The sequence below is a fragment of the Brachyistius frenatus genome, unplaced genomic scaffold (assembly GCF_029030835.1).
Source record: "Brachyistius frenatus isolate BFR_SWC_R1_liver_20210118 unplaced genomic scaffold, ASM2903083v1 Contig_26, whole genome shotgun sequence".
NCBI lineage: Eukaryota > Metazoa > Chordata > Actinopteri > Embiotocidae > Brachyistius > Brachyistius frenatus.
Window position 1 is genome coordinate 131,682 of NW_027210625.1, and position 72,089 is coordinate 203,770.

The following is a 72,089-nucleotide window of genomic DNA, read 5'->3' on the forward strand; positions in this document are numbered from 1 at the left end:
TACAACAAAAGCGTAGCGCTCAGGAACAGCGGAGACATTTCACAGCACTCAGGCTCATCTTCTGCGGCTCTGAGATTTACTACATTTGGCAAAAGTGCTCCGTTTCAGTGTTCATATCCCTATTCTTTCCTCCTTTTGTAATATATTCATCGATGTTCCTGTTTGGCACCGATCCTCAGCTGTAACGATACTGAACATCATTTTCCAGCATCTTCAGTCTAAAACGATCTCCAAAATCAAAAGCCAACAACACTGTGAACGTGGATACATAAGCCCACAACTCATATCATGTTATTCCATTTGACTGCACTGGGAACCTGTGTTTCGCTTCACTGATTGAACTGGCTGTTTCAGACATCAGCTTGCCTGTCACTACACAATCGATAGGCCTCCCCTCGAAATACCCTCAGCGCTCCAGACTGGCTAAAACACGGCATTTAGCATGATTGACCATCATCTAATCGAACTGAAGAGTCGATGGGGTGCTTTAACTATTGACCCGCGCTCTCAAATCGGTCCGGGCAACCAAACAGCAGCGTGGCAGACTATGAAATGAACAGTTGCATTCCCTATCTCTTTTAAGGAAAGCCATCTCTTCTCTTTTCTTAAGAGGAAAGCCCAAAGGGACGAGAAGACAAACAAAAGAAAGATTGGTTTTGATTCGAGGCCAGCAGGGCTGCATGTGGTTTTGAGAAGTTGGGAGATTTAAGCACTACTTTAATCTCTCCGCATAGTTATCTCTTTGAGAGTTGTCCAAGCAGTATGCATCATCCATTGGAGCCGCGCGAAGCAATGCATCATGCAATCATTGAGCGATTGTATCCCCCGTGTAGTGAAGCGAAAGGGGACTGATTTTCCTGGCGGGCAAACAGATATGCAGACATACATGCAAAAAACATAGAATAGCAAATTCAATCACTTCAAATCCTTCAGTTGTGCATTATTATGATGGCGGATGTGTGTGTGGGCCTGGTTCACGGGGAGCATCTCGAGAATTATCGTGCTCAGCGGGAGGGTCATACATACATACGGTACTAGTAAATAGATCAAAACCTCACAGAGACGTATACAGGCTTTCTAGTGCAAAAAGATAGATATACACACAGACTTGAAAGTTATTTTTTTCTCCACCTCTGACATGCAAAATAGACACTACATCCTTGTCCTGCTCGCGTGCGTGCTTCCATGCACACACAAGGTAAACATAGACCTTTTTTTTGTTGTTGCTTCCTACCCCCTCACTCAGAATAAGAATCACGCCGCATAAAGGTGGAAAACTCAACACCACGCAGCCCCGTCTGACTGTCTGAAAACTAAAACAATTTCTGAGATTCTATAGTCCTTGGGTGAATTATTGACCTTTGCTTCGGCGGAGGCACGTCGGAGACTGCACTGTTTCTCTTTTCCAAAACACCCAAACACGGAGTCAGACACAAGCACAAACAAAATGCACGCACCCATTCGATGCTGCATTGGTAGGTGGAGAAAAAAAAAGAAAAGGATATTACACTCCTCTGCACTTTGCTACTTTTGGGAAACATTACCTTGCACTGCAATATGATAATACATTGCATAATGTACGCACACTCCAAAAACCCACACAGGCGAATTACCTGGAGGTGCAGAGGGGTTGTGCTGCACTGTGCCGCTGCGTATGGAGCAGCGAGCAGAGGAGTGGTTGTTGGTTGTGAGGTTAGGTAAGGTGGCTTAGGCCGCAGCGCGCCGCCGATCAGCTGGGGTGCGGAGCCGGAGGCAGCGGCGTGATGGGGGCTGGAACAAACGCGAAGGGAAAAGAGGCTCACGGTTCCCGCAGTCCCGGCCCGAGCTCACTCCGCAATCGGCCTGACACGTGGAGCACACATGCCGGGAAAGAAACGAGAACCATGGAGAGTTTTGTGCTTAAAAAAAAAAAAAAAAAGGTGAAGAGCGGGTGAGAGGGAAAAGACTGAAGGTGATGGAGGAGGGACGAAGAGATAAGGAAGTGGCGGGAGTGTGTTTGAGTCAACAGGCGCTGCTCCTTTAGAGCTTCCGACAGATGCTCACAAACAGAATAAACACTCCAAATATAGTCGCACGGACACACACACACTCACACATATCTGCACAAGATGTACGTGCACGCCTCCACACAAGGTGAAAGCCACCCAATCATCCACAGACCACGTGTATTCGATCAGATTCATACAAAGGCATTCGACAGTGATTCTGATTGGTCAAAACCGAACACTGCAGTGTATGTCAAAGCAATGGTTGACTGTTTTCTCCATCTGTCTTTTTAAAAAAACATTTTTTTAATCTTGAATTATTTCATTGGAAACGTCTCCCTGCTGTCAGCTCAAACTGAACATTTGGCCTCGTGACTTTGTTTTAATATATCAATGCAATGTTCTGCTGCTGCGGTGATTTATTTTCTCTCTGCTCCCCAAATGGCCTCAGATAAACGCCCACAGGAGCTTTTTCCACTCTTATTTTTTTTTAGCCTCCCTTTTCCACGATTGAGGCTGGAATAAATAAATAAATATAATTGTCCAAAACGAAGCTGTCAAAATAATGGATTTTTTAAATTTTTTTACAGCATATAAGACTTTTTGTCATGTGACGGCATGTCAGTTTGATGTGTCACATTTGTCAGAATTTCCACACATTAAACAGCCAGAAGGGAATTAATTATGAAGCATATTCAAATCAATAAAAGGAAGATACAATTCCCCCCGTAGGGTTCTCGCAGCTTTTTTTTTTAGGCTTAATTACAACTCGTAATGCATTATGTTCATAATACATGGCCTATGTGAATGCTCCCTTATTAAAAAAAATCCTCCCACATTGCCTTTTGAACTGGTGGAGATTTGAAAAGCCGCTCTTAAAACGTTCCTTCACGTTGGAAATGGTTTGGAATATTTGCCCCCGTGGCTTGATCAAACAGCTCGCAGTGAACTATCAAAGTAAAAAGCCCCTTCAGAGAGACGCTGCTTCAGCGAGGGAGGCATTATTATGGAGAGGGCCCTCTTCAACACAAAAGCTGTCCAAAGATATAGAAAGAATAGCGGTGGATGCATGAGGGTCGTGTTCATCTCAAAAGAAAATTGAGGAGGGAAATGCAGAGGCTTGGCAGATTGGCAGTGGAAGTGGTTTGACCATATTTTAGATCAGAAACAACACTTCTAGTCAAACACCAGAGGGACTCAAAGAAACTGTCCTTCATAAATATTTGTTTTTGCTAACTGCAGGTGCTTTCAGAGATACAAGCACATACGTCATCTTCTTTTTAGAAGCCCTTTTGGGTTTTTATTGCTGTAATGAAAAGCTCTAAGCAGGACAGAAATCATTTAAACCTGATTGAGAACACAGTCTGGCTTCGCCGTCTTCGCTCCATTTCTTTGTCATCGATTGTCAACGCTGTGCTTAACATTTTCTGCACCCGAGTTATTCACACCAGTCACATTCAAGCACGTCACCACTCCCTGAACTCCGGCTAAGCTCTGATTGTTTACAGGTATTAAGTAAAGCCCGAGTTTAAAACCTCTCTGGGCTCATTTTTCACTGCGTTTTGCATCTTTCCGTCCTGTAATGTATCCCATAAAAAAAAAAAAAAAAAAAAAAAGAACGGCAGCGACGACATCCACTGTAATAAGAGCCTGGATGAATTCAATCGTCAGCGCTCCCACATGTGGGATTTTTTTTTTAGAGTCGCGTCCTGCTAGTCTAATTTGAATAATACAACTGTCAAATGGTTTTGCTCCGAGCCATTACATTACTTCCTCTATTCCGCTTTTTCACTCACATGCACCTTCCCCGCTGCTCTGCCCATCGAACCACGAGAGATTATACACCCAACGCAAAGATCTCAACACGGAGGCTTCAAATAAATAAACCTGAATATTTCCTATTTCCACTCTCCCCGTGTGTGTAGAGTGAAATATCGACTATTCCACCTGCACTTAGGGGTGTGACACTTTGATTGACGTCTCTAACAAGACTGTAGCGCGGCATTTGTTTCCTCAGTTCCCTATAAATTAGCTTGCAAGAATTTTCCAAATAGCACATGGGATTATGGGAGGATTTACTGCGGGAGAGTTTACCCCTGGCATTTTTTTTTATTTCGGCAGTGCTATATTTCTCTTCAGAGCCGCACACGTGCTTCCCTGGTGGTTTAAAGGCTAACATCTGCACCCTCTCCTCATAACAACGGTGATATTTGAACAGCCAACGTCACACACTACGAAGTTATTGATAGACACAACCGGACTTCTTCATTTCGACATCACTCTCAACTAAATTTGATCGTGTACCCCAAGTCAGAGCAAAAAGTGAAACGAACCCCATAAGGCGTGACGGGTGAAACAGACAACGCGAGGCAGACAGATAATTGCGTGCGAGTGTGAAAACTTCCGCAGGGATTCCCCGACTGTCTGGCGACACGAGGACTCTCACACCGTAATGAGTGTCACGGAGGTTAATGAGGTGCCTCCTTCGACAACCCACTTCCTGTAAGACTCTCACCACTAATCAAGATGTGAACTCTAAGTCTCAGGCACACATTTAGATCTAAATTACAGGAAAAGTCGGCGATAACTCCACCTCCAACACACACACACACACACACACACACACACACACACACACACACACACACACACACACACACACACACACACACACACACACACACACACACACGTACGTACACACACTCTTCTTGAGGACCTTTGAGTATAGACAGAAAGCACTGGTTGAATTTCCTCCTGGATGATTATGTTCATTAACTGTCCTGGTCTAGTTGTAAACAATCTGCAGTCACGAATCTAAATTAAAAAAAAAATGTAAATTTAAAAAGGATTTTAATTAGCTGCACAAAAACATAGTGTAAAAAAAAACAAGAAAAAAGGTGGTCCTGTCTCGTCAGCCAAAACCTTAAGTAACCCCCCGCAATGATTCACCCGATTTGACCAAATTAAAACGAAAAGGGTCGGTTACCAGCGCGAGCAGGAAACTTCAAGAAAAGAGTTACCAACGTTACTGGCTCCATATATTTTGCTTCATTAACCTGAAGTGTACAGCTGTGCTCGGCTTGTACCCAAACAGAGTTGTTGACTAAAAACACATGGTGAAGGTTGTGAAACAGTCACATTTATACAAACCAACACCGATAGACAAACAAGATTTGGTGAGACTCAAGCTTGCAATTGCATCTCTGCCCTGATGAACCCTAACTCAGCTTTGAGATGTCATTCGCAGCCGATCAAATCTCAGGAAAACAAACGTGAACCGTTTAAACGGATGCTAATATTTTCTTGGGTTTGTGCAGATTTTCAAGTTTCCAAGCAGTTGCTTCCAACTCGACCTGTCGGTGTGCATCGTTCACGAGTGCAGCTTCCAAATTAAAAGAGCATAAAGAAGAAGAAATGTCTCCCACACACTCAAAAATATTCTCTTTATTCCCGTTTCTTGTAAGATGGAAAGACTGAATCGTCCAGGGGGTTTGAAGTTGACGCTTCTGTTGCTTTCTGAGGCCTTGTTACAAAATACAGATATCCCACTGTGTATGCACATTGGATACACCGCATCTCAAGTATACATGATGTGAAAAAGCAATGCTTTCCCCTGGTCTCGGAGATACTCCCACCCCCTTTTGCCCTTATACATTTAGGTATTTGTGCGAAATTGTATTCACAATCTGTATAAGGTCTCCAATCTCCAAGAGATCTTAAAGTGAACAGAAATTGTGTTGTGAGAAAGTTTCCTCCCAAACACATTTTCCTCAGCTCTACAGTAACTGTATCTCAGAGGAGCAGGTGTGTTTCGCGGCAACTGTTGTGATTGTCATCTATTATAGAGGAGCCATAAAGCCCAAAGTTTGCAAGCACTCCTTCAGAATAGAGGGAAACTTGAAGCAGGACACACACACACACACACACACACACACACACACACACACACACACACACACACACACACACACACACACACACACACACACACACACACACACACACACACACACACACACACAGGAGGACCCGCGCGCATTCATATATGCACACTTCCAGTTTGGTTTTGCATTCATTTTTTACACCACAATCTGTTGAGCTATGTCTACAGGGTCTTATCTTTAAATAATAGATGCATTAGAAAATGGAGCATTTCTGCCACTGTAAAAGTTCATGAATAAATGACGATTATGAACGTACACCCGTGTGTATGTGCGCGTGTGCCGACGCGTAGCACACTTGCGTCGCGGCATCACAACTCGAGACCGTTAAAAGGCCCTTCTTACGAGCTTTTTATGTTGTCACCGCACTCCGCGCCCTCTGTGCCGCGATTGATTTTTTTTAATTTTTTTATATATACCATCGTCCATCACCCGTTGTGCTTAAAAGTCCGGCGCGGCTACTTTCAAAATGAAATCTTATGCAAATGAACGACCAGTGCTATGGTAATGAAAGACCACCAGAAGTATGGTGCACTGAAATCGGTGCGGGAGGATTATTCCAACTAAGCCCCAAAGTGTCATTACTTTATTTTATAGATCTATAAACTCTGAATTAAACTGCAAAGTGTTGCAAGACGCTGATGCTAATTTTAAAAAAAAATTATTCATTTTATTTAACGATTTCTTATAAACTCGCTGTCGCACATTCAGTCGAATTACTGTTTACACACGGTTCTGTGTAATCTAAAAATTATAGCTCTATAATCCCTCATACTTATTAAATATTTAATAATAAACATGCTTGCATTAGTTGTACTCTCAGCTTCTATTCAATCTTTTGTCCACGGTTCTATATCTAAATAAATTAGCTGCTGCCTGACAAGAATGACATCATGGAGACAAGTGTTGTTATCCATGTTCATTCACGTGTCCACACGCGCCTCCTACCCGCAAGAGGTCAAAGGTGAAATGCCATTTACGCTGACATTCCCCCCGCCCCTGTGTAATTCATCACTCCAGCAGGTTTCTGTTGAAAGACGGCGAAAGACGGACGAGCGGCGACCCGCGAGTCCGCGTGGGCGACATGGTAAATTCAAGTGTTTGGGTTCTCCACATCTCAGTCAGAAGTCGGAAATTCCCACTAGTTGGTGTGTGTGTGTGTGCGTGTGCGTGTGTGTGTGATCCAGTGGCCTACTTTAGAAAAACACTGCGGCTACTGATTCCTGTCGGCGCTGCGGATGTGCTACGATGCTAAAAACGGTCCTTTCGCCTTAAAGTTCACCACACAGGCACCCTACGGTCGGCAAAATGTGAGTCTCCGAGCAATAAACCATACATTTAGACCACATCATTATTAGAGAGAATGAAAAGAGACCCTGAACATTTGCAATATTACGGATAAGTAACAAGAGGATGAATTCATTAACCGGAGCCCTGACCAATCAGGTTGGACCTTGTCAATCATGTAAGCGTCTCATTAACCTGAAATACAGGAAACAAAAGTATCCACGTTAGATTTGAGTTTAATATATAATTTAGTTTTATTTTCTTACTTTTTTCAATCAGACTTTGAGCGACTCTAATGTATCTAATTTTCGATATATTTTACATTTTTCGATCCAATTTTAAAACCTCAAACTTAAAAAAAATAAATATGTAATGCTTGAGACTATAAATAACAAAGACACACGAATCCAAAAACACTGATTAATAAACAATAACCTGTAAAATGACATTGATTTCAATTTCAAAATTATGTCGCAAAAATTCGGCAGGCTGTGTGTAGTGTAGTTTAATAGTTCAGTTGCTTCTAAGATTCATTTATCAATACGGCAATCTTAAAGGGGCATTTCACCAGTTTTACACACTTGAACTCGTCACAAGGAGGTGCAACGTAGCCTGTATAAAAAGTTCTGTGATGTTTTCAATAAAATAATCCCGAGAATGGCTTCTATTGGATCGAGATTTTGGATTCTTAACATGGCGCGAACTGGAGGTGAGGAGTTGGAAAGAGTTCCTGGAGGTGGAGAGGGTCTGTCGAACGGACCTGGAGTGTGAACACGTTACATATAAATTAACATGTGTTACATTCAAGACCTCGTCAAAAGAATGGACACAAATCTGATCAAACCCACCACCGCCAGGGACGGCTCTCTCTGTGCACACGTGGTGTTTTCACAGTGTAAGGAAACAAAGTTCATAACCTCGAAATAGTACGACAGCCATGCTTTCTTGTTACCTTTCTCTCAGCCTAAAGAGTTTGTGCTTCAATTAACACGTAGCGCTTACAGCAGCAGCTGTTGAAGCTAATTTGTACCAGAGTCAGTACAAAGACGACCTGCCAGGCTGCGCTCAGTGACAGGGAAATAAATTATACGTCTTAATTCAGCATCAACCTTCGTCAGGGTTACAACTGTTTTCATTAGTATGAGGAGAAATACTTAATTTAACATGTGCTGGAGACAAACAGCGACAACGAAAGGGGACTCTAGTAATACGTTAGCGTTGTTTCTTATGAACTTCATGCTTTGAGTTGAGGTGGATAAGTATCCGGAAACTCCAACGGGTTTGGAAAAGCAGGGCTGCAGGTGTTCTTAAGGGAAATGCTCAAAGAGCACATTAATGCCGCCGTACATTTTTGTTTTTGCTCGCCGTGATAAATGTTGACCTAAAATAAATATCAGACCAGCAAGAGTTTTGTAGCTGCAGACTAACGCGTATGCGAACGGCTGCTCTCGCGCAGCCCACGTCGGGTCATCGCGGGGCGACGCGCCAACAAAGAGGCCGTGCAATCGCGTCAATAAAGTAGAGAGCGAAGCAGAGGCAGAGAGATGGCAAACAAAGATGCAGCGGGCGGTTGTTTTGCTGCGCGAGCATATTGGGATTCATCCCCGCGAAGCGCGCGTGTTGTAAAAGTCTTTCCCGTCCACATGACAGCTGAGGTCAGAGCCTACGCTTCCTGCAGATTGACACCTCACCTTGTAACTCGCCGCCTCCGCAGCTCCCCGTTGGCGAACTCTGCAGCTCGTCTCATTGATTTCTATCTCAGGATCAAGTCCCATCACACACACACACACACACACACATGAACAGATCAAACACATGCAAAGTTAATAATTTGACGGGTGTCAATGTCAGCTTAGGTCTGCCTCCGTTCCCTCTCCTTTGCCCTCAACTTCCATTTTTTTTATTTTCTATTTCGGGATTCCTTCAGCACCAGAACTCCAGCGCCCCTGAGTATTAATTATTTGTATTGCCAGCGCTCTGATCTGTGGTCTCCTGTTAGGATTTGCATAGATGGTGCAAGGCAGGCATGTCTTATCCTTTACCAGTGAGAATTCAGCATCTTTATATAATAAGGAACATGAAGAAAAAGTCCCCCCCCCCCCCAAAAAAAAAGAGACACGGAGCGAAAAAAAAAGTTCTGTGGCATCGTAGTTGTTTCTCAGATTTTCTCCAAATGGTTAAAGATGAAGAACTCGGCAGCTGCAGTAAAAGATTTGCATCAGATTTTTGTTTTTTTTGTTTTTGTTTAAATTTTTTTTACCCCGATATCAAACTTTGGGGGGTTGGCAGTAGATCACTCAAAAAGAACAAAAAGATTTACTGATGAACTTACATTATTCACACACTCAGGGACACTTTTCAGGCGTTAAAGTAAGGCACGATAACCCGCCCAGAAAGATGCCTCCATTACAGACTGATTTATTAAATTAAATGATCATTACCGAATCCCAAGGTCACCGTAGCTTTCGGCCGAGGGATTTTAAGACCCACTTTATCCGTGAGTCTTCGACTGTCATTTAGAAGCCTAATAGAAAGTGCACAGATTCGCACAGCAGGTGTAATTAAATGCTCCCAGACTAGCGATAACTGTTCCCACACTTGAATGTGTTGAAACAAAGTGAATTGAATTAAGAGTGGAAATTATTAGCAGAAAATTGCACTGACACCGCAAGCTTTTATATCCATTACAAAAAGCTTGACGGCGGAGCCTCCTGCTTGGAGATTTTGCAACAATTTTTCATGTTTTTTTTTTAATTCATGTTTCTGCTTTGAAATGTATAAATGAAAACGCCGCTGTATTCATTATTTAGGCAGACGAGGGGGAAAAAAAAAAAGAAAAAAGGATGGAAATGGTGCTATATTGCGGATACAAAGAGGCGTAGAAGGCTTTAATTTCAGACTGTTCATCTTGCCAAACGGCAGTACGACTTTACTTCCCTTTACTTATAGCTGTGGCGTATAATAAATTCATAAATCTATAATTATCTGGACTTTTTTTGGTGCCTCTGTGTTTTCCTGCTGTGCTTTGCTGTCTTTAGCTGAAGGACAGGCTTTGCACAGTGTGGGGGCTCGTCGACATAATGGAGCACTGCATTTGCACGGTGTTAATCCACCTTGTGCAACAAGGTCACTGCATTTCCATCCACTACTTTATTGTGTACTTTCAGTCAATAGTTCCACTTGCAAGCATGTGCAGTCGCATTAATTACTGCGTAAACATGTGGCAGGCTTACAAGAGGCACTGCATTTATCTGAGTAAATGTTTCCCTCCCGAAACTCCCCTTAATTCCATTTTGATAAAGATTTCAGTGCTTTCATTTTACGAGATCCTCTTCTGTCCGACCCTCAGTCCTACATACAGAATCTCCCGGCGCTGCACTGAGGAAACGCAACCCTGTATGTTCTTTTACTTGACTGGACTCGAGCCCCATCAGGCCCCACTCAATGTATTCTCTCTGCTCCGAGACTGTCTCAATTAGTAAGTACTCCGGGTACTCCCCAGGCGTCTCAGTTAATGAGAAAGTTCTCTTAATCTTCGCTTTAGTCCTCCTCGCCTGCAAAAATAAGTGGTATAAACAACAAAGACAAAGTGGAATTTTTCAATTACAATCTTTCATTAATTCAAAAAAAAAAAAAGAAAAAAAAAGGCTTTGTCTCAGTAGTTGAACTTGTTTGACTGGGGATCAAATCGCAACCGAGTGTCCTCGCTACACGCCGTCCTTTACATTCTCCGTGTTCCCCACAGAAGAAAAAGAAGAGCGGCTGGTGTTTTTGAATACAACTAAATGAAGCATATCGCTAATCAGCGGCTCAGAGTCTCAGGGTGACGTTCATTCTTTCACTATGACGGCTCTAATTGAATTCACACGCTTACCGGCAGGGATACAAAATGGAGCTGACCAAAAACAACGCGAGAAGTTCCGTCACTGTCCGTGGAGCTGAATCAGGAATTGAGCATCACTGTCCATGGCTCTGCATGATTTTCACATTTCTCTCATTGTTCATGGGTCTGAATTACACATTTGCGTCGATGTCTGAGGTTGTGCAAATTCACACGGCAATTTACATTTACAAAATTAAATCCGTTTTTCATGAGTAAGCACATTACATATGAAGCCTCCTGATTGCACTGGACAATAACAATCCCGTTCCGAGTCTACAGAGTTCAGTGTCACAGTGCAACATCAGATATTTTCCCCTCCACAATTTCTGCCAGAGAAAATCTGTGGAAAAACATCTGATTTTTTTTCTCAGGGCACCGCAGCGTCACACTCACCCCTAACTCCCCCCCCCCCCCCCCCCCCCCCCCCCCCCCCCCCCCCCCCCCCCCCCCCCCCCCCCCCCCCCCCCCCCCCCCCCCCCCCCCCCCCCCCCCCCCCCCCCCCCGTGTCACTGCGCCTGGTTGTGCATCAACGGCAGTGTGTCACTTACATGTTGCCGAACCGAGGACTGCTGTAACATGGCCCGGTGCGGCATTAAGGATTGCGTGCCACTGTCCGGGCCTCTGACTTCAGAACTGTGTGGGTCTGCTTCGGGTGTCACTGCACGTGGTTGTGCATGGGGTTTTTCATTTTCATCTCGGTGCTACGTCGGAGATTTGTGCCACTGTGTCCTAGTTGGATTTAAAGAGTTGCTTGTTGCTGTCCATGGTGCTGATTCTCAAGACTACGTCTGCATTAATTATGTCACTGTTATCATTGGGTTGATTTTGAACGTAGCCACACCATCCTCATGTATCTATCGTCTGTGGCTAAGGATTGTATGTCTCTGTCCATGGTGCTGAATCGTACTTGTGTGCCAGCTCTTGAAAACTACTATAAGAATTAAATCAATAGCCTAATAGTCACATTTCAGGCTGGAATTGGGATACAACATACAACGTTTTATTGTGTGTGACTGGTAAATGTCACCATCAACCATGCTACATTTATTCTGTGAACAGGATAGACTTCCAAAGTGCAAAACCAGACTTAGAAAATCCAAATCTCCCCAATTCAACTCCAAAGAAACCTTCCATAAAACATCACGTAGAAGATTCAACATCTAAAGCAGTCAGCGGTAACATCGAGCTGGAGCCAGGCATTTACTATCACACCCCTAGGTCTTTCAAAACCTTTTGCTGCCTTGATCGTGACGTCCGAACAATTCGGGATCGACAGCGATCAACTCTGTGCAGGTGAACAGGCCTATTTTGATTGGCTGGATTTGTGGGTAAAGATTACTTCTGATTGGTCCATTTCAAACATCCTGCATCTGAGTTCTGTCCTCTGCCCTGAAGCCTTTGACAGATACTTTGTATGTTCGCGTCGTTTGGTATTTTAAGGCCTCGTGTTTCCTGCTTTATTTAATAATCACTCACTCCATGTGTTTTGGTCTGTTTACTTCCTGCCTTTGGCTCTTTCGGTTGCCAGGTCGTCCATGTTGTTTCCTGTGAGATTATCACTTTCCCGCTTCTCTTTCTCTCCCCTCCCCTGATTTCTTTCCAGGAACTAACAACATCATTGGCTTCCACCTATGCAGTCTTGCTAAGGACATTTGGGACCCTCAATACCGGCAGGGCCCCAAATTACTTGTTTGTTTTACTTAAGAAGGAGATTCTCTTGTTTGTGGTTTTGGCCTCGGTACACTAAACTCACTATTTCACCTCAGATTGTGACACAAATCCCGGATTCAGAACTTGGACAGTCACATTCAGTGCTCATGGATTTCAATCAGGAGTTGTGTGTCACTGTCCACGGTGCTGATAGAAGGATCCAGACTCATTGTTCGTGAATGTTAATAAAAACTTGTATGTTACCGTCCATCGCCCTGACTCGAGAACAGTGTCACTGTCCATGGTGCTGAATCACGAGCCAACGCGTTTAACAATTTACAATCTACGTGTGCTTCAAATAAATCTAATAATATAAAGTATGAGCGTTATAACTCCTATGACGTACACTGTTAGATATGGTCCGGCTGTATTTATAGTGGCAGTATTCAGCTGCATGTAGCCAACTTTGCTTTGAGAATAACCTTTCCACTTAATTATCCCTACATATTAATTTACTCTGCCAATTACTGTGATGTAGCCACGGGCCATTTCTGTAATGTCAATATTTCTCCCTTACCTTGTAACTTCTCCTTGTTCAATAAATATCTATATCACCGAGGACATTGCAGCCTTCTGCCGACAAGATTAAATAGAATACTGTAAAAACTGCTGGTGTGCTGGCTCTTCAGACCTTCCAACGACTGAGACTGAATTCAGGCAGCAATTTATTCAGAAAAAATGTCTCAAACTACACTTTAAAAATATTTTTTTATTTTGTGCCGGTGCTTTCTCGTTCCCTCGATTTGCCCCAGCAGTTCATCCTCACTTTTTTGTCTGCTCAGTTGGGTTTATACGTTTGTGTGATTTGGTGTTGCACTGACCTCTTTTGGGATTTCAGCTGCTGGTTTCTATCTCTTTCATTCTTTTTTTTTTTTTTTTTTTAATTCTTTTAGCAGAACCCACTGAGTAACCTTTTTTGCAATTTTCCTCTTTCCTTTTGTTCATGCTATTTTTCCAGCATTCTTTTTAATGCTTTATTTCTTTTAATGTTTAGAGTTCTGTAATTAAAGATTAAAACATAGTTTCTCTCCAGTATCATCCCTGGATAGCTTCAGTCTGATCACTGGTGTGGCTCCAATAAAGAAGAAGAAGACTCATCGGGCTATAAAAAGAACATCTTAGTTGTCGAATATTACCGACTACATAATAGATCAGAAATCCCTTTAAATCTGACTCAATAATACGTCTATAATAAGTCTACAGCTTGCACACATGAATAGCAAGTACATGGTGCCTGTAACAAGCCTTCAGCTGCCTAACTAGCTATACCCCACAGTTCACATGAAAACCGAACGACTGGCCACAGAACAGCACGCCTGCATTAGTTGTGGTAGACTGACTGCACAATGAAATGAGGATTAAAAAGCTTGGATATAAGCCCAGAAACCATTCAAACAGAGGACAACCTGCTTTTCCACTATCATACACGAGAAGACCGAGAGCAGAAGACTGAATGCCTTCCGACTGAAGCGCGTAATTTCATGAGATTGCGGAAACCTGAAAAGAACCAGAGATGTTTTTATTTTTTTTTCTATTACGTACCTGCGGGCTGAGTAAACACAATGAGCTCTGATTGAGATTTACCACTTTAATAAGGCTGCATTTGCAGCATAGTTCGGGATATAAATGGGAAAATGAAAACCATTGCATGCAACAGTGATGCATCTGTTGGCATTGGAGAGCACAAATTAAAGTTGGAACAAATACAAATGGAAATGAGTCAGTGAGTTGATTTCCACTGCAGGAAAAAAAAAAAATAGCCTTTTTGAATATTGTATATCTGTAAAAAGAAATTTTAAAAAAATGCATCTCATATTAGCAACTTCCATCTCCCATTCAAACAGGCCCATTTAAAGAAATTGTGCTTTTAAACCAACCGGCTGTCTAATCTTCCCTCGTGGAGACTGACGAGATGAAAGAATCCAATCTTTCCAAACATTTTCCTCCTGGGAACGCACAGCAACAGAGCCAAAGTAATTCACTCTAGCATGAGGCGGCATTCAGAGGGGAAAAAAAAACAAACAGAGGGTACGAAGGTACTTATGACAGATACATGTGTAGCTGCCATTTCTTGGACTCAATGATTGCACCTCTGTTCCAGGATTGAGGCTTAATAAAACTAGTCACATAAACGCAACCAGGAGAGAGGCAGAGACCGTCACACTGTCCTACACTGGATAAACATGTAAGGGCGGAGCGGTGTTATGCAAATCATAAACGCAATAAAATCCTGAGTAGAAGATGCAGCAGTCACTTTTCTCTTTTATTGCAATCTGTTTTGTTTTTTCAATTTAAGCCCTTGAACTATCAGCTATTTTAAGGTTGATTTCACTGCCTTCACTTTTAAGCTCATATCTTGGGCCTTGTTGGGGCTAACCATTCAAGCTCCATCTGTTGTTTTTTTTCAGGACAGTCTAGGCTACCTAAATCTGTTATCGGTTAATTTGATAATACTTACAGATGTGGGACACTGAAAGACTCAGCAAATTGAAAAAAAATATGTGCCTGATGGAAAATAAATGTCACGAATGACTGCAGGTGGTCAGGGGCCGAACGAAGGGATTTAATTGAATGTTCCAACACTCAAGATGCATTCAGGACTTCTGCATGGAGCTAATAGTTATACAAGCATATAAAGAAATAATCTGTATGACTCAAACAGAAGTGAGAAGTTGGACCTTTGGAGTTATCGTGCAGCCTGTGTCTCACAGTTGGTGGTTCAATGCATTTGGCGCGCCTTAAACTTTAATATCACCTAAATCTACGAATCTTTTTTTCGGTTTCTATGGTGATAAAACATGATAATTCCTTCATAAAAGGTTCAACTAGTGCAGCTTTTAACCTTATCACACGCTGGGCCGAACATCAACAACACCACAAACCTGCATGTGAAACTTCAAAGACCGAATAATCCGTTCTTTCAAGAAATGGACGGGAAACTGAAAGCTGCTGCCACTTATCGAAATCATCAGTGATATACAAGAGGAGGGATAACGGCACATCACTGCCACCAGAGGAATAGAAAAAAAAAGCATCCTGAGAAGGTGTAACAAAGTAAATTTCAGACTCAAAAGCCTGATTGAAGAGCTGTGATCCCTTACTGGGGGCCCAGATCTGTCGAGCCTCTCAAAACAAGGGCTGTGATCTTGTAGGGAAGAAGGAGGATGGGTGGACAGAGCTGTCAGGAAGTGACAGAGGGCCCCCGAAAACAGGAAGCATGACATATAAGTGGAGCTGCATCATCGTCATTCCACAAGAGTGTAATTTGGTATCTATTTCGACTTTGTAATTGCACAAGTAAGACTGAGGTACACGCGAGGCTGTAGTCAAGGCAAAACAACAAAAATGCGCACATTAAACAGGAGAGTCTCAATAATATTGAGATATCATTTTCAAGGGAGTCCAAAAACACGTGTTTTAAAGAAAACTATAACACACGGAACTGTGGTCAAATCAAAAAGTGCTATAAGAAGAACGGCATTGTTCAGCGTCATGAGACAAAGTTAGAATTAGCATTTAACCTCTGTTGTTCTGCTACTTGAGAATGAATTGACGTTCCTCGCCTAAAAACTCACCTGTTCATCAAAATTACAACATTTTTCCAAAAGGAAAACCAGACCAAACTAAATCCGCTCATGTTTTAAAGTGGCTACATTTGGATCTATGAATATGCAAATAGTCCCCCCGTCTCTATCTTTTCCCACCTCTCAGCTGCTCACCTGGATCTCAAACAGCTTCGGAGCTTTTTCTTCGGAGCTTCTTTTTTTTTTTTTTTTTACTTTTACTGCAGTATACAGCGAGAATAAAACTTCCATCGATTTTCTTGCAATCACATTCTATGCATATTTATTTTCTGGACTAACGTCTCTTTATGATAATTAAATAATTAAATTATTAAATTCTGCCAGCAGCAGAATTCCCTTCTTGTTGCAGCTTGGTTTTCTTTTCACGACAGTTTACTATTATTACATTAATTATCTGTTGTATCATAATGTTGTTATTTTCCTGTATTAAATTCTTCTGGAAATATTGAGGATTTCACACTTTAACATGTAAATAAAAAATTAAAAATGTCAGAAAAAAATATGTAATAATAAGGGTTTTTAAAGACTAATGGGGTAAATCCTTGTCTCTAATTGGCTATTTCTGCTCTGATCATACATGTGTTTAATCATATGATCATTTGAAAGGTTACTCTTGCACTTACCCCCAGGAAGTCGCCGCATAAATGCATCTCATTCCTCACTTTTAGAGCATTTTTAGGCATAAGTTGTCTCTTTACTTGCTGCAATGACTTAATCTCCAAATAATATTACAGTAGCTCCATAACCCGGAGGTCAGACGTTCATAATTCATGCGTCAGTATTGGAGATGCGATCACTTTTATGCATTTCTTCAGCGAACACCCGACCCGGGCACCGAGACTGTCGGGATCATCAAACACTCAGACGGAAAACAAATATCACATCGGACAGCGTCTTGTCAGCCATCACAGATCATCTCTCCAAAGCTGTGAGCTCAGTGCTTCGTCAAACTCGGCTTTCAGGTCAAAGCGGATACAAGCTGGAGTTGATCTAATTGCTGACAATATAAATGATTGGAGCTTTAATGGAGACGTGAAGTTTTGTAAACAGCAAGAGCGTTTTTCATGTCGTACACTGGGGCCAGGAGTGGAGCAGCAATTCCCAAAAAGTGTGGAGACATGGAACCCACCCCCCCCACCGACCCCCGACCCCCCACGCCCTTCAGCTGACGTTCTCGTCTACACAATCAAAACGAATGGCAAGCGATTCTACATTTACTGCACCGCAAAACTGTTACACAGGACAGCTTACCTTCGCGACGTCAACTCCATCCTCTCTCGTTGGGGTCGATGCCGGATGTCATTGTTTATCCTAATAAAACACAACGCAGCAGTAAAAACACATTCTTTGAAAAAAGGTTTTTGAGCCAAAATAGTTTTAAATTACATAAATAAACACCTCCAAACTAGTACTATAACTATGATATATACCACTTATTGATTTTTTTGCAATGTTTGATGTCATACATGTTGAGTTAAATATTATGTGTTGGTTATTTATGCGACACTTGTTATGGCTTTGGATGCAAGACAAATATCACTTTAAAGAAAGAATTAAAACAAAGTATTTCACGAAAGAGAAAAATAGATGTACCACAAAGTTGAAAAGGTTGCAGTCATAGCTAGTTTTCTATTGACTTCGACAGCAAAGACTTGGAAAGCCAATGTTACTTTAACTCCACTGACGTGACAGCTTGACTTGGAAAAAGGAATCAATCTTCCTCTGCCTTCCTTTCGTCCGCTTCCTTCCATCCTGCAAGACACAACGAACAATGCCGATGTCAAACGGTGTCGAACTCGTTGGATGTCGCGACCGTGAGCACACGGACGCCACAAAATGCTGCCAGCTCGTGCGCGGGAGGAGCAGCAATGCGGGATCAATAAACTCCACCCGCGCAGCCCAACCTCCAGCGGGTCAGAACCCGGAGACGTCTGAGAGGGGCGGGAGGTCAATTGCTCTCCATCGTGGACGATCCATCCCGCCGCCTCCGCGACTCGCAGTAAAGACAGCTGAGCTCGTTCTCTAACCGACTCCTTCAGCTCAACTGTCAGAAAGACCACTTCAAAGAGATCATTCTTACCTTTCAATATAACACTGTACAGGAGCTCACCTGTGTATGACAGGTGAACGCTGCTGCACCATCTATACACCTTTTTTTTTTTGTGGTATTATTGGCATACTGTTTATATTATTCACAGCTACTTTTGCACACCTTCACTTTATTGCTAATACCGTTTATGATATACGCATTGTGCACCTTTTTTATTAAGCTCAGTTTGAATCTTAAAATGAATTAACATGGCAGTTAACACCTGACCAATACGTTTTCATTAATGGAGAACTTAGTTAATTCATGCTGCGTTCCAAATGGTTTACTTATCCACCAACACTTAAGACTTTGATTGCATTGGTATGTTCACACCGTCAAATACATGCAGGGTACTTTCAGAAAACTCAGTATGAAACTGGGCACTTTTCACCCTCAACAGTCACACTACACAAGTAAGTGCACCAACATGTGAGTGTATTAAAGGAAGTGCCCCATTTTGAAATCAGTTTTCTGCTTCAGGAAGAAAAGCACTTGTGATTTCTTGTCACATTTCTTGTCAAAGTAAAACACGTCGCTTTACAGTTGGATCTTTGAGATTGATTTTATGTCTGTTCTTAACATGAATATATTCAAAGTTAACCCTGAAATAGACCTGATATATTTCGATGCATCGTGGGTAATTTTCTATCGCGAGCCTCCCGATGTAGTCAAAGTACTCAGGCCCTTGTCCTTCCCAGTTGTCACTGGCTCTCAGGCTTTAATTTATCATGAATGGCTTATGGAACTAAGGAGCACTTCTTTTCATATGATTTCCTGCCAATTACCAAGAGATCAGGGCTGCTCACTGACTTTTGCTGAATATCTGTTCCAAGTAGGGGGAGGAGAAAAAAAAAAAAAAAAGAAGACACTGATTCAGCAGAGATGAAGTGGCTACCATGGTAACAAGCGACCGTGGCATTAATTGTGGCATGCTAAAACATAGGACCCGGGCTCCGTCACTTAAAAGAAACGGCTTTTGTTTCACCTTGTCACAAAATTGTGTGATTTCTGGCACACGTTTAAAAGACTAATTGGTAAAAAAAAAAAAAAAAAAAATTATTGTAAAGAAAGAGGAAGACAGGGAGACATAGGGTTAATCTACAGAGGCTGTCCAGGCTTCACTGCCAGGCATTTAAAGGCCGCAAACGCAGCCGCATCACTTGCTGAAGAACAGAAGGCAAGGACCCCCTCCAGCGAGATTCAGGCTTGGCTTTTATATGTAAATGTTTACGTAGGCAGACATATAAAAGAAGAAATATATATTTGAGAAGCAGACAGGGTGCTCTTGGTTGACGGAGCATGAGACACGGCAGCGCTTTATAAAACAATTAAGGGACGAAATAATGAAGCTCGGCTCAGGCACGGTTTTATATATTTTGTTCGGTTCATTATTTCACACGTCACACAATCACGCGGTCAAACAGTAATTTCACTAACGGGTTGAAAGATGTTTATCTTAGATGTTAAAATAGTAGAATTGTAACTGCACAATTTGTCCTTTCTTTTAATTTTACAACAATAAAACCGATCACGTAAGAACAATTACACGCATTTCTAAAAATGCTACACATTCTACGAAGCAGGAAAAAAGCAGCTTGTAGGTTGGATGTAATTATGATAGCATCCTCTAGTGGCTGTAATAATAATGACAGCGTAAAGGAGGACGTTAAGGGACTTGCTGTAGTTACAGAGCCATTAAGTATGCATATAGGGAGGAGGTCGGGGTGGATGGAGGAGTCAGCAAAACATTACCTTTTGACATGGCATGACCACTGTTTAGTTCCTGTTTGGAACCATAAGTCATAACTCTTGACCTAAACCGCCATGTTTGCCTAAAAGAAAGTTGTTTTTGTAGCTAAAGATGACCAAACAGAGGTGGAACATATCTGTGTTATGTTTCCTGTCACTTGTAAGGGCTTTGTCCGGGACTATGGGCTGCATCTTTCAGATTTAATTTGCTGCAATGTTGAAATCCCTAAATGGCACCACACAACATTTTTCCAGCACTTCTGGCACACTCATGAATCATCATATTTACAGCATGTTGAACAGGTTACATGCAATTTATTAATGATCTTAAATTGGGTTTTATAGAATTCACCTGATCAAGCTATTTTTTTTTTGCATTAGGCACATCTTTGCAGGAGATCCTCCTCCCAGATTTAGGTAGGTAATTATTTCCTTATTAAATGCTGATGCTTCCATTATAAAACAATTAAGATAATTCAACTTTCTGCCACTTATAATGCAGAGCGGAGTTCAAATAAAGACATGAGAATATTAAACTCTTCCTTTAAACACTCAGAAGATTTTACGGCATCGTGAATTTTTTGGCAATGCCAGCAGCCTTCCAATCACAAACAACCACGTCTGTGCAAGATGTCAGGAGAGGACTAAGAATGAATATCGGCTGATTCAAAAGTAGTCAATTCAATGTTTTGCGTATTATTTATCCCTAAATTTGCTTTTCATTTTTGCCTTGCAAATTTAACAATAAAAGACTTCTAAATCTAAATCTAAATCATCAAAAGAAAACTGACTGACTGATTTTATGCCTTTTTTTTTTAAGCACTTTCCAACCACAGGACGCCGCAGTGAAACAGACTTGATGATTAAATGATTCTCCTTTAAGGCAGTGACTAACGGTAGTTTCAGACTTTTTCTCATATTGTGAGAACTGGATGTCTGCATGCGGCAACCAACATACATGTTATGGCCCATGTTTCACTGGATCCTGCACTGGCCTTTCATCGGGTCAGCTGGGACTCGTGTTGTGTTGGAGGAGGGGGCGGCGGCGGCGGCGGCGGGGGGGGGGGGGGGTTGTGGATGGATGTTTATAGATTTACAGTCAAACATTCTGCTGATTCCCCGTACAGCATCGCCGGTCAATACATTGGGAGAGCTGCCGCTGCCTCTGCCAATAGCTGTATCGACTTCCAGTCTGCACGTGACCAATCTTTTTCTGTACATGACACATCTGCAAGTCCTTTGCTGCATAATTAAAAAAACCAAAAACAAAGAAGAGGCGTTACAGAGGGATATAAAAGGACCAACAGACTGCAGGTCTTGTATTTAAATGAATAAAAATGCCTTTCTCATGGGCAACGTATCTTAAACTTCAGCACAAAAAAATTAAGTTGATTTTGATATCCTGCCTCATCATTCACTCATTAACCCAGATCTCACTTGGCTTCAGTAATGATTTGGCACAAACGTTGTGGATGTTATAAAATATAAAAAAGTAAAAGTTTGGCCGGATGTCAGATAACACTTAAAGTCCGGCGCTAGCGCTCCCTGTTCACTGAAATCGACTCGCTGATCAAAAGATATTTACTCCCAGCGCGGAGAATCCCCACAAACCCCAAGCAGCCGTGCCTTATTTTTGACTGCTGTCTGCACAAACCGAGCTCAACATGCCGACGTGAAAACTAGCCGAACATGGCTCCTGACCTTTCTGTAATTACCCGTGGAGTATTTCAGTCTCTCAAAACCTCCCGCCTCTGAAGCCCTGGGAGGAAGAAGAACTTCTCCCAAAGATGAGTGTGCACATCTGGAGGAAACCGGAGCCACCCCGATGTGGCGTGTGTTTCACTTTCCGTCCCTCCAAAAAAACATGACACAGAACGAAAACAAAATATCAGCCGGGGATTCATACGCGAAGGGGAAAGATCGTATTTGCTGCAAATTGCCAACGGGAGAGGATTTCCATTTTACTGCGAGGTTGTTGTTTCTGTGCTGGTCGCAAAGCCAGGTCGGAGAAACGACTCAATAGTTTGAGAAATCGGAAAACTAAGCCTTCAAATATAAGCTCGAGTGGAAGGGGAGGTCAAGCAGAACAAGAAACGTGGTGGCTGTGGCCTTATAAATTCCTAAGACGTATCTCTCGGGGTGGGATTAATCAGAAAGTCAAAAAAAAAAAAAAAGGTCTCTATTAAACAGGAATGCAAAATGCCTCTGAGCACTGGGAATTTCACCAAAAAAAATAAAAACCAGTTGATTGTTAAATTTACTCCAGGAGATATAGGATGCTTCAAACCGTGACACGCTTGTCACTTTGCGCCACGTATCAAAGGTGTTTGCCAATAATCGGCCGCTTAGGAACAGGAGCGGGAAGTTGAAGAATAACAACGATCAATGCATATGGTAAATCTGAACTATTGCACCGCGGCCACGGCCGACTACGTATGAGAGTGACGTACGAGCTCCCGTGGTGCCGCGTCACACTAATGCGACCCGACAGTATCCGCATCCCATCATGGCGCTGAGCCCCGCGCAATTATTCCTTGGGATACATTCATATTCATAATCCAATTAGTTTTGACTCCAAGATAAGGGGCTTTTTTTTTTTCTTTCTTCTCCCTGATACAAATATGATTTATCCTGTTTGGGGGATTATATCCGAGTTTAAATGTTTGGCCTACGAGGACCGAGCCGAGCTAAAACGGAGTCAGAATTGTTTATCTGTTAATTTTTCTCCGGCGGAAACAAGATGCTCAACCGTGACTAAGCTGCGTTTATAGTATATCGCCCCCCCACCACCACCGCTGCCGCCGCCGCCACCACCACCACCTGCTGGAGATAAGAGCGCGCATGCTGGATGCGGTATTTGCTCATACAGGAAGTGCTCCCAGGAAGCATCCCCTTATTATTCGCACGACGACGAATCAGCAGCAATCTTCTCCAAACGCCCTCCTCCACACGAGCTCCCCTGCTGCCACCACCCCCCCCCCACCCACACACACACACACACACATACGCAGCATCCAATTAATAAGTGAGAACGAGTGATGTGCCCTTGGCTCGGCCGCACGACCGTCCGCCCTCGGCCTCCGTTTACTTTTCTGCCCGCCGGGGACCCCCCCCGGATTGACAAGCGGTTACTTGGCGTAGTCTCGAACAACATCGCTCGCGTGCTCTGATCTGCCCCGCAGCAGGACGCACCGATTTGGAAAGTCGGCAAACAAAACGCATTCCGTAAACTCGACAACTGTGTCCTGTCGGCAGCGAAGGGGAGAGCGAATCTCTTCCCTGAAGCAGATTCCGGGACGGACGACGGACAGAAAACGCGGAGAAAAGGAGCGAGCAAACAGACACGTGATCTATTCTCACCAGTGGGGAAATGTATTTAGACCCTTTACAAAAATAAAATACCCAATATTAAATGTGTAGGAATACTATTCAAAGTAAAAAAAAATAAAAAAATCCTGCATTGAAAAGTTCACTTGAGTCGCAGGCCAAAAATATTATCAACAAAACATACTTGGAACTCCAAAAGTCAAAGCAGTCATGCAGAATAACTATTTCACATTACAGTATATTATATAACTGCCAGAGATCCTTTACTGAAGTAACAACGGAGCAGTGTCAAAAAAAAATACTCCACTACAAGTAAAGGTGTCCTGCATGAAAACTTAAGTAAAAGAATGAAAGTATATGACATCGTTCTATTATTAATGCTGTGCGTCAGTATGTCAGCAGCATGTCACTGTTAGAGGTGCTAAAAAAAGTCAAACTAAACTTCTTATACACAAATCTGTTTTTAGACCTTTTTCTGTACGCCGGAAACATTTATTGAAATAAACAATCTAATAAGTTTAGAAGGAAAAATACAAAACTATTTGATGGTGCTGTTAACAACTCTGAATTGAGACCCCACCCCCCCCCCTCCCCGCCCAACAACACCGATTTTAGTAGCACATCAGAAGACGAGCAGATTGGAAACCACTGGCTTCATCTTCAACCAAATGTGTTATATTTTTACAGCTCCTTATATTTTCCAATAAGTCAAACCTTCATCTGAAAAGTAACTAAAGCTATCGGATGGTTTTAGTTGCATCAAATGGAAATATCGAAGACAAAAATTGTACCGAGGCACTGCATAAGTATATATAACTGGACTACAATTACTGTTGTGGGTCAGTTTAACTATGCAGAATTTATTTGACCATTATTCTAAATTGCTGGGATAGGCTCCAGCCCAGGGTGTCCAGGGTATAGATAACGGATGGTTGGATGGGTATTATAAATTGTACTAATGGTCTGAATCTGCAAAGAAACAAATGTAGAGTAACAAAAAGTTAAAGTGTTTCCCTCTAAAATGTAGTTGAGTAGAAGTTTAAAGTAGAATCAAATGGAAAAAAAAAAATACTCAAGTACAGGGACCTCAAAACTCCACTTGAGTAAAAGTTTGTAAGTAAATGAACAGAACCACTGACTATTCTTGTGATTTTAGCCCTTGATGTCGCGTCAGGTGTCGCCATAACACGGGGGGGGGGGGGGTTAGAAACACGGTAGACAAAGGAGACAGACAGGACCAACAGGTGGGCAGGCAAGCAAACAGCGGGGAAGAGAGAGGGGAAACCGGACAAACCGACAGACAGACGGACAGGTGGGCAGGGGGAAATCATAACCAGTCAATGGACCACAATGGGAATGCTTTACAGCCCTACGTAGGTGGTCCTAATGATGTTTTGCTTATTGCGAAGCACCGCTGCTGCTTGGCCTGGGATCTCCCGACTCGCATAGATCGCACTCTTATTGCACTCGCGAGCACGTCTGCGTTGTTTCCTCTCTGCGCAAAAAAAAAAAAAATCAAATAAATAGAAATGTTGTCAGAGAGAGGGTACTTTAACTTGGCATCCCATTTTTCCTGTCATGCTCTCCATCCTCCGACTGAGCACTGCAGATGGAGAAGGAGGAGGAGGAGGAGGAGGAGGAGGAGGAGGATAACTATCTCAACTCTCCTGTGCACTCCCTCTCCCTCTCCCTCCCCCCCCTCCCCCTCAGTTGATGTAATAATCTCAAATAACGGAGTAGAATACAAATCGATAAAAGATGAGAATCTGATCAAACCACTTCCACCTTATTTTTTTCTTACAGTTGTAATCTTTTTTTTGGCAAAGGATTTTATGTTGGAGGAAAAAAAAACAAAAAACGTCACGCACACATGCGCATATAGAGTGCCACACTGACGCATCGTTTGTTGTATAGTCAACTGTTTTTTTTTTTTCTTCTTCTTCTTCTTCTTCTTCTTCTTGCCGGACTGAGGCATGCCTGTAGCGGATACATTTTTTTTTAAATTTTTTTTACCGCATTCAACAGTGTTTTCAAGGCAAAAAGGGGTCTAAAGTCGGGGACTGTAACAGTTGGAGGGGCTCGTCGCGCGCACACCGGAGACAGACCCGGTAAAGTAACGGCGTTTTCCTCCGCACCGAAAAATGAGCTCTCACGATCCTAATGTGAAATCTCACCCGTGTTGTTTTTTTTACGATTCCGACTTGGACACTTTTACCACGGAGCTGCGAGCTTCAGAAGAGACGAGAGGAATTCGCAGCGGGAGCCTCGTTTGGTGGTAGAAAACATCTTTGTGCGCCTCTGGTGGAAAAAAAAAGAAAAAAGAAACCTAAACATCAAAAGCTATAAAGACCGATTTTTTTCCATAGGAAAAAAAGAAATCTCGCCCTTATTTGTGGATTGATTCCCCCCCCCTGCTCTCTCTTCGCAGCATTCCCTCAGTCAGACGACGGATTTTTTTATTTATTTTTTTTGTGTGCCATTACAGCTCAGTAGAGGGTGTCAGATATTTCTTAGAGCACCGCGCTAGGATGAACACAGTCTCCGCGTTCCTCTTTTTGTGATTCCCGAATTGCCACACAAAAAAAAAAAAAAAAAAGAAGAAGAAGAAGAGGTGGAGGAGGAGGAGGAAGGAAGGGGGTGGGGGAGAGGGCGAAACGGCGCAAACGAACGAGGCGAGACGCCGAAGGATGTGAGGGGGGATGCGGGTGTTTTTGCAGCGGTGGGATCGCCTGTGTGAAGCCCCAGCGCCAGGGTGTGAATTAAGCACCGGGGGAGAGGGGAGAGCTCCCGACGCCGCAGCGCGCAGCACGACCGGGGGAGAAAAAGCCACGGATTTGTTCACGGTTTCCCTCCCGCCAAGGTCAGTCCGAAACCAACTGAAAGAACCAAAAGATGCGCCGGACTCTACCGCCGCTCGCTGTTTTTGATTTTTATCAGAAGCCCGCGGAGGCTCGGAGGATTCAGTCGACGTGAAAGAGACGTTTTTATGTTGGTATTTTTTTTTTTAAATTTTTTTTTTTTTTGTCCCCCACACTGGAAGTCTTGAAACGCAAGAGCAGGTTAGATGCAGCATGGATCTGTTCTAAAAGACTTGCCTTATCTTCCACCCTCAATGTCTATATCTCCTTTTTTTTTCCCTCCTCACCGATGCAGACTAAATTCACAGCTCGTATGTCTTGAAACCCCGGGGATGAATTGTTCACGTTGAAAAATGCTGCTTTGGATTGTTCTGCTGAATGCGGCTCTTTGTGTTGCTGGTGGAAATGTTACAAGGGACGTTTGTAAGGAGCAGATATGCTCTTGCAACGAGGTAGAGGGAGATCTGCACATAGACTGCGAAAAAAGGAGCTTCACCACGCTGCAGCATTTGACTGGCCCGAGCTCGCAGTTTTATCACCTGCTGTTGCACGGGAATTCTCTATCCAGGCTATTTCCCAACGAGTTCGCCAACTTTTACAATGCTGTGAGCTTGCATTTGGAAAACAATGGCTTGCACGACATCGTCCCCGGCGCCTTTCTGGGACTGCAGCTGGTGAAGCGGCTGCACATCAACAACAATAAGATACGATCATTCAGGAAGAGTACGTTTCTGGGGTTAGACGACTTGGAATATCTCCAAGCTGATTTCAATCTATTGAGGGATATCGACCCCGCCGTTTTCAGGGACCTAAATAAACTTGAAGTGTTAATACTTAACGACAACCTCATCAGCGCGCTACCTATAAACGTGTTTCAACATGTGCCCATTACGCATCTCGACCTGCGGGGGAACCGAATCAAAACGTTGCCTTACGAGGGGATCCTTGAACAGATACCGGGCATTGCGGAGGTTTTGTTGGAGGACAACCCGTGGGACTGCAACTGCGACCTGGTTTCTCTTAAGGAATGGCTGGAGAACATACCGCATAACGCGCTCATTGGGAGGGTGATATGCGAGGCTCCCACCAGGCTGCAGGGGAGCGACTTAAACGAGACGTCAGAAGCGGAACTGTGCCCTTCACAGAGCGGCGGCGTGGACACCAGCCTGGTGGCCCCTCCCACGCAGGAGGAGACCTCGGAGCCTCGCGGCCCGCGCCCCACGCCTTACAAGCCCAACGGAGACGCCGGCGGGCCACCGACGCCTGGCGGCCGCGGATCCAAGAGCCACTCCAAATCTCGTGAGAACTGGCAGCTCAAAACGAAGCCCACTCCGGTGGTGACGGGTGCGAACGGGGACAGAGAGCAGCTGCACAACATGACGTGCCCCCAGCCGTGCAACTGCAAGCTGGTGGGCTCCAGACAAGGGCTGGGGGTCAACTGTGAGGGCAAAAAAATCGACAGCTTGTCCAACATCAAACCTAAGCCCCTGGGCGCTCACGAGCTGAACTTGAGAGACAACAACATACACGCGGTGAAGAAGAATCAGCTGATCGGCTACGGCAGCCTGAACCTGCTTGACCTGGGTGGGAACAACATCAAGGTGATCGACAACAGCACGTTCCTGAACCAGAGCGAGCTGCGCTGGCTGTACATGGATAAGAACTATCTGGATACGCTGATAGCAGAGATGTTCGTGGGCCTCGTCAATCTGGAATATCTCAGTTTGGAATACAACGACATCCAGCTGATAGTGGCAGGTGCATTCGGCCCCATGCCAAACCTGAGGGTTCTGTTTCTCAACAACAACTTGCTCAAATCTTTACCGGTGGATGCTTTTCTTGGGATTTCTTTGTCCAAAATAAGTCTGCATAATAATTATTTCCCCTATCTCCCCGTGGCCGGCGTGTTGGACCAGCTCAATTCAATCATACAGATCGATTTGCACGGGAACCCGTGGGATTGCTCGTGCAACATCGTGCCCTTCAAGCAGTGGACGGAGAAGCTGGGGGCCGACGTCATCGTGAGCGACCTCAAGTGCGAGTCCCCCGAAGAGTTCTGGAAGCGAGATTTCCGCTACGTCCGGAACGACCTCATGTGCCCCAAACTCTACGATAAAATCGCCCCCACCTCCCTGTCCAAAAACAGCACTTTCACCCTGGACTCGGGGACGCGCTCAAACTCTTATTTGGAGCCAAACAGGGTCTCCATCTCGGTGCTCGTCCCCGGGTTGCTGTTGGTGTTTGTCACGTCGGCTTTCACCGTCGTGGGAATGCTTGTCTTTATTTTGCGGAATCGAAAGAGATCAAAGCGGAGGGACGGGAACTCCTCCGCCTCGGAGATCAATTCCTTACAGACAGTGTGTGACTCCTCTTATTGGCACAGCGGGCCTTATCACGCGGACGGGGGCGCGCACCGGGGCTTCGACTGCAGCACGCAACTCTCCACGACAAACGATGCATAAAAGGGACTCGAGTGCAATAAAGCCTCTGCCAGACTGGATTACAAAAACAGTCGCACAGACAGACTGACGCACACAAATGACTAAAAACTGCAAGAATCATCCGCTTTGGTTCGTCACGGGGCCGAACACAAACTTGTTTATGTCTTGTTTTCTCCAGTTGAACCAAGTAAGTCAGTCTGCTGCTGCACAGGCCCCCACTCTGTAATATATGTATATGCCAAGCCCCCCTGGCTAAAAAAAAAAACCCCCTCCCCCCCCCTTCCTCCTCCTCCTCCTCCTCCTCCTCCCAGTTCTGCGATTTGCCGCAATCGGACTACGGATCTGTATGAGACAGAAAAAGAGGGAGGAAAAAAAAAGGAGAGAGGGAGAGGGCGTATGTGTGTGTGTGTGTGTGTGTGAGAGAGAGAGAGTGTGTGTGTGTGAGAGAGAGAGAGAGAGAGAGAGAGAGAGAGAGAGAGAGCAGGACGGAGGACCCGGGGAATGGTGCACGAACGCATGAATGTAAATGTAAATACTCGGACTGATGTATCATAATCTGCATGATGATATTTCGCATGGTTTCAACACACACACGACGGCGAGGAACCATAACCACCATAACCAACAAAGAAGCAAACTCGACCCTTTCATGTTATATCAATATGACGACTATATATAGATATTAAGAATTATATATGACTATTACAAAGTGCCATTTCTCTATTTTTTGTGAACCTGCAGTTAGGATTTGTATTTGTTGTTTTAAACCTGTTTGGAGAAAAGATAAAAAAAAAATATCAATGACGATGACTATCGGAAAAGGAGCGATGGAAGTGAAGCTGTCAGTGCATGTTATTTTCTGTTTGTTATCATTTGATTGTCGATAAATATTGGGGTTATTTATACCGTACTAGATGGTGCAGATTAAATCCACGTCTGCGCAGTCATCATCTCCTTTATGAATGTAAACTGTGTTATTTTATGGTGTGCCAATTGTTGACTTTCAGATATTCAGACATGCAGATGAGCATGACCAATTAACGTCACTCAGATGCTTATGCTGCAAAGTTAATGTAGCTAAAATAACAGTTCCGTGGTTTTGTGTGTCAATGAATATAGCCTGCTTTGGGTGAGAGGAAGAAAAAAAAAAAAAAGAACAAAAAAAAAAAACACAAGTCATTTAAATGGGGGGTTTATAACATCATATTTTTTCAACAACTGAGCAAAGAAGTGTTTTCAATTGAGCTATGTAATTCGATCTATATGTAAACAGCGCAGGTAGACTGATATAGAAATAGAATGCTTTTTTTAATGTCAGAAAAAAAGTATTCCTCCACAAAGAAGCTTACGGCTATGATTCACTTTCATCATATTGTGAGCTTTTGTAAAGCCATCTAATCTTGTCCAAATAAGAGAACTGAAACTCACTGTATTTACTACAAAATGTGCTTGAAACAGGCTGTTTTTTTTTGGGGGGGGGGGGGGGGGGAGAGAAGAGAGGTGAGTCTTGTTTTCTAACAAACCGGGCAAGAACGCAATGTGGCCAGTCCAGGGTGACACGGGAGGCGTCTCCCTCGCTGGAGGAGGGAAAGCAAAAGGGGCACACGCAGGACACACACACACACACACACACACACACACACACACACACACACACACACACACACGCATACGCTGGAGGTTAATTAGATAATGCAAGATGCCTTTTTTTTTTTCTTTCAATTCAGCATTTTTGAACTTGAGATACTCTTCTTGGCGGGGGGGAGGGGGGGAGTGGGGAGTGGGGTGTCGCATGGTTTTTTGTGGGCTCATGAAAACAATGCCGTGACTGAATAGCTGTTTTTTTGCAGAGCTCAGCTGGTGGGGGTCTGCCGCTCGGCCTATAAGCTTTCACTGAACGTGGATCTGAAAAAGATTTATATATATATATATATATATATATATATATATAAAAAAGAAAAAGCAGCATTAAAAGGCTCGATAATACTTCCAGTATTATAAAAAAAAAAAAAAAAATTCTCAATTATTTGGCTCTGCAGTGTCTGAAACAGATGCGAGGAATGTTCCATTTGCATTTCGTTTTTTGATTTATGTTTTCAATTCTGTAAAAAAAAAAAAAAAAAAAAAAAAAAAGAATCCAGTGCTGACGACTTCTTTTGACTTTGCCAATTGATTTTCTTTTCAAAAAAACACAGCCTAATTTACCTGACTTCAGCAGAATTCGGCAAAAACCTAATATGCTACGGCCGTGATGAGAGTGTACAGAGTTGATGTGAGATGGGCTTTCCACCCTCTGACTCCCCTCCCCCCCCAACCCTCTGGTCCCTCCTCCTCACCCCACCCCCCCCCCCCGCCTCCCTGCTAGTAGGCCTACAGTATCTCCCCTGGTATGCAGGCTAGCGCTTTCCATGGTGCTGAATCACTTCCCCCCTGCTTCCTTTTGTCTGCTCGCCCCCCTTTTTTTTTTTTTTTTTGTGCCCGTGCCTGCGTGCACGTGTGCGTTTGTGTTAGGACAAATGAGAGAGAGAAAGAGACAAGGGTGGTTGCTGAGCCTTTGCATGTATGTGTACACACCCCCTTTACCCCCCCCCCACCCCCCCTTCCTCCCGAATGTGTAACCACACGCAGCTTGACCTTGGGGACTAACATCTCAGCATATCTGTTGACAGACACTCACCATCATCATCACCATCGTTACCACCAACCCTGCATTTTTTGTTTTTTTTGTCCAGTCACCTTGCCTCCTCCCCCTCCCCCACCACCAGCTCCTCCTGTTCCCTGCCTTCCTTTCCAATCACACGTGTGGGGCGGGGGAGGGGGGGCGGGATAAGGGTAACTATGTGTCTCTTCTGTGGAGTATTACTGTGCCACAGCCCACTGATGATTTGTCATAATTTTCAAACGCTGTGTTTCAAAGTTACATTTATATGCTTTGCGATATTTGACCTGCTTCTATTTTGTTAAATAAAGTGTGGTTGAGGTTGAGTAAAAAAAAAAAAAAAAAACAACAAAAAAAACACGCTTGGTTTTAGGAATGTTTCATTGCGTTTGACTGGTTGGCGTAATGGGACACGTGACAGGTCTGATTTATCATCTGTTTGCATTATTTATGTCCTGAAGGATTTCAAATGATGGAGTTTTACGCTTTAAGGATGATTAAGATATGCTTATTTTTATTTATTATCAGAATCTCTGGAGCGAAAATGACACATTTTTTGCCTCTTGCTGCAGCGCTGGCTGTATTATCAAACCACAGCAAATGCAGCAACAACAATGTGAGGGTATGAGTTTATTTTTGGGCTACACCAAACATTTAAGATGGATGATGTCTGAGTAAAAAAACAAAAACATAATAAGTTGATGAAAATCTAAACTTCACCTGCTTTTATTTTGGGTTTTTTTTCAGAGGAACAGATAACGCAGTTACTTACTTGATATCGGAGGGTCTATTTCAGCTCCTCTTATCTGGGCTCCTATTACATTTAATGGAAAATGCAAATGCAATACGTTGTGCACCAGACTGCTGTACTGTATAAGATGCTGGATAATAGATCTTCAATACATTACACCTCTGTGTGAATACATTAGAGATGGTTATGTGTCCCTGTGCTGCAGTCCTGCGTGACTCACTGAACAACAGTTGGACCCGTTTATTAATGCGATGGATAATAGCTGCTGGAAACCCGGCGGAGTGGAGTAGCCTGTTTTACACGCTGAGCACACGGCGCTCCAACGCTGTTGTGGCCCAGCGGGCCCGCCGTACTTCGTGTGATATCCTCCCCCCCACCCCCGCCGGGAGCTGGCAGTTGAAGCAACACCTCCACCAGGGATAACATCATCCGCGCACCTCTTAACGCTCAGCTTTGGTGCAAGTCTCAACGGGCTCGCTTTGGTTTAACTCGGGGCTGGTCAATCCTGAGGGCAACGGAGGATACGGTTGCGGTTCTGTGTTCGGAGGCTGCGCTTTTGCTGATCTGCGGTTGGTTTTCGGGGTAGAAATGTGTACTTGTGGTTCACTGGTTGGAATCCCCACTGCGAAGTCAAATCCGCTTCTGCCACATCTGCTTTGTTTTTTTTTTTTTTGGATTGCTCCTTTGTTTTGCTAAAAAAAAACCAACAAAGTATAACCTCCTTTTCTTTAAGGTAGTAACTTTCAAATGTGGTCACAAGACGCCAAGCAGGTTGCATTTTAAACGGGTTGTACTGCAGGAACATATTGGAAATGATATTGTCTGTCTTTCAGCCTATTTGTCTCGCTTTGCTGGTCACGTCTGAGATTCGAGCAGAACTACAAACAACAAAAATCTATAAAAAAAAAAAAAAAAAAAAAAGTTAAACACTGGTCTTTCCTTTTAACTTGAGCTAAAGCGACAGTGGCTAGCTTTTATCTGACTCCCAGCGGTCGGATCCGATGTGTCGGCTCTTGTTTAGGGTTTGTCAAAATCCCCCACAGATTGTAAGCCCGGATATTTGCTTTTGAAGTTAGCTTTGATGAAACTCCCATGTGTTGCACTGAAGAGTTGCCAGTAGTCTTGCACTTCCAAACTCTGCAGCCACTGCAAACCCTCGCTGCTGGTATTTGCCCGCCGGGGTGTGTAGTCGTGCTTATCTGGCATTATCCCCGGGGATTTCTTGGTGTTACTCCCAGATATTATTATTATTAGCCCATCCGCTGCAGAGCACTTAGCCTATAAGTCTCAGTGGTTGGGTTTTATTAGCGGTTATGTTCTCTATGAGCCGCAGTAGTTATGGACTAACCGCTATTCGTTAATGTTGTGCTCGGATTCAGCGGCGGTGATTGAGTTGGAGCATTAGCTCGAATGCTCTGCAGCGCAAGTGTTCCACATGGAAGTACTAATTATTGAGCTTTATGTATGCAAACATATCCTAAAAAAAAAAAACACGGCTCAGATGTAATTAGATCAACAAAGTGAATTCTTTAATGGGTAAAAATGCAGTTGTGCCGGATGGAGTTTTGCCTCAACGTTTTTTCTTTCAGTGTAGTCGCTTTCAGAGCGGCTAATCAGTCTTTTATTGTCGTATGTTTGACTTTGTGACAATTTAACAAGAGCCGGCACAGGGTGGAGCTTTAGATCACAGTCTGGCTGCGGCACAAGAAAAGAAGTCCAGTCAAAGTTGCTGACTTTTTGAAGCGCTGGAGGAGTTCAAAAGTGGGCGGGTAAATCAATCAGACCACAAGAACTTCAAATAGTTCCAATCTTACTCATAGTCCGATGTCTGCCGGCCAGACGACCGACCGACCGAGCAGACGTCCTGAGTAATTAAAAGGACCTCTGCTCATAATTGACCCAGATCTGGTGTCAACCCACTGCAGACTAGCCGACATCAAACCACAGAGCGTGGCCTTTAATCAAGATGAGTGAATGGCTCTACCGGGTGTTTCCCCCAGCTCGAAGTAATCCCCTTCCTTCAGCCCCCACTTATCGATTACCTCATTGATTTGATTTAGCGGCCACATGCGCACCGATCCCTCCACTGGCGTTTCAGGCATCATGTGCCTCCGCCTGATCTGATTACGCTGCTCAGACGGGAGCTGCAGCCAGCAAAACAAAACGGCGTTTGTTTGTCGGTCATAAAGTGAGAACGTGTGCTATTTGTTCAACGGGTGGGAGGAGCCGCGTCTGACTTTCTAACACTCCATTTAAGGTCGACTCCATTATGTCAACACAGTGGGCGGATGCGCGCTCTCTCTCGCGCACGCACACACACACACACACACACACACACACACACACACAAACACACACCGCAGCTTTGAGGCGAGAAAGAAACTTTAATTTCGTGAACCTATCTCGGTGTGGACCCAAGGAAAACCGCCCTCATTGCTTTTTACAACTATCTGGCCGGTTGGAGGACTGCGTGTAACTGGGCCGAAGGGAGTTTGGACTATTGAGGGCTCTTGCAAGAGCCTGTCCGAGTCCACACACTTTGCATGTACCTGCTTTACATGGACATATTTGTGGACTCGGGGGCTCTCCACCTTCATGGGATGAGTGAAGTGATGCGTGAAGGTGCGGTTGGATGTAAACAAAGATGCACGATATCGGTTGCCGGTTATGGAGGCATGTTTTCTACTTGCACAAATAGAATATGGGCAATCTGTCTCGCTTATTTTCCCTCTTCTAACGCTTAAGTGAGAACCTTAGTGTAAATAAATCCTAGCCGACAGCACACTTAAAGACACTCAGAGACTCTGTGGTTATGAAAGGTTGCTCCCGTGATTATGCGAGCTTTTCCACGTCATAAACAGCACAAATATAACGCAATCGAGACAAAGGCAACGAAAGATTCCTTCACAAAAGCTAATGTCTGCGTGAGCTGTGAGGTACTGGGGCGAACGAGGTGACGTACACAGTGTGTTATCCCACATGGTCATATTACTGAGGTTTGCGGTGTGGGAAATGAACATCTTATATCGAGGAAGACAATGTATTGATTCGGTGATTTTGCGTGTGTGAGCCGTGAGGTAGCCGGTGGAAAATCAGCTGGAGTAAACACTGACGGACTGAGGAGGGCCTCGGGTTCTTTAACTGGGTTGTAAACATGACGCATGACTTGCACATAAAACGTTATCAATCTTACTCACTGAGGTCAGCAGCTGATACACACTGTGAACGTCCTCCAGACAACAACCAATAAGGAGTCGTCTCTCCGTGCTGCAGGAAATAGTAAACTAGATCTGCTTCATCATAGCGAGTCTAAAAGAATTTACACAAGGGGGAAGTTTTCACGACAGTGGTCCATTAGCCTCCACAGGGTTAATGAAGAATCCAGTAACACAAATCCAAATAGATTTATTTGGGATTTAGGAGGGTAGCTCTGTGTGAAAGGTACTACAACACCAATCACAGATAAAGAGCAAGTAAAAATCCATTGTATTTATCCAAGCCCGGTCTCTGAGACCTTGAACAGAAGCACTGTGTTTTTCCTGTAGAGGAACACGCCGAGTAAAGAAGCAATTCTTTTCTGTGGAGCGATATCATGGAAAAATCAAGGTGATGAAAAACTGTCTGGTCAGGATAAACTCTCATAGGCTCTTAAGTGAATTGCAAATGTAGTGTAAAAATGTTAAGCCATATTCTTTGGCAAAAGTAACAAGCAGGTTGCACACAGAGAAGCCTCCTGTCGCTGCAGCGTACACGGCTCCAACAGATATGTGGTCAAAAATAAGTTTAAAAAGAGTAAAGATTTGTTGTCGTAACGACAGATTTAAGCTACATAACTTGAATCTGAGGCTGCATGTGGAAAACACTGTATCGGGTCACTGGCACAGATGAGATTTACTTCAGTGTAAGCAGAGCGAAAGTTATGCAATTTAAACGCAGACCTAACCAGACACCATATTTAAAAACCCTGTATAAAGACAGAGAGATTTATCTGACAATTAAAAGGTGAAATAGGTATTGTGTGAACTTGTTTGGTAACAGCTTTGAACGTATTTAAACATCGTTCGCATATTAGCTTATAATTACCAGCATGCATTGTGTTAGGGTTAAAAAAAAAAATAATCCAGAAATCCTTCTCTTTTGTACAAAGAAGAAAAGTACATGACGCAGATGGCCTGTCTCAGATGATGATGATGATGATGAAGATAGGTACAGTATGTTCTTCAGTTGATTGCCTCTGTGAGTCATAAATAATAGATCTACAGCAAAAGCTGTGGTGAACTAGAAACTGCTGATTCTGAAGGATCTGATTTAAGAAACCAAAGAAATCAAACCCAAAAAGGGGATTCTAATTTAATGCTATGTTTTATTTCGACGATTACTTTACAGGAGTCAAAAGTTAAAATGCAAAACATGAATTTACATTTTTGAGTCAAGTTTGTGGCCTTGAATTTTCCTTACGGTTTGCAGATTTTTCTGTTTTACAGTCTACAAGGCAATGAGACGATATTTCCTCTTAGAATTGGTGATTTTGGTCAGTTTGCTTGGAGGGTTTGGGATCTACGGACTATTTCTTCAACAGTACCAAACGGTATTTCAGATACTGGTCTGCAGCTCACGTTATCTGTAATTTCCAAAAAGCTACTTCAGGTTAATTTCACACAAATGCACACAACGTTTTTGTTTGTCTGAACTAATTCAAAGTTTCATGAATTGCAAAGTGGTGCAATTGCATGTGACAGACATGTGGGATCCTTTGTTGCCAAAGCGGTGTCGTTCCAAGGATGCTTTGCCTTTATTTTAATGAGTCATTTGTTTACCAAAAGGAGTATAATGAAGTGTTTTGGACGAGCCGCTCCGACATGTTAATTACAAGGAGCCTAATTAAACTTACTAGAAATCTAAATGCGTCATTTCCAAAACAAGATCCTGTACACTTCACTTTCTTACTTTGTTTTGCTCACAATGCATTAACCCCACGTTTGAACTGTATTACCATGCTCAGCGGCTACAGCTACTCGTAGGTAACTTTGAACTCCACTTTACTGAACTATTCGCCAGAAGCGGAACGAAGAGATGAAAGATTGAAAAAAATAAAATAAAATTGCATCGCCGCACGCTGTGCAGAGGGCTTCGCGACCATTAGGCACACACATGCTGGGCTTTGATATGTCAACGTGCAGTCAACATATGACTCGTGTCCATATGTGCACAGAAGGAGCACATATGGGCCCAAAGCCTGCTCTATAAGAGACTCTCGCACACACACACACGCACACGCACACACACACACACACACACACACACACACACACACACACACACACACACACACACACACACACACACACACACCAGGGTTTTTAAATCCAACTGTGCAGCCAAACAGGTGCTTGAATTCAATATGCAGTGCGAAGAAGCTACAGCAGCATTTAGGCACAGATGACATAAAAGGGAGCGATACTGTATGTAAAGGTGGAAGAGAAAAAAAAAAAATCCCATCGCGATGAAGCTTCCTCGACACCTGAATGTTGCCTTCGAAGCAGGAAAGTGAATTAAATCTTCGACTCAAGATGGATTTTTCTGCACGGAAACACGAGCTGAATGGCCCGAAGTCGCCACAAAAACAAGGGTCATCCGTATGTTTCATTCTCTTCCCTGACTTCACCGTGTGCTCTCTTTCCGACTCACTCGCCGCCAATCCGATTGATGTGTTTTGACTTTTTTTTTCACCCCTTCGTCACTCTGATGACTGGCAAATCGATATGCTCTTAAAAGACAGGGTTCGAGGAGAGGAGGAGGAGGAGGAGGAGGAGGGGAGGAATTGACTTCCTTTACTCTATTTAGCCTGACAGTCTGAGGCAGCTGGCGACAAACACCCCATCATCCGCCATCAACAGCAGCAGACCGAAAAAAAACGAAGCAAAGGAAAGAAGAGAAACAATAAAATGCTGACATCGGCGTTGTCAAATTGTCCAAACGCTCTTTGTTAGAGGTAGTTATAGCTGTGTTTTTGTATCTTTGTGTGTGTGTGTGAAAAACGTCTGACAAAGACTGCTTTCCAAGAAAAGTTCTGCTTTGCCATCTTCTTATTGCCTGGAGGTTTTTTTTTTTCCAGTTTTTTTTTTTTTCAGTTTTGAGCATATTCTTCCTCTCTCGCTGTCTCTCTCATATTTAGTTTGAGACAGAGTGTTGAGTTGTTGCTTAGCACCTTAGGCTACGAGGCGCTGCTATGGCTGGTATCATGCGCAGCAGATGAGGGAAGAAAGAGGATTGTTTTTTTTGTTGTTGTTGTTGTCGCAGATAAACCACGTGACGAGAAACTGGGCAATTGTTTCAGAGAATATTCCTGGAATTAATCCATTGTTTGGGGCGGTGGAATTTATTTAATTTCTATTTCTGGCTGCCAACTGCTTTTTGGCCCTTTGAGCTGTTAAATAACACTCAAGTTTTTTTTTTTTTTTACTTCACGTTCCTTGCTTGAATCAACCGACACAGTAGAACTGTTACCCTCGACCCTCCCCCCCCTCCCCACCTAGCGCACAAACACACCCACACACCAACACATGCAAGCGCTTTGTTTCTGCTTATCACACACACACACACACACACACACACACACACACACACACACACACACACACACACGCATGCTGGCACACACACACACACACACGCGTACTACAACCGCTCAGCAAATGCCAGCTGGGTCAACAGATGCCCTGGGCATTCAAGCCCGCTCTCATACAAAGAACACTGGAGCCGTCGCTTCATCTACAGACACACACACACGCGCACGCACACACACACACACGCACGCACGCACAAACACGCACACAAGCGCGTGCGCGCGCGCACACACATGCCCCGCCACATGCCTGCACATTTTGAGCTGTCGTGACAGCAGTCGACAAGCAGATTATGATGTTTTTTTTTTATCTTGCTTTGTGTTCGCGGCGCTGAAATTGCAGTGAGTGAAAAGAGGTGGCAGGTCAGAGTCGGGTGTTTTTTTGGGGGGGATGTGGCTCCGTTGATAAATCCACCGGGTTTTTAAAACAAAGAGACAACGCATTACCAGTGAAGCCATGTCTACTTCAAACCAAAAAAAAAAACAACCATCACATTTAAAAAAAAAAAAAAAAAAATTGCACAATTTTCTCCCCTTTGTCGCTCGGTGTTATTTTAACATGTTATCAGTGGTATACACAGAATGGACTGCAGTTATATGGCCCTTTTTCTACCTTAACAGATCTGTCATTCACACACACACACACACTAGTGGCAGTAAAACTGCCACGCAAGGCACTGGCCTCCTCATCAGGACCATCTTGGAGTTCAGTGTCTTTCCCAAGAGGACAAGAGGAGCGTGGGATCAAACTGCAAACTCTGCAGTGTTCCTACTACCTCTGAAGCTGTAGATCCGTATCTCTGCCTCTTCTGTTACAACGATTGCATCAAAAAACAAAAAAAAAAAAAAAAACAACAGCATTGGCTTCGTCCCAGTTCTCCCTATCAACCAGTTCCTTGTTTTGACTCATTTCTTCGTTTGGGAAGCCCTCCAAGAAGGCGTAGTGGTGAAACAACTCCACGATGGGATGAGACGCCGCTCGTGACTCATGCAATCAAAAGCCAGCAGTGGGAACGGAAACCGCTTCGAAAAAGGCTGATGACGAGGATGTGGAGAGCCAAGTTGTAATGTTTGAATTTACGGCCCCATCCTTTTGATGCGGCTAATTTTGCAGCTATTTGTAAGGTGGTATGGGGAGACTGGGAGGTAGTTGCGACATAGGACATTGCACTTGCATTTACAATTGGAAGGGTGAAGAGAGGGAATTATTATATATGTAAAAATATCACAAAACCCTTCCCCCCCCCCCACTGAATAACCCTTGGATGTTGGAATTTCCCCTATGTTTTTATTAAATTATAACTATGTCTGTTCTCCAGTTTCTTTGTGGATAAAGTTCTGACAGAAAACACTCCCGGTCCGACATCCTCTGCGGTTAGCAGTCTGGTGAGTCGAGCCAGGCAGCGATTGTGTTTAACAAATACAAGCAACAGGAGAAGGCCTCTGGGAGTAGCTGTCGTCGCTTCTGAGTGAGACGAGGGGAAGGCCTGGGGGGAGGGATGGGGGAGGGAGGGGGTTGGTTCGGGGCAATGCTGCCGCGGGTGAAAGGAGAGTTGATTGCACTCGTTGACGGAGGACAGGGGGAAGTGGAAGGACGTAGAGATAGCAAATGATGGAGGGAGAAAGCGGAGGGTAAAACAGACCAATCGAGAGTTCATTTTCAAAACACTTCACATTCACACTGTGTGTCGTTCGAGCGCCCCTCCCTATTTTTCACCGGGACGCGGTGCTGGCGGGAAGTGGAAACCACATCGTATCGGAGGCACACGGAGCGTCTGCTCGGCGGGCGCTTCTGAGACCGAGTTTAGTTTATCTCTCGGTGAGAAACATACAGAACCACAGCAGATTGGTTGTCGACTATGAAGTTGCAGTGTATTTCTTTCTGAGGCAGAAGGTCATTTTTCATGTTTCATTGATGAGGCAAAATCTGCCTTCAGAGTTTGCAATGGTTTTGCACCATATTGTCTTCAGATGTTTGTAATTTATAACTGAATATATTATCTGGATAAGGATGCGCATATAGGTATGAATCGGGAGTATCTAGCCTGAAAATAAATCTTTAAATTCACATCTGACTGAAGAGCAAATGTCAAATCCCTTGTTGTAGTTTCAAGTTGTGAAATATATATAAGGTGAAATGACCAAAAAAAAAAAAAAAAGGTGTATTTTCTGAATGGCAGGCCACTGCAGTGAAACACAACCTTACCGGGAGACAGGAGTTTAATAAATTACAAAATAAACACAAAATAAACTGCAGATTTGTTGCTGGACCACCAGCGATGGTGGATTTCCAATCGGGTCGAGTCAGATCCAGCGCTCGTTCCCCACCAGCTCGCCCCAATATGGCCACTTCTGGCTCCAAACCGCTCCGAAGTAGCAAGATGGCGACAGCCAAAATCCGAACTCGAGGCTTCATGACGGCCGTTCACAAACTAACGGGTGACGTCGCTGCTGGTTGCCGCTTGATTTCGACATATAAATTCTCCCCATATAAAAAAAAAACGAAAAAAAAAAAAAAAAACGCCTCAAGTATATAATTACTATTCAGAGCCTGATGTGAAAATGTGACTTTTTTTTTTTTTCTCAGCTGCAAAAAAACCTTCCTACAGTTAATACAGAGTGGTTTAAATGCAGCATGCTGTATAGTGGCTTTAAGTAGTGGATGCTTGAGTCTAGAAGAGTTTAAAAAAAAAAAAAAAATCAGGGAGGCAGACAGTTGGAAGTCTGCGAGGGGGACGTGCTTCACAGCTGACTCAATATTCCTGGAGATGGACAGCAGGTTGGGCCGCGGATCACCGTGAAGCACATCTTCTGTCCACTGTCCTCTCTCTCTCTCCGGAGGGGGCGGGGGGGTTGGAGAAAAAAAAAAAAAAAAAAAGAGAGAGAGAGGGGGAGAGAGAGGAAGCCAATCTATAAGCTGTCACTGTCTCTCCCTTGATGGCTGGGTGATGGATGACTGCATCTTCTCTAACAATACCAAAACACTCCCCGTGTGGGAGGCCTCTTGCACAGGAGCAAGGTAAGAGCTGTGTGTGTCCGTGTGTGTGTGTGCAGGGGGGGGGGGGAGGGCGGGGGTCAATTAGAGTCTCTATTTTTTTTTTTTTTTTACACTCACTGACAGCTGACATGGTGCCCTTCATGTGTGATAAGACACTTAAATTGACGGCCAACTATTTTGTATTCAAAATGGCCTGTTGGAGGTGATAAAGTGTTTTTTTTTGGGAGGGGTGATGAAAGAAGTTCAAGGGAACAAGCGCGCTGATTTCTTCTTCTTTTTTTTTTCTGACAATGTTCCCTCTGTTTGACGCTGACGGCTCTCGCTGCGCCAAACAGCCCGAACTACTGTGTAACTCACGAGCCCTACAAATGATCTGGCTCAGTCTGTGTGATCTCCACAATATCCACAGTCACTGATGCGCTGCATCTCAAATCAGAAAATCACCCCGCAAAAAAAAAAAAAAAAAAAATCAGAGATGATGAAAGCTTTCAGTGCTGCACAGTTGGCAGAAGGGGATGGAGGGGGGAGAGAAGGGAGAGCGGGGGTGCTGCCTCCCACTCCTTCTCTTGTTCAGTCTGCCGGGGCCTCTGCTGGGTCTCCAGGCTTCATCTCTTTCTCCTCTCTTCCCCGTCTTACTCGGGTTTTCTTGCTTTTTCCTCTCTCAACCTTTTTTTTTTTTTTTTTTCCTCCCTCCCTCTCTTCTCTCTCTCTCTCACCCACTCTTCATCCCTCCCTATCTGCTGCTCGCTCGCTCCCAGGGGCTTAATTTATGGGTTGTGGAGCTACAGAAACATAGGGATGACAACCCACGCTCTCCTCTGCTTTGTCAGGGAAGCCAGCATGTTGACTGGCTCGCTGACTGGCTGGAAGTACGGAGTGTGTGTTCATGTGCTGTATGTACGTTCTCTCTAAATAAAAATGGTTTTCTCCTTTTTTTTTTTTTTCTCCCCACTCTCATTATTTCATTTTTTTTTTTCACTTTTCAGACGCTGGTTTTATGTCGTTACTGTCAACGTCAGCCCGTTCGCACAGAATGGGCTGCTTGATATTGTCCATACAGAGCCATTCAAACAGAAATATTACTGGCATTACTCGCACAGAGACATGATGATTTGTGCAATGTGGACTTCCACAAGATGAATTTTTCCACACAAGTTCGCCTTCATCAGCAACGACAGAAAAATAACACAACATATCACAGATACAGTAAATGTTTCTAGAACAGCCAGACTTTGGCTGGCGCAATCTTGCTGGTTCGGAGCGGTTTTGGAGCCAGAAAGTGACCATATTTGGATGAGCTGGGGTTTTTTTGTTTTTGTTTTTGGAGCCAACCTCTAGTGGGCCTCGGTGGTATTGCATCTTAAGGCACCTCCGCATCGAACTCCTCTTCTAGACCCGGAAGCTACGAACGCTTTTATATAGAGTCTACGCCACTGACACAGTTTCATACAACCCACCGTATGACGCCAGATTGAAACCAAGCTCAAAAGTTCTGTCATTATTTTTACTTGATATTAATAATATAAAATTTCCCCAAAAAAACACTAACATAAAGGTAAAATAAAATAGATCACCCCGCGGAAAGAAAAAAAAAAACTATTTATCACGCCAACATTAACTTCCGTTGTTTGTTCTTCTTTATCGCGCATCAAAAGTCCATGAAGCCGCTTTCAAAAGCAGACAGGCAGTTTCGGGAGAAGTGGGTAAAGGATTCGATGTTTGTCGAGTTTCACCGAAACGCCACCTGCTTCATCTACAAAGAGAAAACTGCTCTTCTGAAGGATTATGACCTCAAGCGCCATTACGCAACAAAACGTGCCGAGCAGTATGCGAAGCGGCGGGGAGATGAGAAGAAGAAACGAGCTACGCAGCTTCGGAATGGCCTGTCCGTTGCAACAACAATCTCTTCAGGAAAGCAAGCGAGGAAGCTGATGCAAATTATGTGGTGACACGATAGGCCAGTTTCTAAAAGAGTCGACTCCGCAACTAATCGGCTAAAACGAGAGTTTTCAGGTGACTTTTATGACCACGACGTGACAAAGCCCAGAGTTCCTGTGCCGGCTCTTCGTCTCTTTCACAAATGATCATTCCCAGCGTGACATTCTTGTTCTTTTATTCATGGCCAGTTCGAAGTGACAGAAGAGTGTGAACCCGATGAAAGGACGGAGCGCAGCTGAGGTTTGATTTGGTTAAATAACCACAGACGATGACACACTGACAAGAAGGGGAAGAACTCGTCAAAGAAAACTGCAGGTGGAGGGCGCCGATACGGCAATCGCTCTGCTCTTCTTTATTTCCCAGCAGGCCCTTTTGCAACAAGTGCTTAACGTTTAACAACGTGATGGAATGCAACGATAGCGTCACCTCTAGCGTTTGACTTCTCGCTGGGAACTGACGCATCGTATTGGGAGGCGCTGCAGCTGTGGCTGCGGTTGATTCGAGTCCCGGAGTTACGTTGCTTTTGACGCCACTTGAACGTCAACGGCAGCCGAGCTGAGCGGGGAAAGAGCACAGCGGGTGGATGACGACTGCCTCAAGGCCCGAGGCGATAATCCCCCCCCCCCCCCCATCTCCCTCCCTTCCCCGGGGCAGTAAAGAGCTCAGGCTGGGAGTGCATTAAATGGTATGTGTGAACGATGTTATTTTGGCTGCTGGAGGGGTTTGAAGAGACGTGTGAGAACGGCTGAATGTTTAGTCCATGTGATTATACTGTGATGCCTGGATCAGTGAGCTTTAGAGGCAAAAGCTGCACGATTGATATATTTGGAAGAATGTATATAATTTATGTACACTGTATGTTCGGGTTCGGGAATTGCTGCATTTTTTTTTTTGTGGTTCTTTTTGATGTTTTAAAAGCGAGTCGGAGCAAAACGTGAAGATATCTAAGACTCCGTTTTTATGGCCATAACGTGTTGAATTGTAAACTAAATCCTCGTAAGAGAAGCAGCAAATGAATGTTAAGTTGTGATAATTGTGCCCTGTAAGGAAGTCCGTTCAAGGTGGTCACATTTGTTGGTGGGGGGGGGGGTTAACCTGTGATGTTTTACACTTTACAGAAGTATGTTGAAGTTCGGAGGTGTGGGGAAATGTTCCCAAGAGGTGTCAAAGCACTCGCCACAAACTTGAAGTTATAATCAGCTCAACTCTGAGCAAATCATTTCCCAGCATGCAAGTCTCTTGAGAAACAGTACGTAAGTATATGTTGATGCTATGGAGAAGACACTGCAGGAATTTCAGCGCCACTTTCCACGTCTTTGCGGACCCCTTCTCCTATAATGTGCAAAATACCAAATCAGGAAACTGGACGGGTGCGCCGTTACGACGAGAATAAAACAACAACAAAAAAAATAGCAGCAAACCGGCACTCCGAGCGATACGCAACGTTTTTTGATTGAAAACAAGAAAACAATGTCGCATATTGTTCTGTGAGTTCGTTCACGTCACAGGGTGGCAGAAAATATATACTCTTTGGAGGCGACAAATCCGATTGTATTCTTGAATTACTGTATTGTATTCTTGAAACTCTTCCTGACCGAACCACCCGCACCTCCTCCGGCCCTATAATCTTTGAGGAGGAGGTGGAAGCGGAGCCGGCAGTGATGGGTGGGTGTCTCCTCTGCCCTTCTATTCTGCGTCTCCCGCTTGATGAAAACAACGCAGGGAAGGACACCCAGATGAAAATTAATTGAAACTAGTGCAGGTCTCAGCAAAGCCTCGAGCGGAGGGGCCCTGAAACGATCAAGGGGACTTATGAAGTGACTCGTACCCGCATCGCTGGGAACAGCTTTGATTTTATAGTCAGTCACACGTTCCGCTGCCAGATGGATTATATAAAAAGCGGTGGGTGTCTGCGCACCGTGTGAGCCTCGTTCATGAATGAGCACTTTTTATGCATGACCTGGGAGAAATGGAGTAAGCTGTCAAACAGAGGCCATGAAAGTCAATGGAAATAAGGTGTGAAGGAAGAGTGCAGGGGTGAAAATACAAATAGGACTGTGTTGATTACAGCTGCTTGATTTTCAAAGATAGTTTCAATCAGCTTGGCGGGTTAAAAAAAAAAAAAAAAAGGAATATATTCATCGTTTTGTAAAATATGCAGCCATTTTGAATCTGGCCTTTCTCTTTGGACGTATTTGAATTGTGTTGATTTGCAGCTTCCCGTGGAGAAAATGCTTACATTTTTATTTTCCACTGTGGTCTCTCAGCTGCACAGGCAGTTTTTTTTTTTTTTTTTTCATGTTTCTGAAAAGCTTTGTACTTAAAGATTAAGATAAACCAGACACGACGAGGTTTCAACAATGCCCTCTGCTCCGGTTTGTTTGAAAGCTCGCGCAAAGGATGGCAGTTTGAGAGTGAATGATGGCGAGGAGCGAAATCTGAATTCAGGATGAGTGTCGGGTTAATATTCTCCTGCTCTCTGCCGCGACTATAATTCATTCTCGAATCGCAGCACGAAAAGAGACATGAAAGCCTTTTCCTTCCTTCTCCTCTGTTCCCATCAGCCGAAGCCCCGCACGCATCCTCTCGATTACCATCGCTCATCTTTTCCCTTTTGTTTCTCCTCTCGTGTCCCCATTCAATCCATTTTCATTTCCCCCCTCAGTTCCCTTTACAGCTGCTTTCGTTTCAGCCCAATCTCTCAATCTTCCCCGACCCCTTATTCTACACCCTTTTCACCAGCTCGGTCTCACTTCCTCCACCTGCCTGTCATCTTCCTCCCTTTTTCTTTCAAGCTTCCGTTCTTCATTTTCCCCGCGACTGCTCCCCTATCCAGGCTTTTTCCTCTTTTATCGGCATATTTTGTCTGCTCCTCTCTCTCCTTCTCGACACACACTCCCTCTTCCTCCTCTCTCCCTCCATTCTTAGCAAAGCCCTCTACGGACCAATTAAGTCCTCCAGCTTGATGTCTCTTCCAGCCCTGCACACTCAGGCCGACTGGACAGTTCAAGTGGTTCAAGGGCGGACGCAGACACGGACTCGCACATAAGACAGATTTAACAATGTGGCTTCCCAAAACAAACTAGTGTGTGTTCGGGGGTTTGTGCATCTCTTTCTGAGCGGTTCAGTGAGCGGTCAAAGAGCCTTATCTATACACACTCTCGGGCAAAGGACCTCATTTATAATAATGCATTTTGGACTCGTCTTCCCTGCCGAGTTCATCCCAGGATTCCTTCCAGAAAAACTGCCTTGCTTTTTCAATTCAAAACAACGTAAACAAGCTGTGAGTGCTTTGTATTAGTGTGCTGCGCAGCGGAAGAATCACCAAATGAAAGATTGCGGAAGACGCCTTAAACGCAGCAGAAATTGTTGTTGGTGGGAGAAAAAAAAAATAAAAAATGGAGAATAAAACTCTCCGGGCGTATTACACAACACACCAGGGCACTGTCACATTTGTGAGCAGCTCATTTCTCTTGCAATACCGGCACTGACACCAAGAAACATTTGTGTGTCGGCCCCTGCGCACAGTGTCGAGCCTGGACGTTTTTCAAGTGAGATTTAAGGCTTAAAAATAGCAACTTTAATAGAATAAATGGCTGTGAATGCACACTGGTAGGGTAACGTGATCTTCAAGAGGAAAATAGAGTTGAACCTCAAAATACAAAAAAAAACATCTGTATAAGGATGTAATCAAACCATGCATGTCCATTATTTTGTTTTTATTCCACAAAAGGCACCGATGACGAAGGGAATTATTTGTCTTCCTCACAAACGTGTCACATTTCGGAGAAAACGGTCACAAAAACTCCACAAAAAGCATCTGAGTGACAGCTCAAGAGCTGAAGTTCTGTCTGTTACCGAGCTCCGTCTGCACAGTCAGACACGTACCTGCTGAACACAGATGACAGACTACCTACCATCCGAAAAGAAAAAAAATCATCTCACAATAGCGAGGAGGAAGCTGCGTGTCAATTAGCATTGCAGAGTGCGTGGAAGTCATCCGGATATGCTCAATAGATCTTGATTGGGGTCGAAACACAAAAAATTAGAGGTTTAAAAAAAGCCCCCCAAAAAAATGGTTGTATTGAAGATTTCACAAAGCCAAAAAAGAAGGTTTTGTCAAATTTAAACTGAGCTAAAAAGGGCCATCGCTGTAGTTATGCTGAAAGACAGGAGTTACAATGGCGCCATTAGCAGATTGAGGGTTGAGGCTGGAAATGGGTGAGAGATGTGCGCGTGCCACATTAGGTCTGAAATGAAACAATGACTGCGAGGTTAAAGTGCAGCCTTTCAGTTTCAATTGGAGGGCGTTTACATCCACATTAGGTGAGTAATGTGGGAATAGCAGCTCTTTTTATGCACTGTACCCCGATTATACAAAGTGGAAACTGACTGGACAAGTTCACATGAGCTTTTATAAACTCGTTCTATTAAAAGTTTGGTGTCAAATCTGTTGCAGTCAACGAGTGGCTTAAGTCTGCAACTCAAAGGCTTTAGCAGACAATAGTTACTGTCACTGGTGAGGCCTGTGCTGCAGCCACTGTCCTCTGATTTGGGGGAAGGACTCTATCGTTTGGCTGTAAAAAAAACCTCATAGATTCCAATTCTTTCCCGATCATTGTCCTAATTTATTGTCCCAGAAGTGGCGGACATAATAGTCATAAGAAGGGAACATGTCCGCCAGTGCAACAGCATGGCTCACGGATGTGTATTTCATAGATTTTGGGCAACAATCGAGCTCTACGGCACAAAGAAATGAGATACAAAGACAATAATCATGAGCAGCATCAGGATCTGCTGACAATAAGAAAAATACAGAAAGCTTTACGCTTACAGGGTTTTCAACTTTAACCTTCTGGTCAGTTTCATTCCCAATCCACACAACTAAAACAAATCACCGCCCTAATCATTCCTGACTGACTGTTGCCGTTACAGGACCCGCTGGAGACGAGACGCTGCTTCCCTAAAACAACAAAACATCAGTGATGATATGTGTCCAATTGATAATCCCAAAAACTTGCACCTTTGTCTTTCCTCAAACATCCAAAGCAGAGCCGCTCGTAGGCACTCACCCCGAGACAACAGCAGGGACACACAGCATCATTTTGTGCTGCAACAATAACAAACAGCGACTTGGTTTTCTGCAAAATATAACCCAGAAGCTGGCAAACTTGCAAACTGGAAAGTCAAACTGTGAAGGAAACACCGAGGCTAATCACTTTCAAACACCCCAAGTCACGAATAAGCCAAATCTATATTTAGTGTGATAGTTTTAATTCCAGGCACCGCTGTGATGTCGCGTCATCAATTTCCTCTCCATGTCTTTCAGAGCAGACAAAGTTCCCAGAGCTATTGTTTTTTTTTTAGTTTATTTACTCTGGGCTTTTTATTTTATTTATTTATTTATTTTTTTTGCGCCCATCATGACTGAAAAGAAAAAAAGGCACAAAAAAAAGTACAGCAGAAGAGGGGAAGAGGATGATAAGACTCGGAGTTGTTATACAGAGTTGCACGATATGGACCCAGTTTTGCACATGGACACGTGAACGAACACACACACACACACCATCAGCCTAATTACTAGCGACAGGGATGGAGCTAAGGGAAAGCGCCACTGCCATAGCCACTTCCACTGTGGTGCACTGCTGGCAATATTCCCTATTTATGCATTTAACACACACACACACACACACACACACACACACACACACACACACACACACACGCACACGTGTATACACGTCCACACACTTTTAGAAATTAGCACACATTCACACAAACACATGCCTGTCCCTGCACAAACAAATACAGCTGCAAACACATACGCAAAACATGTACATGGATACAGGAAAAAAAGCGTGCACACGGAGAAGGGAAAATGATATTACATGGTCGGTAGCGTTATCGCTTACAGTGATTCAGCACCATGGACAGCACCACATGTGTGGTAATAGAGATAAAACAGACACACTTGCTCTCCCTCACCCTTCCTTCCTTTTTTTTTTTTTTTCCTTCCATGAACACATACAGACACATACACGCTGGAACAACGCCAACTTCCCGGGGCACAAGCTTCTGAATCTGTTAATTGGATGTGTGTTTTGACAGGCTAATCTCAAGAACAGGACACTGTCTGCCCACCAGAGTCTCTCTATATTCCCTTTAAGAACACAGAAATGAATCTTTAACGACCTAAGTGACATATGTATTCAGTTTTATAATTGTCTGCCACATCTATTTGTATTTATGTGCCCCGCTGAGTCACACATGTGCATACAGGGCCCCGCGACACATGGAAATCACATGGGGTCATTTGTGGTGTTACATCTCTGAAGCCATTAGGATTTCAGGCGCTGTTATAGTCCATGTGGAAACCATTACTGTTGAAACCGGGGATTTTTTTTTTTTTTTTTTTAGCCTGAAGCTTTCATTGCATTTATCTCTGAATTTAATTTTGTATTTCCTCCTGGTGCTTTTCCAAGACATTTCACAACAGTCCAAGTGTTGTGATATGTTGAAGTTACAGTATGTGATATGTGAATGGGAAGATCTAGTAGCCAAAAAGGACATTAGGATTGGTTGCTGGCCTCCATTTTGCATTCTTAGCTAATTAAGCAATTGCTCAACAACAACAAAAAGTATTATTTATAAATGTTGGTGAATAAAATAAAGTGCAATGCTGGCTGCCCTGCGAGTCTGTACTTCAACACTGAGCTGCATGCCAACATCAGCATGCAAACAGTGCTCCCAGTGGCAATGTTACCATGCTGATGTTCAGCAGACATAATGTTTACTGTTGTAAGCATCTCAGTTTAGCGTGCTGGCACACTAACAATGACTAATTAGTGCTACACCAAGTGCCGCTTTTCAATTTCCATTTTCATTGAGGATACTCTGTTTGGAAACCACGAATGTCTGCACAGAACTGCATGACAGTCCATTTGACACACTTCAGTCTGGTGGACCGAGATCTCAGCCCCTGTTGATAGATAGCATGGCCAAGAGAAGTGGGGTTATGTGACATGAACCTTAGCTGCATTTCACTACAACACAAATACTGAGAATAATGAAAAGGAAGCACATGCACGTAAACAGAGCCAAACCCTTTAGTCGTCAACACTGCGACACACACACACACACACACACACACACAATTTATTTCCTGGCAATGACTTCTGACTTTGAACGAGAGCACATCTGAAGGCATTCATGTGGAAAGTGCAGACAATAAGGCTTTGTCAGGCTGGCACATATGATCCTCCATGCTGCCTGATGCAACACTGGAATAGCAAGTGATGTCCTTCCACTGCATTCAGCTGGTAATATAAAAAGGGTTTTTATAGACAGCCGGCACAGCCTGTACCCGCCATAAAAGCTGTGCCAACATGCTTGCACACAGACAACTGCAAACTAAAGCTAAACACTGGAATTTTAAACTGTACGCGTATATGTCAGTCTGTATGACATGTGTTTGCTTTGTGTTTCCGTACCAAACTTCCCAGAAACCCCCCGGACAACCAGTACGCTTTCTGATTAACCTTCTGCACTGCCCTTTCTGTTGAAGTTATCTCTTAGCTCAAGCTACAACAACAACAAAAAAACAAGACACAGTAACTTGAAGAAGTTAGAAGCCATATCACTTCTTATGAAGCCAATCGTTTCCAAAATGACAGAACATTTTCCTGGGAACATTGCGAGAACAACCAAGGTTAAATCTTTCACGTTAGGGCTAGGATAAACTCAACTGACAGGGGAACAGAACATGTGATAATTGGCATAAGAACAAAGCAAATTCGGACTTTTTTGTCTTTGTTTGTCAGCTCAAAAAGTTTCACTGTCTGGTTACTCTATAAGAAGGAGCGCCGTGGCTGCACACTTTATCTGACTGCCCTTGGTGTCATTACAGAATAACGATGCAGTGCACACTTCCAGCGAAATAAAGAGAAAGGGAGAGAGTGAAAGGAGGGAAGGGGGGGGGGGGGCGCAGAGAAAAGAAGACTTCGTCACAAATTACTGCTCCTGCTTTCGTGACATCGGAGGGGGGTTTATTTGTTTCACTTTCGCTGTCAGAGACGAAGAAAAAAATAGAATGAGTGAGAGAGGGAGATAAGGGACCAACTGTGGCGAGAAGATGTACTCAGTACAACGACTGAATAAAAGTGGGGAGATTTGGACAAGGATTTCTACCTCCGCTCCTTGTTGCATTAATTCAAAAGCTTTGCTCTGTTTACCGAGAATGCGCTGACATTTTCTCCTTGCAGCCTTTGTCATGCTGTCACGCAATCGCAGCCTCGGATGTAACACAGTAATTATTAAAAGTCAATATTGAAAAGATCATCATGCAAATTGGTGTGTGCATTGGGAGTGATGATGCCATACAAATTCTATTAACATAATTTGGCCTATTTTCTGCAAATAAAGAAATCGGTCATGGGTGTCAGACGTGATCTTGACGAACTGTAATGGTTTACCTTGAAATCAATCAACCTCATTCCAAACCATTTAACAAACACACATGCTACAGGCAAATTATCCCACTTTTTTTTTTATGTCAGTGAAACTTTATCGATGCTCATGATGGACAACCGTGGAAAAAGACCGGGATATTTTTAAGCTTTTGTCAGTGCAGCAGTTTGAAATGTTCGGATTTGCATCACTCCCAACGAGAACTCTGCCACAGGCAAATTGTCTAAGCTCCCTACCCTTTCCCCTCCATCTCTTTTATCTTAAACGCAAATGGTCCTCTCTGGTAGTATTGGAAAGTTGGCAGCTAATGTCCAACCCGGAGGAAAAAGACATGCGAGGACAATTCCAATCTTGCAGGAGGTGAGAAGACAACACTTTTATCTGACTGAAATTGGTCAATTAGCACCCAAATAAAGTCAAACATTTCTCCGCTTCCTCCGGGGGGGGTTTATGGATGAGGAAGGGAAGAGAAGAAGAGACCTTGATTTTGTTCATTTAGGACATGCTATGATTTTTAATTACCCGATGGAAGGAGTATACATGGCTCCACGTTGTCACCCGTCCTCTCTAATTGTGTGTCCTCACTCCTGAGGGGAGTTGGAGGGGAATGTAATTACATTGAGATCAATAGTCAAGCATCAACAATGACACAGTAACGATTTATATTACATGCAGATTGATTCATTTCCGGACATTGTTTAGTTTAATTTAATTGAAGTCTATAAGCTTAGGGGGGGGGGGGTCTCACATTCAGAGAAGAAGGCTATAAAGATAATTATATGGGCAAGTTTAATTGTCTGGGAACTATATGGACTGATTAAAACCACAGTAAGAGCAACTAACAGAAGCTTTAAGGGTTATTCTGGAGGCATACTTACAAAGTCAGTTAATTTTATTATTTTATAAGGTTTTACAAACAGGGCTTTACTGATGCTTGAGAAAAGCTGGCCTTGTAAAAGAATACTGTAAGTAAAAGGCAGAGGAAGAGTCAGGAGGCTGTAATGTTTACTGTAAAGAAAACAAAAGGGTATTGGAACGAGGACATTGGACTAATTGAGATTTTAACGCCGTGATGGTGGCACTTGAAAAGTCAAGGGATCAGTAAAGTTCCGAAAGACCATAAATGTCTGCACCAAAATGCATCCGTCCAATATATTTTGAGACCTATCAACCATTAATACCAACCTCAAGCCGGTGATATAAGAAATCACAGAGGATCACCAAAGTATTAGAAATGATCCTCTCACAAAAAAGAATATCTGCACCAAAATTTGTGCCAATCGATCTTGTAAAAAGAGATAATACTCTGGATAAGTGAATAAGTTCAACCAACCAACCAACCAACCAACCAACCAACAAACATTTGCCATTGCCATCAAAATGTGAGGAAATATTCAATACACAAGTGAATCAGCACTAGTATCACACTTAACATTTCTACTTCCTTCTAACCTTCCCCATGTCCCATACAGTTAAGGTGAAAGGCAATATTTGATGGGCCATCGACTTGGAAGGCCACTGAGGATATGCAGGAGTGTCTACCAAAGACTTTAAAGTGCAAATAATCTACAGAAATATATTCTGCATGGCAGACAGCTGTCTCCCCGATGTAAAGTAGCTGCTACTGAGTGCTTGTCAGCTTTTAGTGACACTGCCAGTGCGTATTCAAAGCAGACATCTATAGTGAAATGGAACACTGGAAGACAATGAGAAAGGATGGGTCCTTCGAGTGGCTGAGTCATTTCGCAACGACACCAGCATAGATAGAGAGGGGGGGGGGGGGATAAACAGCAAGTGACAGAAACAGAAAGGGAACAGAAGACATGTCAAAAATAGATGAAAGCTCCCCTGTGTGGCACCCGGTTTCTATAAAGTGTGTGCCCCAGAGATGTTGATATCACCCCCCCGATGCCCGAGAGGAGACATAATTAAGGAAAAAGGCAAAGGTCTGATCTCGGCAGTGAGTTTGTGACCGGTCATTGTGTCCCAGCAGACGAATGGAAAAGGCCAGTTTGTCGGAACATTTTTTTCTTTTTTTTGAGTCTGCAACCATTTCAGCCAAACACCCATTACCAAACCCCTGAATTCATGCAACATTAAACTGGCAGCAAGCCAGCTGGTCACTTTCTCCATCTGAATGAGACAGCAGAGCGGAAACCCTGTACATAAATGTACTCTACGGAGGTACAGCATGATGAATTAGGCAATATTAGCTGGCATGGACCAATGTTTGGCCAAAACAGGGGGCCTGATTTTATTAGAATTTTTCAACAGTACTAAAATGCCCCTGGTGGACTATTCATGGCGTAAGATGCATTTAAAGGGCATTCAAAATGAAGGAGGGAAACATTTTGCAAATGTGTCCTCTCAAAGATTTATGTGTTACACAGCTATGAAAGTACTTGTGGTTATATTCATTTATTTGAAGCTTAACATCATGCTAAACCAAAGTTCATGCAAATCCTAAGGGTTTTATGCACAGACACTTTTTGTGACTATAGTTAAAAAAAAAAAAAAAAAAAGTTTCTATTTGTGTCAACATTGCATTAGTGCATTAGACATTGTTAAGATTTTCTGCGTTGATTGCTTCTACTGCCATTTATCTACTGTATAACATCTAGGTGGAAAAGCCAACAGAGTTTTCATATAATTCATGATTTTTCTTTTGAAAGCAGAAGTTTTTATATATAATAAGGGAAGTATGTGGTGACTAATTTAAAGAAAGAACAAAATGAAAACAAAAAAATGACAAGCATGCAGTAGGAGAAAGTCCAGATGGAAGTATGGTCTGAATTGACCATGATAAATGTATGGTTTTTGGCCTATTTGGACAAATCTGCATCATTTTTAAGAGTCCGCTTTGGCTTCTTGGAGATCCTATTCACACTGCACAGTTAGCAGTCACTTGGATTAGAGATGACACTGAAGAAAAAAACACTAGTTGTAATCTGATGATTATGAGTTAAGAACTCATGTCGTAATTACATGGGAATCAGAGACCTGATCAGAGAAGGTTTTATGCTGTCTGAGTAATAATTCTGAGAAGACACGGTGTGATGTTTGTTGCAAACTGTGAGAGTCGGGTGAAAGCAAAATACAGATATTACCACTTAACTCTGGATGCTGTTTGTACTCATCAATCCTACTGTACACGATTCTTGAGGTTAAGTGTGTTTACGTTAAATAACATTTTCTAATGAGTGCATTTGTGCATGAATTCACTGAATGAATGACGCTATCGCATAACCAGCAAACATCTCTGGTGGGACAAAGGAAACTGACTCTGATAAATACTACCATTATTTTCCTTTTCCTCAATTAATTATGTAATGACTTAGCAAAAGGGTTTGCGAGGGCTGCCTCATCTGTGCCATGTGCGCACATCGTTGTTTTGGCTTTGTTTTGCAGTTTCTGTCTTTCTGCCCTGGTTAAATCACAGTGATCCCACCGCTCTTGTCATGAGTGGAGAGCCAAATGACTAGCTATTGATTGAGGCACTGAGGACAGAGGTGGACTCGGGAGCTCCACCCTCTCTTTATCCAAACCCACACCTCTTGAATGGAAGACATGTGGGAGAGTGAAGTGTTTGGCGACCCGGCCGCAATTACACACCGAGTCTTTTATTCCACCAACAAACAGAATCGAGGTTTAGTGACAACAGAAATGCCCCCAAATACCTCAGACTGCTTCTTTTGGAAATGCATTTGACGTTTGAAGATGGTGGTGAAAACCTTCTTCCTTATTACTGTTCCGCCTGCAATATTTCAACTTTATATGCAAAATATCAATGATGATAGAGTATGATTAAAGGAGATATAAATGTCAGAGGTTTTATGGCAGTATAGAGGGTGAGCCTTTTCTTCCTGGGTGTCAAACACTTCTCCCCCTGGCTATTGCTTGCAAGTAAGATTGTGTTTTTAGCAGTTGTCACCTTGTTAAAAGAATAAAAGGAAAAAGCGGAAAAGGGATACCTTTATTCATCTCATGCATTGCCTGCACTGTTCTTAGTAGACTTGAAATAACCAACATGGTACCCTTTGTAAGTCTAAATATATTTTATATACAATTGCTAACTCTAAAATGTGCTCAAACACACCCTAAATGAGATAAAAGTACTTTCATTGTCAACTCAGATGTTCAATCTTCGATTTCCATCATCACTATACAACAGAAATAATAGCTTTCAAATGCTACGCCGCTCTGAGTAGAAACGTTGTTCTCCCAGCCAAAGTACAAAGACTCCTCTCGGTGCCAATGTAGGACACTCACTGTCTCTCAATGATTGTTTGTATACCTCTGATCTGTTTCTCTGTGGGTGTCATTGCTTCTAGTTTGTTTACTTCATTTCTGTTTACTTTAAGTTTTCTTTTTTTAATCTCCGCTGCTCTTCATGCTCATTTTAAACCATTTTAGCTTTTGATAAGTGACAATATGACACCCTGTTTGTAGGCAAGTCTATGACACTCATTTTTGTCTCATGTGTTTATGGACTGCCCAGAGTGACTTTGCACAGTAAATATGTACAAATGTTGTACTTGTAATGGTCAAAAAAAAAAAAAGAAGAAGTTACTGAGAGGCGAGCAATCTGCAAAGATTGGTTCCTGGTGAGCAGCTGTTGTGTCTATACGGGGATTTCCACTTGTGCTAGTGGGGGAGCTTCATACCAGATAAAATCCAAGCTGTCAGTCACCGTTACTTAGTACTCTGGCTGTTTTGTGTCTGTGCAGTAGGCTGGAGTCACAAAAAAAAAAAAGTTTAAAAGGCAAGGAGGCTCTACAGTGTTATATTTTTCATGACAACAACATGGAATATGGAGCCAGATAGCTGTCTTATCATATAAAGGCACACACACACACACACACACACACACACACACAAACAGTACTGGGGCAGACAGACTCTCTTCAGCCAACAGCAGTGCTAAAAAAAAAATGTGGCTGAAATAGGTGCAAATTGAGAGTTATTAAAATTCTGTGACTTCTGCCAGCATTATTCACTGCCACCCTTTGTCATGTCATTCATTAAAAGTGATGGCTGCATATTAATTTTTTGGCTCTGCAGGTCACCCACTCACAATGCAATTCAAAGCGGTCATTTTTGACAGCAAGAATCAAACATCTGGCTTTATAGCTGATAGCCTGGCGAGGGTCATTAAAAATGCCTGGATTCATGTGTAGATTGGTTCCAAACATTGTTAATCTGACTTTAATTTTAAGGTGTATAGATCAACATTCATTATTATAGCCTATCTGGTGTTTAACTGATTCATTGTGATGCGAGTTGAGCTGAGTGCACATTCGGTTTAACTGTTATGAGTTTTAATCATATTCGGGTACAATGGCTGCATAAAACTCCATCAACTTCTTGCTTATTCATGTAACTGCATACATGAAATAAACAATATGGCTCACAAAATAACCTGCAGCCACAAGTTTATATTAATGACATTAGATAGAGTGAAGATAGATTACCCCCCGAAAGAGTCTTCCTACAAACTCCTCTCAGCATTATGTGGATATTTGCTGTATTTGTGTTTAACAATGAAATGCACATTTATGCTGCGTACATTTGGTGTCGAACATTGTTTACAAAAATATATACATTCATCCTATTTGGTATCCCGCCAGCTGGTGACCACTGATCTGGCCGATGCCAAATAACGGGCCTGCACAGTACACCTTTTCTAAGTATTTAACAACCACACCACTACTCCTTAATAATGAGTTTTTCAGTAGATTGCCAAGGAGTTGTTATTTTTTTTGCCTTTATCAAAGCATATATTCACAAAAAGTGACTCATCTGCTGGACCGTGAGCAGATGTGAGCCTGTGCAAAGCAAACACTGAAGATCTGGTTTGACCACCGGGCATAACAATGTGACAGTGTCTCCCTCCGTGTCCCTTTTCTTTAACAAGCTGCCATTTCCTATAGAACCACATACAATATTACTCATCACTGATAATGTAGACTGACAGAAACTAGCCAGTGTCAGCTTACATGAGCAAGACTTCAGAGATTTTGAACTATCTTGGAAAACGAGGTGGGAGAAAGCGTCCTTATCTGTCGCCCAAGCGGACTGATTCCATGTTTTCTTCCAAGTTAATTCAATCTTCATTGCAAATCCTGTAAAGAACCCACCAAAATGTCATTTCCCCGGAGGATGGTCAGTCCGACAAAAAAAAAACGGCCTTATGGTGTTTCGTAGCAAATGATGGAGAATCTGCAGCGGCGGGCGGAGACCTTGTTGATGCTTGACACAATTTAATTTTCCAGCTCAGCGTGTTGCTCTTCTGTTATCTCTGTCCTCAAACCAGATAGTTCTTAAGAATTTTCTGCAGTTTTAGGATATATGTACATAATTGGAATGATTATGACTCTTAAAAAAGGATGAGAAAAAGGCATAAAGGATGCTCAAAATCTTTTATGCATTGCTCACGTTTGGACGGATCAATGACTAACTGCCACGTGGATCACCACATTAGACATGTGCAATGGGTCCTGTTGGCTCCTTACAAGGTGTTCTGCACACCAGCTGGACTGTTTCACTTTACTCAGATAAACCGGAAAGCAGAGACGTAAAGCTATATGTGAAGCCCTTGAGCTGAATGACTTAATCCAAACCAAACCAAAGAGTGGCCGCTCGGTTGGTACAAGCAGTTTGTACCCTACTTTGTCCTCAAGCACAACTCCCAAGAGTGACCAAAAAGGAACTAAAAATCCATCCCCACGTTCGTCCTCAAATCCCCAGTTGCACATATGTCGCTGTCTTGGTTGTTATAGGGATTCCCTCTTTACAGCCATGCTGACGGTGGCCTTTTGTAGCCAGCACTATCCTGGGACTTTAGCTGAGTAAAACACATAAGTGTGAGTGCCTCCAATCGATTGACCAACCTTCACAAGTGCTTTTCTTGCAATTAGGAATCAGTAGTGGTGTAAGTGTAAAAAAAAAAAAAAGGCTGTGTTGTCGAATGTAAATGCAACCTTGCGTTCATGGATCCGCCAGCAAACATTGACTTCTGTGACATCCCCGACGAACAACAACAACAAAAATCCTCCCTGATGTTTGTTTGGATTCAGTGAGGGGGCAACCAGGATGCATTTTGCACGAGGAAAACACAGCTCTTGTGAAGCTTCAAAAGCTCCTAAATTTTTTACTCTTTGAGAAACGAAATGGCGTCAGATTTGCCAAAACATATGAATTCTGAGATTAAGTCAACACCAGCCACTGCTATGCCCGTATAACCGATGTTTCTCCTCACAGTGTATGTATGTGTGTGTGTGTGTGTGTGTGCGTGCATGGTTGTGGTTGCTATGGTTATGCCTTTCTCTGGATCAGTCTGCAGGCGGATAAATAATGCACACTAATGCTGGCGCGGTGACAGCACTGCAGCAAGCTGTTGCTCACCTCAGCTCTGCTCTGCTCCAGAAACACTCACAAATACAGACGTAATATGCTAATGCCCGCATGTGGCAACATCGATGCACGTTTTCATGCATCCGTCTGCATAGACAAAGCTTGTTAACACTTATAGAGAGAGTGTGCAGCCAGAATAAGGTATTTTTTTTTAAATATAATTTCTGGTATTGATTGAACAAAAGCTTAACAGAGCTGCCAGACTGTCAGGCATGTTCCAATAGAGTGAGATATCAGAGTTTGTTTTGACACAACCCTGTCTTATAAAGAAGGTGAAGAAACTCTGATGGACTAGTGTCAATACCTTCCCCACTGTGAGTTGCATTCAAAGGTCTCTATCAGTGTTTGCCTCTTTAAAAAAAAGACGATGGAAACAGTCAACGTGCGATTTGACGTCAAGTGACGAAGGAGTAGCAAACCGCCTCAAAGAAGCACATTGTTATCTTTAAGTACAGTATGTGGACCAGGGGCGATTATAGATAGAGTCTGGTACTCCTTTGTGCTGCCACTCACAGAATGTCCACCGAGTAGATATTCATTTGCATCGTTTCGCTTTGGTCTACATTATATGTTTTCGCACAAGTTGACATTTTACACCCCCGAAGGAGACATCCAGTGCAAAAACGAAATGTCTCTTCTTCTGGGAAATGCAGGAAATAACTAACTGACAAGGGGACAGATGGGGCATGTTGATGAGAAGTGTGTGCAAAGTTTAAATAACGGGTGTTGACAGCTCCTTTTACCCTCTGAACGCACTGAACATATAATTCTTTCAGGTCTGAAAAAGGGAATTTTTGCATTGAAATATCTACATTTACCTCATGCTCCTTAGTATATTTTACATTCTGTATTGATATTTATTAAACATTTCATTTTGATCACATTGGTTCTCAATCAACACCAAATAACAAGCTTTCCCCAGGTTCTTTGTGAAGGATAGAAGAGAAATATAAATGCAGGTGACAGCAGAGGAATGCAGCATGCCATTTCCATCTGTGAAATTGATGGCATAGGAAACATACACTGTAGATTAAAGAGAGTACTTTTTCATCTCCATATGGAAATAGGTGGAGGGTGAACAGCATAGAAATTGGCATGAAGAATAATCTATAATTCTTTTTAATGTATTACTCGCTCACTCACTATCGGGTTAGAGCAGCTCTTTTTATAAAAGTGATAACAAAGGGCTGATAGAAGTGATAGAGAATAAAGTAAAAGGGACAGATGACAAAGGGAGACACAAAAGAGAGACGGGGAGATGGAGGGTTCTTTATGTTCTTCAGAGAACGCTTGGATGAGTCATTGTTCATAAAACTGTCTTGATATATGGAGAAAAAAAGCATTGTATTTCTTTGGCAAAAAGATAGCAGCACTATTTTTTATGGCATATTTGTTCATGTCAGTCTCAGCTCACATGTTAAAGCTCACACTTGTTAAGAATCAAAAAGGAAATTGATAAATGAATAAATCATTTCTAGTTTTTCAATGTCGGATTTTTTAAAGTTCTCTTCCATATCAATCTTAAAGCCTGTAACAAATCACCTTTTGCACTCCGTACAGCCAAGAAATGAATGCAAGACATGGAGCCACTCCACGACTATAATGGGACTGGCTGCAAAGATGTCTAACATGGAAATTTAATAAGAACTCCTATTATGAACTTTCATAACGTTCGTGCAAAATACACACAGACAAAAAAAAAAAATTGCCGCAAGAAGGCAATAACAGCAGATAGAGCACAACAGGTTGGTTGATGAGAAAGAAAGGAAAATAGAAAAGTGCAATAAGCTTTAACTATCTGAGTTTTGTGTTGCCAGTCAAAGCAAATCAAATTGAACTGGCCTGCCTGCAAACATTGCTTGAGAATGAGGGACGCTGAAATGAGAATATTGGAGACAATCTCAGGGTACAAACACTGATTGTACGGGATAATTCTGGCTGTAGATCTTTCTATATTTTATACCGTTTTTACTCTCTGTATTAAAACCCACACAAAGACCAAAAATCAGGTAAGGTTTATTCTGAAACTAGAGGACATTATACTTTATAGTTTGGACCTGTTTTGGACTTAAATATCTCTCAAAACATTGGATAAACTGAAAAGAGATTTTCCACAGATATTCATCGTCCCCAAGGTTTTCTCGCACCACCATGGATTGCCATATACTTTGGTTGCAGCTCTGGAAAAACCCTTGAGGATGAACTCTTAAGACTGCGGTCATTCTCACAGTTTCCATCTTGGTGTGGTGTGTTTCACTTACATTCATCCTAATGACTTTGGTGATGCTCTGACCTTTTTCTTGAACACCACAAGCTGGTTGACATTTGTGGTTCAGAGTCATGTGTCCCACCAACTGTTTGATGGATTATCATGCAGTTCAGTGCAGATATTCTTGGTCTTTGTCAACTTTGTTGACTTTTCATCTGGGTCAAAAATTCTATTTGTACAACACTTTGGTTTATACATCTAACATTTGCTTCTTCCTTGTGTTTACATTGTGCATTACAGTGTCACAGTGCTGACAGATTTGAGTCTTCAGTAGGAACCAATAGGCTCGGGCCTGGGAGCCACAACTAGCACTGGGAAGTGGAACAACAAATGGTTGGTTTTGGTCTTTGTAGGGTAGCACCACTCATTCAGATCAGTCAAATCAGGTTCGGTTGTTCAATACAAAATATTACATTATTTATTGTTTGTTTTTATTCTTTTTAATCTTGTAGACTTGTCATGGGTCTCTTCCCCGGTCCGCCCTCTGCGAGTTTCAGGCTGCCCTCATCTTTTTACATCTAGCATACTGCCAGCCTCATCCTTTATTGCGGGTATATTTGATGGATTCCTCTTTCGCAATATGAAAACCGGTTAAATATAAAAACATTGTTTGGTATGACCCCTGTTAAAAAAAACACAAACAGAAACGCCGACAATAGCATTTAAAATACTGAAAGCATGTTTCTACGGTTGTACTCTGTTTAATTGCAATCATGTCAAAGGCTGAGGGTCTCTCATCAAAACACCCACTTATTTCACACTCCTACTCACTCCGGTTTTATTTGGCTTTACTGTGAAGAAAAAATAAATAAATCCAAAAACAAGAGAATAAAAGAAGCTAAGAGGACAAATAAAAGTGTAACAGACAAACAAGGTCCGTTTCCTGTGATTGAGTCCCATCAATGTCAACTTAATAAATAGTAGCTCACCAACAGGCAAAGAGGTGCTGACGGATATTTTGACAGGCGTATGGACAGCAAGCCAGACAAGACAATTCGTTTTTTACATGTCATGATGCTAACAAGAAAAATGGACATCATGACACCGGAAAAGACAGATTACCTAGTTAATTCTATTCTTTTTTCATTTTTTAAATCCATTTGCAGCTCATCAAATCAGCCTCCCAGCCTGTAACATCCAACATTAAGTTCCAATTTCATTGTCATTCACCATAATTAAAGACAGATTCTGAAGTCTTCAAAGATCCATAATAGCAAGCTTTTTCATTAGTATTCATAGTCGCAAATTTTAAGTGAATTGGCGTATTGATTTCCCTATTGGTTCCACTCACTGGTCACCGAACAAAAGATCCACTACCGCCATATTTATTTAATAATTAGAATTTAATTTCTAATTATGTGCCAGTCATGGTATAATCCTACGTTGATAAATGGAATGGGAAAGGGAGGAGGTCATGAATAGTATGGAATCAATATGTGGTAATTATTATGTGTGGAGTTTGCCTTTCATTAAAACCCTGAATAAAATTGATGAATTCTGCTGGACTCGACGGGGAGCGGCATTTAATATTCCATGTCTTGAATATGTCCACATTTATACTTGTAGTGCAAAAAAAGAGGCACACTGAATACATAATAAAAATAAATAATAAAAAAAAAAAAATCCTGAAAAAAAATAAATCCCATTAGGCTTTGGTAAATACAAACATTTCTACACAGGCTCTAAATTTGGATGCAGTTGAGTGTACACTCTGAAAGGATAATTAGCTTCATCTGGGCCTTATTTTTCTTGTTTTCATCACCAGTGATTGTTTCTGCTCAAATTGTCATCATTTCACCGCTGAGCTTCGGTGTATCACTGTAGTAACTTGGCTCCCAGATTCATTCTGAGGCTAAAATTGTTCATTCAAACTTTCCTTGCAATAAGAGCTGCACACACATATTAAAAACAGCTGTGATACCAATGATCACTAAACAATAGTGATCTGAACAATTATTTAAAATACATTTTCACAAGCTTCATAACACCGTATGAGTCCCACGTCAACATTACCAGCCGAGGTGATCATTTAACATCTCACGTGCACCATAAAGCTGGTTTTACACCATAAAGCTGGTTTTACACCAGACTTCAATCACTTAGAAATTGTATGACTCCAAGTGACCGACCACCACACCAAACTACAAGACGTTTTCTGACAGTGTACGCCACACATCACTTGTCCTCTACGCTGTCGGTTAACCTACTAGTTGCACACAATTCCCCAGAGTGGATACAGTGCTCAGTCCTTATCTGAACATTCTTATCAAATTGCATTTGTGTACGCCTCAGTGTGTTGACAATCTCCATGTTGTTTGTACAGTGGATGATTGATAGTGAGGCTATAAGCACAAATGATAGCTTCAGACAACAATGGAGCAAGAGCCAGTTGATGTGACAGAGTTGGATGAAGAACAGCGTTGCTGGAGAAAAAAAAAAAAAAAAAAAATAGAAGTTAGAGTACGCTGTCGAAGAAAAACTGTTTTTTTTTTTTTTTTGCATCTTTTTATGCGTCACATCAGTGTCGCTGCTTTGGATGGAGATTTGTTCTGCTGTTATTACAACGCTGAACACATTTCATATTGAAACACAGATCTGCACTTAATATGCTGGCAGCATTTTGAACAGATGTCCCGTTGCCTAATGTGAGGTAACTTGACTCGAGGCTTTTGTACCCAAATTGTAAAACTGACAAGATACACTACGTTGCACTTGAACCAGTCTCCCAGGTGAACTGCTGTGCTATGCAAATAGACCACACAATACGGCTCCAAATAATATGGCAGGTCTAACTTTTGTAGATGTGCTGCAGTGTCTTCCTCGCGTTCCAAATAGGATTTATCATATGGATATATGTTAATAGTATATTCTGTGAGACTGTAGCTAAATCAATGATAAGAAAACACAGAAAATGATGATTTTTTTGTTTTTCTTTTGCAGTTTTTTTTTACAGTTATATCTTAAATAATCAGAAATATGCTTCATATATTTGCAATTTTGTAGAACAGATCTAAAGCCGGCAGGTTTATTTGTGGGATGCAACTGACAGTTTAATCCCTCATTCGACACTCTCCTACAACGACTCTATCAGTAAGTTTTTTTTAACTTTTTGAACTCCTCACTCTGAAAATCTGCATGAATTATGCTGACACTCTAAAAGCTCAAAGTTTTAATGCAATATACCGAGATGAGAAACGATACACGTGCAGCTTGAAGACTTTCTCAGAATTTTGGCCCCATGAGATTTATTCCTTTACTTGTGACGCTTCATGCATCTGGACAGATGAATGTTCTACGAGCTTCTCCGTCTCACACACACAAAGAAGAAACTCGGTTTTTAAAGTTCTCCATCGTTATTCTGTAAGAAATGCATTTTCTGTTTGATAATTCCTTTTGAGCCGAGGCTCCTGTTTTGACGCAAGGGCCGCAGAGACGAGCAGCAGCACCGGCCTGGTGAGGTCTCCCCAAAGCTAGAATTCAGCAGATTTCAGCTCAAACAGCCTCTCCAGAATAAGAAAAAAAAAAAACATTTGCGAGAACAAGTCCTTGGGAAATGTAAAGTGACCTCAAAACTATAAAAAAAAAAGTAGAACTGGAAACTTTAAGTGCTTACGTAGTTGGCTTCTGGGGTAAGACTGCTAAGCTTTGAGCTGGAACTGAGGACATTTTTTTGCTTGCTTAATGAGCATAAATGCTCCCAATGGAGAGCAGGTGAGTAGTTAGAGATTTTGTAAAAAAAAAAAAAAAAAAAAAGCAACCCCCAGCAAAATACAGTCAATAAATTAGAAAAGCGAAGGTCACAGAGGGACAACCCGTAATCATATTACATTCAGCTCCGTCATTCAGCAGAAGGAAGCCTGAGCATGTGTGTGTGGACTATTATTCAGCAGCTGCTGCTGCCGACTGCTGATGAGAAACTGTCTAAAGGAGACAAGCCTCCATTGTTCTCTGAGGAATCAATAGGATACCTATCAAAAGGTGCGGTATCTGTAATATGAGGCAGATTGGTTCAAACGAGATAACAGGAATTAAAATGGATGAAATAGAACAAAAAGGATGGGGAAGAGGCTGAGAGACAGACTGAATGAAGGCCGATAAAGACAAACGAACATGTGCTTAATCAAACTGATCTCTATAACCTGCTCCCTATCTACACTGTTTTTCTTGCCTGTATTTATCACAGGGAGTGCTTTGCTTAGCATTCACTTTTTCTTTTTTTCTTTCTTTACTTTGCTTAAAGTAAAAAAAAAAAAAAATACAGCCGATTTCTACCCAGGAAATCCTCGTCAAACAAGCTTGTCATCACTCATGTAGACCATCACAGGGACAAAATGGAGTCCTTAGTTTTTTTTTACACTACATACCAGCAAACTAACGGAAACAATAACAGCACGTGTTACCACTTGCTGCAGTCTGTCAATATAGTCATTAGTATTTGTTTAAAGGCCCAACACCCTGCTCTAACTACTATGACCTAAATTAACCATGAAATGACTTATCACAAACATTGCCATGTTAACGTTAGACTATTTTCTCAAAGCTCTCAAAAACCTCGCACTTTCATAATGGGAAATTCACAGTTCGACAGGTGTTAAGGTGATGTCTCCCACTTGCCAGTTGCTTATGAATGCACCACTCAAGGGCACCTATACTGTGGTTATGGGAGAAATTTCTTTCCACTTTCCCCCCTGGATTATCCCCAGTTCCTCCCCAGTTTTTTATCTTCCAGTCCTCCCCCCAAAAAAAGAAGCATTTTTAAACCTTAAGGCTACTGTAACCATCTGCACATAACTCAAAATTTTTTTTTTTTTTAAATAAAATCCTGACATAGTGTCTGGGAAATAAAAATCCTATTTATAGTCTTGGACTCAAATGTGCAGCAGACCCTGCACGTGACACGTCAAGAGGTCAGAGACGTCACCAGAGGCCCAGATTTCTGAAACGGTTTGGCGTGGGTGCGCTGACAAAGGGTCACTCACTCGGATGGCCCAACCTCCTAAACGTCCTGAGTTATCATCAGTCCACTTACACAGACTCTGTGGAAGAAAGACTTAGGTGGGCAGGAGAGCTCTGCACCTCCCGAGGGGCCCAGGCAGGAGGAAAATCAGCGTGAAATCTCCTTTTGACTTTAAATCTCGCACAGGGCGCACACATGCACCACGCTGAGCTTTTACTGGAGGTTATTGTTCTTAGCTGAGTGGGTTAGCGGGATTTTTTTTTTCCGTGTGCCATTCGAGATCGGCTGAACTGGAGCCGAGCTGAATGGCGTGTGGGTATCTGTCTTGGCTAAAGGCGGGCGGACAGCTTGCTGAGTTTTGAATCACACGAGTGAATAAAAATGACATCGGTTGATTTTCTGAGTTATTAAGCCTTTTAGACAGCTATCACACCAAAAGATCATCTGTTTATGCAAGTTAACTGAGCTAAATCTCCAATTCAGAGTATTTTAAAAGTAGTAAATATGAAAAGACGGAACAGTTTAGTCCGTCATAGCAACCGACATTAAGTCGTATTAATTGGGATTACATTCATATCAGTGTTGAAATGTTCCCAGCCCCCTTCACAAGAATCCTTTCCAGGTATCCTCCTTTTTTCCCGGCCTGTTTGTTCCACTGCCTGTTCAGCCATTATGTCTCCATAATGTGCTGCTGGGTGATTGTGATGCAACCGAACCGCTCACTCATGAAACAGCATTTTGAGAGTAATCTTGTGTAGCCACATCTCTGTCTCAAGCTTGTGTAGCTCTGGGGAAATTTGACAGAAAATATTGAATAACCGAGAGCCCGAGGCGGTGATTTGATTGGTTCTCGGTTTGAAAACATGACCTAGAAACAACAGCTCTGCTTTGTTTCGCATTGTTATTTAAGTGATGCTAATGATGAATTAGATGAAAAGTGCAATGATGTGTTTTACCTAGAGGCAAGAATGAAAGTATTAAACCTGTCTAACAGCTTTTGGTCTACATTTAAGAGATTTTGCTTTTCTTTTCCTGCAGGCTTATGATTTTGTGATTTTAAAATACATTTGTGTATATGTGAGATTACAACTAGATGAAAGCAAATGGTTGTTTTTGGAAGGATATTGCACCATCTAATAGATACAACAATTTCAAGAGCGAGCGTACTACTCCATTGTTAAGCGTTGGGATACAAATTCGATTTGTTTTCCATACTATTTCCACTCCTTCCAACTACATCAAAACTAAAAATCAAGCAAAGTAATGCTTTTGTAGGTATTGTCCTCACAGTACTAAAAACACATGGGACACCAAGCGTACTTGTTGAGATATTTCAGTTTGGACAAAAGAGACGAACCAACAGGCTGAGACTTGCATCGGGAGTGGCGCACTGCTATCAGAAGAAAGGAGCACAATTAAAGAAGAAATTGCATTTGCTCCAAAACATAGGTGGCAAAAAAGATTCGTAAAAGTGTAAGATAAATGTGGTAGGAGTTATGGGGAGAATTTGATCTGGGAATGTAATAATAGATTTGATGGCAGTTTTGAGAGGAACGTATGTATTAGTGTAATTTATGCCTGTTAATGCAGCACTGAAATTCATCTGACAAGAAGGAACACAAGGTGGAGTTGAAAGTTAAAATTTATTGGGGGACTTTAACACAATTATAACTAATTCAGGTAAACTGAACTGATGATGTTCTGTTTTTATTAAATTTCAGCAGAACTTTGGTCCCTAGCTGCTGTAATAAAGTTACTGATGTAACCTGAGGAGGTAACAGCCAGGATTTATGTGATTACGTAAAAGGAGACAAAACTGCAGGGTTTTATGGTCACTATTTCCACCCTTACTGACTGTGACTGAACACATTTACAGGGACATTTCTGTGCTATTTTGGAAATGTGTTTGTATAAATTTTAGTCAGAGTGCTCACGTACATTTGTACTGCATCCCGTGTGTCTGTCTATATAGTATGTGTGTGTGTGTGTGTGTGTGTGTGTGTGTGTGTGTGTGTGTGTGTGTGCTCTGCAGGACAGCCGTGAATCTGCTGGAGGCAGCAGCACATTTTTTTTTTCTCCGGCTATAGTACCTGAGGGAGATCTTGTTCTCCAGCACAATCATTGTGGCACATACTTTATTAACACCTAAAATTCAAGGTGTCTCATTTTTCTTTAGACCTTCTACTGTTCCAAAAACGTAGTTATTTTGATTGCAACAATGATTTTAAATGAAAGTGCTTGTAAATGAAGACGTCTGTCGGCCAACAATACTGCGGCAGACGGAGTAGTTCTGATATTATTGTGAATAATAGAAACAACTTGGTTTCTTTACGTGAGTGTAAATGCTTTGTAGGACTAATTTTTTTTTACTGCAGCTGCAGGTTCGATGGAAACAATATAATCATGTCTGGAAGTAATTCAAAAAGCAGCAAGTCCACCTCTGAATGGCTGAAGAAAAACAAAATGAAGACTTTGGAGTGGCCTAGTCAAAGTCCTGACCTGAATCCTATTGAGATGCTGTGGCGTGACCTTAAAAAGGCGGTTCGTGCTGGAAAACCCTCCAATGTGGCTGAATTACAACAACTCTGCAAAGATGAGTGGGCCAACATTCCTCCACAACGCTGTAAAAGACTCATTGCAAGTTATCGCAAACGCTTGATTGCAGTTGTTGCTGCTGAGGGTGGCCCAACCGGTTATTAGGTTTAGGGGGCAAACACTTTTTCACACAGGGCCATGTGGGTTTGGATTTTTTTTTTTCTCCCTTAATAATAAAAACCTTCATTTAAAAACTGCATTTTGTGTTTACTTGTGTTATCTTTGACTAATATTAAAATTTTGTTTGATGATCTGAAACATTTAAGTGTGACAGACATGCAAGAAAATAAGAAATCAGGAAGGGGGCAAACACTTTTTCACACCACTGTATATTGAATTATCAAAAATAATTACGACAGATACAAGCGCCTTGCATCCTAATTACATCCTATCTCCTCTGATTCATTTTTGTCACGTGACTGTTTGTCTTAGCCGAGTCCTTCACGACTTCCCACTGTCGCTAAGGAGCATCGGATATTTTCTTTTTACAGAATTCCGATAGATTTATGGCCAAAAAAATGTCACCATTTTAACTTTAGATTTGGTTGTTTTTCCCGATTGAAAGCCTTTGGTGCACATCATTAGTTGAAGGACTGAAAACTGTACAATGATCTCCATTTTTACAGTTTCTGGATGATTAATCATTGAGTGATTTAATACAGAAAACATGGCTTCTTAACATGCCGATGGATTTTATTCAGAGGATTAAATATATTGATGTATTCAGAATATTAATATTCATTCATTGATAACGGTCATAGGGCCTTGACTATTTGAGACTAACGACGACCTGTTTTGTGCCACCAGGACACCTCAATAAACTGGGTGCATGACTACTTTTAAAAACTTGAATTTGAAAAGATATTAGTCTGATTTTTTTATTAATCGCTTAAAAAAAAAAAAAAAAAAAGAAGTGGATCAACGCCCAAAGAGGTTTTGTACACAACACATGTACACGCACTCATTTTAGTCCTTCAGTAAAGTATGACAATTCAAAACGTATAAAACTGAGATGCTGTATTTGCACAGAAACAACCTGTAAATCCAAAACCTGTCCCCATATGTTCACAGCTCCATCCTGGCTCTCCAAAATGACATTTGGCAGGTTCAAGCGTAGACAAGATGTGGAGGGCATGTGGGCGACAACCCCCCATCCTGGGATGTTCTGCCCATGGTTTGGTGTGGAGGTGAAAAAAAAAATTGAAATACACGTTGAAATACAAGTGTGTGTGTATGTTCTGTGTGTGTGTGTGTGTGTTTCCGCGCACTTCCAGTGCCAGGTTTCCACTGTGCCAATCTGTAGCAGCCATGGAGCATCCTGGACTTGCTCAGCCATCAATCAGTCGCCTGCCATGGCTCAGTGCTCACGGACACACATCCACCCCTAAGCTCACACAAACCTCTGACAAGCGGCAGTTCAGAGAAAAACCAAGGCCACCCGCTACTTTATTAAAAGGCTACAGCTGTTGTGTACGTGGACACGGAGCAAAAAAGATTTTCTCACCCAAGATCCAACGCAGACAACAGGTCGTGTTGCTTCGTCATTTTCTCAAGTTTCTCTGCTTGTCATACTCCGCTCACAGCAATCTGGGAGGACATCAATTCTCGTATTCACAAGTTCATAGGACATACATTTTGTATTCGTTTGATGCTGGAGACTGCAGTCCCACCGGTGCGGGCTTTAAAATTCTAACCAGAACACAGAGTGCGATCCCACCTCAGACTGCTGCGTGCCAAGATGCACATCGCAGAAACACTGCACGTACAGCTCGCATTCATCATTTCACAGATTTCCCTGAAAAATGCAGCAGATCTTTAGAGTCGAGGAGAAGCAGATGTATATTTCCAAGTTCCTACATTTGGAATTACTCTCAAAATACATTAAATTAACTAGCAGGATGGCTTAATGATGTCTCATACGTCTCTCCGTGCTGATGATTTCTCATGAATTGTTTAGGGTTGACTCACAACCCAAAAGAACCTCGCTGCGATAACAACATCATATTTTTTGCTATAAAAAGACCGCGCGACGAAGAACAACCTTTCACAGCAGCTTCCTTGGCCAGAAACATGAAACTAAAGACTCACAAATAAAAACCCTCCACTCCTTCTCTCTTAGTTTGTACCAGTTTGTGTCAGTCATTACATTCAGCTCCACACACGTTCATGACACACGATACCTTTCAGGGCTAAACGTCTGTGGCGGCTCCATTTGTGTATTTCTGCTTCGTTCTCGGGCTGCAGCAGCAAGTGTTGCAGGATGTGTTTAACAGCGTGCGTTTCTGATGGAAGTACTCGAGAGCTTTGGGCTAAAAACTGTAGGAGGTTAGAAGATCAAAAGATGGCTGGGTGAATGTCCTGGGTGGTGCATGCCGGAGATGTGTTATCTTGCTGCTGGGTGTTTCCAGATCAGTGCTGCGGAGGGTCGGGGGTTGTTATAGGCGGGCGCCACTGGAAGTCTTTCAACGTGTTGCGCATCCTGTGGAGGTGGGTAAGCAGTCTGTCCTTATGTCATTAGGATATTTTGCCCTACATATGGGGTACACACTGTAATTATTCAG

The 72,089-nt window shown here is 42.7% G+C and overlaps 1 protein-coding gene across 1 annotated transcript; it reads left to right on the plus strand.

Moving 5' to 3' along the window:
* The first annotated feature begins 25,453 nt into the window (after positions 1 to 25,453).
* Positions 25,454 to 29,800, plus strand: LOC138620720 (SLIT and NTRK-like protein 1). The gene has a single exon (XM_069698127.1). The coding sequence runs from the start codon at positions 26,770 to 26,772 to the stop codon at positions 28,876 to 28,878; it is 2,109 nt and encodes a 702-aa protein (XP_069554228.1). The 5' UTR covers positions 25,454 to 26,769; the 3' UTR covers positions 28,879 to 29,800.
* Positions 29,801 to 72,089: the final 42,289 nt, after the last annotated feature.

What these genes read in the sequence shown, in the direction of transcription:
- LOC138620720 (XM_069698127.1), top strand. Translation starts at nt 26,770, where the DNA reads ATGCTGCTTTGGATTGTTCTGCTGAATGCGGCTCTTTGTGTTGCTGGT.